Here is a 72089-nt window from a genome sequence, read left to right on the forward strand (position 1 = left end):
TTTGTGAGTGACGTGGACTTGTCGAAGTGCTGGTGCCAATGGGATGCAGGTCACATGTCATTTGAGCGGCATTTTTCTCAGTTTGTTCTGCTGTGATGCATGTGCTTGTGTGTTGAGAGGGCTGGACCTGTCTGGTGATGTGTCCTTACAGTACCACATGTGGTGATGACCTTGTAATGTGGCTGTGTGCTGCATGTTTGTGTAGGTGACATGGTTAACGAAGAAAATGGTGAGCAGGGGAATTGCTTATTGTGGGAGTTTCTCATTGTATTTGTGTCATTTGCCTGCGGTCAGTGTCCTTTTGGACAGGGCGGGTAGGGTGAGGGGGGTTTGTGGCATGCGTGTCATGTGTGATGACATGTAATGGCATGGTCTGTTGCTATTCACATTCGGCGTTGTGCAGTGCTTTGTGCAAGAGATGTTTTATTGACGTTTGCAGTGATGTATGCCCAAGTCTTGGCAGCACTTTGTGTTTGTACTTCACAGTTGTGGGTTAGAGTGTGTTCATGTTGTGTTCCCTTTGAGACAGTTACATGCAGTATTCGAGGGTAAAGAGGGATGGCAGGCATGCAGATGTGAGTGGTGACACAAAGGTGATGTCCTTACCTCGGTAGTGCCTCATATACTCGTGCGGACCTCATCTGGGATAAGGGACAAGGTCCCCTCTTACCTGTTCGAGTCGCTTTGCTGGGTCTGGCAGGTTTACTCTAAGAGCTTGGGCCCGGGCGCCTTGGGTGTACTTGAAATTCACCCTGCCCTTCTCATCCCCTCACTTCTTTTTCAGGTCCTCAACAGTGCTCGACTTGACGCCCAGGGCATTGATGTTCTCTGTGAGTCTGGCTCCGAGGGCATCCATCTTGCTCTGTGGGTTACAGTGTCCAGGGTTCTTGATTATGGTGTTCTGGCGCTGGTTGATGAACGCCACCATCACCTCCAGCTCGTGTTCAGTGAAGTTCTGCTTGCACCGGAACATCCTCTCATCCTCTATGTTGCTGCACACCATGGACTCTGCCGCGATTAGGGCCACTTTCGGGGTAGCTTTTATTGGTTGGTAGTGGTGGAGGTAGAGGTGTTTGATGCTGGTTGCAATGGATGTTTCTTTCCGGGTAGTTGTGGCACTCACAGATGTGGTGATTAGGTGAGTGGTCCAGGTGTTTGACACATGTGCTTTGGGCTCTTGCTGGTTTCCTTGTGTGTGCCTGGTTTGCCAATTGTTGGGCCCATGCGTATTGATGAGGCAGATTGTGGGGTCATGTTGATTTGTCCTGTGCTGTATGGTGTCTGTGAGTGGTGTGTGATGTTTTGTGCTGCTGTTTTGTGCTGCTGGTGTTGTGCAAGTTGTGGACTGTTTATGGTCTATTTACCTTGTGTCATCCTGTGAAGAATCTAAATCTTGGTTTCATTTATCACATTTCTTATTTTACCGATTTTACGGAAACCGTGCACTGTTTGGTTTCCGCATTTTATTTTTAAGTGCTCGTTTAAATACTTTGTTTTTCTCTTGATAAAAGGAAGCCCATGTAAACAGTGACACAGAGCACTCCTCCTGCATTTAAAGTTAAAATGACATGAAGATCTCACGTTAGAGTGATATTTTTTGTTTGTATTAGCATTCTTTGGCTGTCCTTTGAAAGAAAAAAAAATCCTGAATGAACATTCATTTTTGCAACTCTCAAGGAAAATAACATTTTTATTTCATTTTGCAATATCATACTACATACTTTCACCAATTAACATCAGAAATAACCTTGATGAGCTTGTATCAATCCCCCACCCCTGCCCCTACCTTCCTCACCCACCACTGGCAATTTTCTGCTAATACACTTTGGGTTTGGGCATCTGCGTGTTTGTTATTCAATTGGGTGCTAATGGCATTTCTATTAATTTGAGTGTTATCAGTCTTTTCGGCAGGGAAGACAGTTGTAGTCCTTTTTCATGCACTCCAGGAAGGGAGTCCAAACTCATCTAAAGACATTACCTTACTCCTTAATGTGATCTGTAAGTTTTTCCATTGATAATATATTCCATATGTAATTGAGCCATAGGTCAGTTGCGGGTGGGGTTTGTTGGATAGCCCACATCGTTGTGTGGGCGGGCCGCCGTTGCGGCCAGAACATTGACGTCCCGGACGTGACGTCAAGGGAAGGGGAGGGGCGGGACCGGGGTTGCGGCAGTTGCTGCCAAGCTGTTAATAAAGAAGGTTCATGACACCTCCGGCTCCCGCGTATCATTCCGCGCGCTGGTAGGCGCGCCTGGTAACCCTGCGCGTAGCGGGCTAACAGGGTTGTCTGCCTCCATTTAGCAAGGATAGTTAGCTTCGCTGACAATAACATATTCGAGGCCAGTCTCTTGCAGCTCCCCTTGATCATATCTTCTCACAGCGCCTCCCCTCTTAAAATGATGCATATGGGGTCCTATGCAGCACGCAATCAATTCCTGTCACCTTTTTCAGCCTGGAGCGCACCTCTAGCCAGAAGGATCAGATATTAGGACAGTCCCACAATATATGAAGTAGCATTCCCTTTTACCCTCTGAACCTCCAGCAAAGGTCAGAGGGTAACTTGTTGCTGCTCGTAATCTGTCTGGTGTGCGGTACTATCTTCTTACTATTTTAACTTGGTATTCTGCTAACTATGTGCATAAGTATGTACTCCGCATGTTTCAATATATCCTCTCCCATTCTTCTTTCTCCAGTTCCTTCCCCAGGTCCTTCTCCAATCCCTTACAATAGGACTGGTTGTTCGGCGTACCTTCTTTGTTTATGATCTCATATGACTTGAAGATCAGCCCCTTTGTGAAGGATGATTATTGGAAAATCTGTTCCCAGGGTTTGAGGGGCCTGGTCGCTGCGCTTTTAACTTGTGGGTTAAGCACCCAATGCTGCACCTGCATGGAGCTAAGCCTGTCTCTTTCTGGTATCTTGTAAACCCGTTTTAGGATCTCGAATGGCCTAATGCCCCCATTGTTAAAGATGTCTCCTATTTTATTAGGCCCTTGGCTTGCCTGTCTTGTGAATGTGAGGGTTTCCCAGTACAGGTGAAAAGAAAAAAGATTTACTAGCAAAAACCTCTGTTCCTTAAAGATAATTTATAGAGCCAATGTAACATTTTATATCATGTTTTTAGCAAACTACTGGGACAAACGTTTTGCATACATACATTTTTCATAGATGCTTCAAAGCTACCATTAGTACATGTTACTCTTGAATTATAAAACATGTAATCAATAATAACGCTAATGTATAAGTTTAATAAGAAAAGTGACTTGCCTGTTTTTCTGGTGTTGAAGCTATTGATTTTTGAATACGTTCTTCTCCCTCTAGTCGATGCTGGAAAGTGCAAATAAAAAGCAAGAATGAAAAGGCAGCACAATGTTTTAATTGAACCATTGTACTGTACCCATGTAGGTGATGTTGAATAGAACCTTAGGATCTATACATGTATTCCATATGCTTTATTCATTATTCATCAAAGTGGTTGTATTGTTGCTGTATGACAGTTTGGATGGACGGAGACAGTTGTTTAGACATCTCAAAAGATGCTAAGATTACTTACCTGTAGCTAGGTTTCTCCATTATTGGGCATGATGAAATTGCTCTGAAGCGTTAGTTATCTGTTGTTACCCTAAAGGGGGCGGCGGGTTACGGATTTTAAGGGCACTCATGGATCTGCTACTCTAGTGTTGAAATAATGGCTTTCTCAGAGCCTCATATTGCTGCAGACAACTCATCTCAATATTGATCCGTCTAACCAGCAGATACAGGATCTGCCCAATCTGCCAGCATCACTGAAGATGGAGCTTGAGCGTTTGTTCTACACTCTCTGTCGAGAAGAGGCTACAGGATGCCCAGAAGAAAGCTGTTCAGTACTCCTTAGCTAACTGTGAAATCAGGCTGAGGAAAGGAGGGAGGGACGGGAGGCTCATCCTTTCAGGTTTCTTGAGCCGCCAGTCCTGTTATAGAATTGGGGCCTGATTTAGGTGTAACCCGTGAAGCACAGGAACCTTACCCACCACTAGTCTCTGATTGGTGGAGTAGATGATCAGAAGAGGAGCACGGATCACAAACACCTACATAGGTGTATGGCATATTAGGAACAGAAATGCATTACAAGGAAATCCCTGGATAAAAAAGCCATTGCCTACAGTCTTCTGCTGATGGGAGAAAGCTGTTTTAATGAGAAGAACAAGTTACTTACCAACTGGTAACGTTCTTTCGAATGGATGTTCCTCCAACATATTCCTCATCTTAGATGTATTCGTCCAGCTTTAGCTGCTTTGGAATTCTTTTCTCGGCAGACGGCGCCATGCGTCGATGTCGTTGAGTCGAAGTACCTCGAAGGCCTCTGTCGAAGGTGACGTCATCGGGTATACAAGTAGCACGCGCGGCGCCTGTTGGCCTCAGTTCTGTTTTTCCCCTCTTGCTCTGCAGTATAGATAGTATAGGTAGCCAGGTGTCAGCCTTTTAAGAATTGAAGAGGTAATAACAACGGAAAATCTACAGAGGGGTAGGATGGGAGGGCGATGAGGAATACGTTGGAGGAACATCCAGTCAAAAGAATGTTACCAGTTGGCAAGTAACGTGCTCTTCGAATGGATTGTGTCCTCCAACGTATTCCTCATGTTAGATAGACTCCCAAAGTAGTGTAAAAGTTCTTTGGAGGAGGAAGTAGATTTTTAATATTATATAGCTGAATACAGCACTGCTTTACCAAACGCAAGCTCTTTAGAGTGGGAAGCACCCAGATTATAGAATTTAGAAAAAGTGTGCAGCGAAGACCAATTCGCTGCTTCACAAATAGATTTTGTGGGAACACCTCTTTGAAGGGCTGTCGCACAGGCTATGCCTCTGGTTGAAGGGGCCCTCAAGCCTTCTGGTGGATCTTTGCCCACCAATCTGTAGCATTCTGAAATGCAAAGCACAATCCAACGTGATAGGGTTTGTTTTGACACCGATTGGCCCAACTTCCTTCTTTTTAAAAACATTTTTTTAATTTTGTTTAATTGTATTACAATTTTTACAAAAACCTTCTAACAGTTCCATATGTTCCTTCAGCCATTTGTCCTATTCTTTCTCATGCCAAACATTCATCATGTTTATCAATCTTCAAAGATCTGAAGAAAAGAGCTACCCCCATTGCCCATCGAGTATTCTCCCCGCTTGCCAGGGCATTCCACCATGTCTCTGCATCGTGAGAAGCGCCTTGCTTGCCAAGATTGTCATCAGATGTTGTTCTCTCTGGGCAGGCTAGTAGTAGGTGGCGAGACGTTTCTTTTGTGGCATTTCCTTCACAAAACCGACAGTTATTAGTAGCTGCTTGATTCCTTCTCGCTTTTACTTCATTTGTCAATATTTGGTTTAATCTAAACCTCAGGAATTATCTGGCCAATTTTTCATCTAAAAATGTAGCCAAATCATTTCTCACTATATTGACTTTTGCTGGGATGGTTGGAATATTTCTTGTTTTGTTCTGATCTGCCAGATCCAAGGTCGCGATCCAGTCCATTTCTATACATTTCTAGTTAGCTTTATTTGGATTTGTGGATAGTTCTTCCGCTGTAATGTTCATATCTATCAACATTTGCTTGTTTTTTGCTGCCCATTCAGACATAACGATATTCTTTCCATTCTCCATTTCTACGTTAATGATATACATTATCCTTGATTTCGGCTCTGTGATCACTTTCCTGTAAAGCATCAACGTATTTCTCGCCACCATTGCCGATAGCGATGATAGACACAGTTCTCTTCTGATCAGCGTAATAGAGGTAGTTTTCGACAGACTGAGGATGTTCCTCCAGAAATAGCTCTATATTTTGTCCCAAATGTGTCCTGGCAGCTGTGGCATGGCATCAGATCCATATATTATACTTGTTGTTACTTTCGACTTATAGAAGTCAATCACTGGGCTCAGGGAATATCGGCCATATTTGTTATCGATGGCTTTTGCTTGCGATGTTAACATTTGTACTTTTACAAAGAATACCTCTTGCATTGGTTGTTCCAGAGCTGTGCTGCTTAACGTCACACCTAGGTATTTGAACACCTCTACTTATTCTAAGACGGTGCTGTTTGCAGACTTTCTGTATTTCTCGCCCTGTTTTTTCTTCCCTCCCACGGCCAAAATTTAAGTTTTTGTTTTGTTAATTTCTAGATTATTGATTTCCAGATACTTTGCCAGATTATTTATCTGCCTTTGTAGGCCCACCGGCGTTAAGTCAAGGAGGATAATGTCATCGGCATAAATAATTCTGGAGACCTTTGATCCTCCTACTGTTGGGGGGAATATTCTTAACTCTTTCTCGGAGTCTGCGTAGCCTGTGATATAAGCGTTATAAAAAGCAGCGGCCAACGGGCACCCCTGCTTCACGCCCCTGGCCGTTTCTATATCGTCCGATAGAACCCCCGCTTTGTTCAGACTTACTCGCATTGTGGTATCTTGATACAACGCTCTAATTGGTCCGGTTACTGCCTCTGGACAATTGTTGTTTTCAAGTTTTTTCCACAACCTTTCTCTGCTGACCTGGTCGAATGCTTGCATCAGATCTATTAGTGCTAAATAGACTGTCGGGCCTTTCTGGAGGCTTTTTGCTTTCATAGCACTCACCAGCAAGATGTTCATTGTGGTCCCTGTGTTTTTTGTAAATCCCGATTGAAAAGGGTCAGCCAGATCAGCGGCTTTTAGCCAATTCTGAAAGGCGTCCAGGGGGCGAGGGACCCAAAGACCTTGCCAATTACGTCCAGCAATGCAATCGGACGAAATTAGGCTGGGTCGTCACTTGCACCTCTTTTGAAGAATGGAATTACTGTAGCTTTTCTCCATGAGGCTGGTATTTCTCCTGTATTATTGCATCTCTTAAAGATTTACTTATTAGTTGTGCCCAAGCTTCCCGATTTCTCTTCAATTCTAGATTAGATAACCAGTCTGGGCCGGGTGCTCGAGAGTTCAACAGTTTCTTGATTTTAGCTAAAACTTTTCAGTATCCTCCGGTATCCCCCAGTTTGCCTTTATGCATCTTGCAGGTTTGTTTTTTGAAGACAATGGGAGTTTATATAGATTGCTAAAATGGGAAACTCATTTAACTTCCCCAACAATATTCATCAAAAGATCTTCTGTTGAGCCGTTGGTATTTCTGATTAACGACCAGAAGGCTTTTATATGTTTGCCGTGTATTGCCCTGAGCATATCCTCAGCATCATTTTGGTATAGGGCATATTTTTGTTGTATCAGCCAGTGTCTATACTGTATTTTGGCCTGCTTTAGCCTTTTTTGATTTTCCGACATCATAGATTTTTTACTAATTCGGATTAGCTGTCTCAGTATTTTAGCTCTATGTCATAGCTATGACGATGTTGTTTCATTCTTTCCAGGTTGTTTCCTCTTTTTGTTGTGTAGATTTGAAGAAGGGGAGTGTAATCGATGACTTTGTTTATGTCTCCTTTACTTCTAATTTCAGTTACCAAACTTTCCAGATATTTGTTTGTTATTGACTGGATTGCCTTTTCGGATAACTTCACTCTGTTACCATGGTTCGTCGGCCAAATTTCTTGTTGCATTTTCAGCTTCATGTTACTCGGAGCTCTCCAACTTGTTCTTAAGATGTTATGATCGCTATTTGTATTTGTAAGGACTGAGAAGTTTACTATCAGCCCCAGAATTTCTTTGGAAACGTAGGTATGATCTATCGTGCTACCTTGATTATTGCGTTCCCAATTAGGTGCATGAATATTCGATCTGTGTCGAGTCCAATGGAGGTTATGGAGATATTTTCCAGTCATCCATTGTTCCAACAGTTTTCCTCTTGTTAGTGTTGAGAGATGCTTTTTTTTATCGCCTATATCCGCACAGATCGCGTTGAAGTCACCTGTAACTATGATGTGGTCCAGATGAAAGTTCAAGGATGCAAGGTATCAGTTATTGTCTTTAGAAATTCTTCATCTTGAATAGCCTCCGGGCTCCAGTATGTGTTTATCAAGGCAATGTTTTCCTTGACAGTGGGCCCTTCCGTACACCATCGTCTATTCCATGTCAATACTACAGCTTGAATGAATGGTGAATGGGTGATCTGGGCACAAATATCAATGCCTGATCCTGAACGAATTGCTGTTATAAGGCTTGCTGTTAGACGGCCTGTCAGGCCTATTTGTGCTGTAGTAAAGATTATTTCATAGCCATCCAAGTGAGGCTTTGCCTGGAGCCACGTCTCTTGTAGACAAATTATGTCATTTGAACCCAGATCCGCGTCATTAGAGGTTGCCAAATGACTAAATCCTCTTGTATTCCAAGATATCATTTGGATGATTGAGGCATTTCCCTTTTTAACTGGCCTGACTGCTCCTTCCTTCTGAGCCAGCATATTATTATCTGGTGGCTAGTTTCCAGAGCTGGGTCTCGTTAGAGGTGCAGTCCATGTCCACTTTATTGAGTCAATCTTTCTTGTAAGGGGTCTTTTTTCCATTTCCCCTTTTGAATCACTTCCCTTTTGTTTGCTTACTTCTAAGCCTGATTTTTCTTGTCTTAAGGGCCCGAGAGGAAATCGCCTTCCCTCTTGCCGTTCTTCACGCCTTAAACTTTCTCGAGGCTGATCAGAGCAGGCTCTGCTGTCCCTTCTCATGTTTTTGCTGTTTTTGAGTTTTTCCCATTTGAGTTATGATATCCCTCGGCTTGGTCTGAGCCTGACTGTATAATACATTGTTGTCTTTCTACAGGCTCTTGTTTTTCTTCCGTCAGCTCATATCCCAAGATGTTTAACCTATGTTCCTCCTCTTTTAATTGGTTTCTTATTATTTTTGATTTGATATGGAGATAGGAGCAGTCTCTTCTGTCATTCTGACACGGTTCTACTATCCAAATGTCCTTGTTTTGGAGTTGCCGAAGATTTGGTATTTGTTGAAATAATTCAAGTATGGGCGTTCTGTTCAGGGTCAGCTTGTTATCCAATTTTTTGATTCGTTTAATCTTGAAGATACAATTGCTCTGTATTTTTCTCACCGTTTCAGCTGTTGTTTTCCTTTCTTGCCCTTCTATTTGTTTTTGGGGTGAGTAACTCCTCACTTTGGTATATGTCCGTTTGTTCCTTTCGCTCTTGTCGCAAATGGAGTTGTATGGGGATCTAATTGTTGATCTTTTTGACTCTCTTATCCGTCTTTTTATGACCAGTGAAATTTGTCTTTCCATGGTTTCATCTTTCCATCTAGATGTTCTTTGATTTTCTTTCGGTGGTCTTGGTAATCGTGCCGAGACCTTTCTTGGGCTCCATCTCTTATCTTCAGCACGCTTTCCTTTATTCGGCTGCTCCTTTTCTTTTTCTGGGAGTGCCGGTTCTATTATAAACACTTTCTTTTTTGGTTCTTCATTTGCGCAATTATTTTTGTTATGATTCGCTTTCCTTTTATGTACCAGAGCTTGATTTTGTTCAGGTTCAGACTCTTCGATTGAATAGGTAATTCAAATTCATCAAATCAGTTATAGATGTAAAGCTATCTTCTACCAGAACTGGTGATCGCTTTTTTCTGTCGTCATTCCTTTCCGGGCAATTGTGTTTGGATCCCCCTGGCTTATCACTTTCTTTCATGTTCTTCTGCTCTTTTTGTCGTTTTTCAGGAGCTTGCAATGGTTTTTGCATATGCGCATGATCCTTTGGCCATTTCATTTGATTAAAAATGCCCTAGGAAAATTGATTTTTTCATATTATGTTCTTTATTTTTGGTCTGTTCTTCTGAAATTGCTTTTGTTATTTTAAAAATGTTTTCTTCTCCCTTTGAGATGCATCCGTTCCCTTTCCCTGGTTTTGTGGCGGTTTGATTCTTGGTCCCCACCTTAGTGGGTCCCTTTTGCTGAATTTTTGATCCAGCTAAGCTCAATACTTTAGAAGCTGGGTAGTTCTCTTTGTTTCCCAAGCATTCAACTATCTCGGTTGTATTTAATAGCGGATCTTGCGGGCCTCTCAAATCAGTTTGCGTTGCAACTTCGTTACAATCCTCTATTGGCTTTTTTTGGCGCACTCCACGGAATGTTATGTCGTTTTTTGTCATTTACTGCTTGTATTTGTTTTTGATTAAGGGTTTCAGTAGTACCCCACCCTTTCGCCATGATATATCCCTCGAGGAAGTTCATCTTGGTGTGCATCAAAGCAATCATCGTTGTTTGATCTTTTTTTTTTTTTAACTTTCATACATATATGGTAGGGTGCGCGAGCAATCCCTGCCAGCAGTACATTGAACAAACAAATGTCAGTATTTTTGCCTTTTACTCCAATCCTGCCTCCCTCCACCCCCCCCCCAACTTTTCAACATGCCATGTCTTGAGGCTATTCAGGTTATAGAAGCAGCGGAGAGAACATTCGAATATCATTTTATTATTAGTCGTACTATTTGACATAGTGGGGTCAGCTCGGTTCACAGCAGGTAGGGGGCCCAAATAGGTCCCTGGGGTTGGTGGTGAGATGTGTGAAATAGAGGCGTTATGGGTCGTACTTTACAAGCGCATAGAGATGCAGTCATCATTGAGGAGCACTGCGGTCCATTCCTGTACAAATTCCAACATGGTATCATTTGTTATCGCAGTGAGTTTTTCATAAGTAAAGATTGACCTAAGTTTACAAAGCCATTCCTCCTTGGATGGAGCTAAAGCACTTTTCCATTTTTGGGCTAGTGCTAGCCTCCCCGCCCTCAACATTTCCCCAATGACCCTCGGGAATGCAGTCTGTTCTGTCTCCGGCATGGGAGTACCCAGGAGGATTTCCAGTGGAGACAGTGTCGGAGAGTACCCCTCTATGTCCTTAATCCAGCTGAGCAGTTCCGACCAGTACACCTGAATAACCGGGCATCCCCACCACATGTGAAACCAAGTGCCCCGTTGTTGACATATCCTGGGGCAAAAAGGGGACACCTCTTTAAACATTTTGGGCAGGGTGGCTGGAGGGCGATGCCATGAGTGGAGTATCTTAAAGCTATGTTCCATGGCAGCAGTATACAGTGAACCCGTGAATATAGATTTAAAGATTGCCCTCCAGGTGTGGTCGTCCAGTGTCATGCTCAGCCTTTCTTCCCATATTCGTTTGAAGGGCTGTCTACCCTCCAGATTAGCCGTTATCAAAGCGCTGTAAAACTTAGATAGAGAGCCCTTCCGGGAGGTGCTTTTGGCTAGGACAATTTCGAAAGGGGTGAGGGGGTGTTGAAAGTTATCGGCCCACCGAGGATGGGTCAGGATTTCCTTCAAGCGCAAATATTCAAAGACTGAGGGCGGGTTGTCACCCAGTGCCTCAGTCAGTTGGTCGTATTCTATGAAGCCCTCCTCGCGAGAGAGTTGAGCAACCCTCTCCAGGCCCATGTCTGACCATGATTGTGTATCTCGAAAGCCCCTGGAGCCTAGATTGATGGGGGGGCCCCACAGCGATGTTAGAGGGGACGGCCAGGGTGACAGCAGCTTATTGTCCTTGTTTGGCTTCCAGACTGCCCAGAGGGCCGCTAAGGTGGGGTCTGTTCTGAGATGGGGGGAGGGCCTCAGGGGGTGCCCATAATAGATCCCTGACTTTTTTCAGGTGGGTGTGGACATCCTCAATGAAAGTCCAGTATGTCCTCAGATCCTCCCTCATGTGCTCTAACATCACCCGGAGCTGGGCTGCTTTGTAGTATAGCCTAAAGTCTGGGAGACCAAATCCACCATGAGACTTAGGAAGAGTCAAGGTAGAAAATTTGACTCTTGTTCTTTTACCATCCCAAATGAACTTAAGGACTCGGGACTGCAGTACCTCAAAGAAGGCACCAGGGATCACCACAGGGAGGGCCGCAAAGAAGTAAAGTAGGCGGGGCAGGATATTCATTTTGACCTTGACCATACGCCCAAACCAAGAGAGTGTAAGGGGTGCCCATCGTTTGAGATCGCTACTAATCTTGGCCAAGATCCCCGGGAAATTACATTGATAGAGTTGTGACAGATCCCTGGGAATGGTGGTGCCCAAATACCTGGTGGATACCCGCTCTATTCTTACTCCCAGTATTTCGGAGTTACCCCCGATATCGTGGTTCCCGAGACCCATGGGCATAATGCTAGACTTGGACGTGTTCACCTTGAGCCCCGAAAAGGTGCCATAGTAGTCTATAGGTCCGAATAACCGGGCTAGAGAGTTCTGAAGGTTGCCCAGGTAGCCCAGGATATCGTCTGCGAACAGGGAGAGTTTAAAGTCGCAGTTGTCACATCTAATCCCTGTGATTTCCTGGTCAGCTTTGATCGCTACAGCCAGGGGCTCCATTGCCAAAGCATATAGAAGGGGTGACAGGGGGCAGCCCTGACGGGTGCCCCTAGATAGGGCCAGAGGGTCTGAGGTGCCGCCATTAACCAAAACTCTTGCTGAGGGACCATTGTAAAGTGCTGAGACCCAACCACAGAAATTGTCCCCCAGACCCATTTTTCGGAGGACTTTACCCATATAAGGCCGCTCGACGCGGTCGAAGGCCTTTTCCGAATCTAATGAAAGGAGATAGCCCTCCACCCCCTGCATTGAAGCCTCATGCATGAGATCCAGGGTCTTCCGTATGTTATCTGATCCCTGGCGACCTGGAATAAAGCCCACTTGATCTCCATGTACTAGGGAAGGGAGGAGTTTCGCCATTCTGTTTGCTAAAAGTTTGGCCAAAATCTTTACAACAGCGTTGAGGGGGGATATAGGGCGGTATGATTGGCACTGAGAGGGGTCCTTCCCTTCTTTGGGGAGTACTACTATCAGGGCAGACATCATCGTGGGTAGGAGGGAGCCCAGTTCCAGTGCTGAGTTAAACATCTTGGCCATAAACGGGGCCAACGTAGACCGATAGGTCTTGTAAAACTTAACAGTATACCCATCAACCCCCGGGGCTGTTCAGCTCTTCAAAGAGGATATGGTGTCTATTATCTCTTGTGGGGTTATGGGAAGTTCTAGTGTTTCTGCCTTGTCGGGAGAGAGGCCCGGAATCGGGAGGGAGTCCAGGAAGCTGTCTATTTCGGTCCCGTTTCCTGCGTACTCCGAGCAATACAGCAGTTCATAATATTGTCTGAATTTCTCAGCTATCTTACTGTCTCTCACGGTCATTTCCCCTCCCGGGGTGCGAATGGAGTTCACCCTCCTACTATTTCTAAGCTCGCGGAGCCTCCAAGCCGATATCTTATCTGCTTTTTCCCCCTTTTCCATGTATTTTTGTTTCAGGAAAGACAGCTTCCTTTCTGTTTGTCCCACCTGGAGATCTTCCAACTTAGAGCGCAATCTTTGTAGCTCCTCCCATTGTCCGGGGCACATCTGCGTTTTCAGTTCCCCCCCCGGTTGGATAGTGTCTATCTTTTCCCTCAGTAGTTCCTCCTCGTGGCTTCTCTCCCTCTTTTTTCTCGAACCTATCTCAATAAGGATGCCCCTAATGGTTGCCTTAAATGCCTCCCAAACTCCCATGACGCCAACCTCCCCATTGTCGTTGACAGAGAAGTAATCTTTTATGGCTTCTAGAAGGGATTGGCGTACTTCCTTGTTGTGCAGAAGGAGGTCGTTGCACCTCCACTGGGACCCAGATGCAGGGGCGGGGGGGATACCCATTTTTATTCTAACCAAATCGTGGTCCGACCAAGGGAAAAAATCCACCCCCGAGTCGGTGACCTCACCCCGAAGCGTAGAGTCAACCAGAATGTAATCGATACGGGAGAAAGTAGCATGTGGCTTTGAGTAAAAGGTAAAGTTGGGGTCTCGGCCCTGCTTAATGGGGTGCGTATCACTCAAGCCCAGTTCCCCCTTAACTTCCTGGAAAGCTTCAGCCAGTTTTTTATGGAGTCGCAAGTTTAAACACGGATTGCCTGACTTCCTATCCCTCTCGGGGCAAAGGACCATATTAAAATCCACACCCACCAATAGAGTGCCCTCGGAGACTGCCATAATTTTCTCTTTCATCCCCTCCCAGAAGCTATCCTGTGCTTTGTTCGGAGCATATATACAAACCAGGGTGAACAGCCGGCCCCTCACCTCCCCCTTGACCATAATATATCGTCCTTCCGGGTCCGACTTCTGAGCTTTGACCACGAAGTGGGCCCCAAGAGAGACCAGTAGGGCCACTCGGCATTTTTTAGCCTGGAAGGACGCCACATACACCTGATCGATGTTTTTGGCCCTTAGCTTTGGTTCCTTGCCCCAAACCCAGTGAGTTTCTTGTACAAACAGAAAATGAAGCCCGAGCCTTGAAAATTCTCTCACCACAAACGACCTGTTTGTAGGTGAGTTAAGCCCACGTACATTTAACGACCCCACTGTCAAAAATTGGAGCGGATCATCCATCAAAGCGATGGTAAAAGCTCATGGCTCCCTCCGTGGAGCACGAAATGTCATTGCTCCTGCAGTGCTTCCGCGCCCTGCTGGTGCCCAGAGACAATTCTATAGGTGAAAAATAGACCCGGAAACCTGGCGTGACCCAACTAAACCCCCAATGAACAAACCCCAACTTTTCACCCCACCTCCCTCTTCCCCCCTGAACGCCTGGTTGATTAGCGGCTTCATCTTATCGCCAATCCAGGCCACCATTGTCTCCCCCCCTCCGGGCTCTTGAACTCTTCAAAATCAACAACTCGAACCCCCCTCCCCCTTTTCCCTACCAGTCCAAGAACAATTACGTTGCACCCCCACTCACAGATTCGAGTACAAGCTTGATCGTCCAGCTCCAGGGGGCTCTTCAAGTGTTGGGCTGATCCGGGGAATGCCGGAGCCACTCTTCTGAATTTCCTGTGACCTCGGACCTTACGCCTTTCCTGCGGAGCCCTCGTCCCCATGGGGCCAGCTGTAGCTCTCTCGCGTTCCTGCTCGCCTATTTCTATGTTCAGATCATCCAGGAGCTCCCCCGACACCCTGCGAATATCATCCTCCGTGATCAGGGCATACTTGTAGCCTTCTAGCTCAAAGGAAAGTGAAAAAGGGTATCCCCACCTATACCGGACCCCCTTGGCCTGAAGCATTTTCATCAGTGGGGAGCAGAGCCGGCGTCTCGCCAGGGTGAAGGCAGACAGATCCTGATACACCGAGATCTGGGCCCCCTCCCAGTCCACTGGGCCTTTCTTGCGGGCTAGTTCAAGAATCTTACTTTTCTCCGCAAAGTATTGGAAGTGTCAAGAATAGACCTGGGGCTTCTGTTGGCTGCACCTGCTCTATGGGCTCTATCAATAGTCGGTTCGTTCGTGTTAGCCCCTTCAAAGAGGGATCCCACCACCGCGTTAACAGCTTTTATAATGCATGCTTGCGTTATACCCTCACGCTCCGGGAGGCCTAAAAAGCGCAGGTTACAGCAACATTCCCTGTTCTCCAAATCGTCAAGTTTCAGGGAACATTTCTCTTCCCTCCTTTCGAGTTCCGCCAAGAGCATGTCGAATTGCGTCTAAAAGATTTCATTCAAGGCCATATTGTTTTCCAGCGCTTGAACCCTGTCAACTATATTGTCCATTTTTTATCCAAGGTGTCCAGTCGTAGCGCTATGTCCGCCCTGAAGCCTCTGATCTCCTCCAGGAGGGCAGCCATGCCCTTGGTGACCGTGCTAGTGTCTGTGAGTTCCTGATGCGTCGAGGTCGCCATCTCAGGGAGAGTCGGGGAGCCAGGGGCCAAGCGTCGGAATCTCTGCAGGGATTCTTTCCAGTTCATAGGCCCCCCGGACCATCACCACACCACGGGGTCCACCCCTAAAAGCCCCAAGCCCAATGGGCACAGCCGCCTGGCCACAATACTACTCAAAAATGGTCCTGCCTACATGCGGCCCCGTGCTCACTGTTAGGGTGGGGGAGTGTTCGGGCCGGGTCTTCAGTTCAAACTAGGGGGGGGCCTGTTCCCCCCCATCCCAGCGTTGGGTTCAGTCGCCTCTGCTCGGGCAGACCTTGGGGGGGGGGTGTTCACAGATGTGGGGTCAGGCGGTGACCGTAAAGCAATTGTCCAGGGACATGCCCTCTTTGCCCCTAGTGTTGTTTAGAACTCTAGGGCAGCTTCTCACCTCGTGGGGGCTCCAGTGCTCCCTTGGCACGTCTCCCGATCAACCTCTAGATTCAGGGAGGGCCCGCAATGGGGGGGTGGGAGGACTGCTGTGGGCACCCCTAGGAGGGGGCGCCCGCTCTTCCAAAATCACCGGTGGGGGCCTCTGCTCTTGATGGCCCCTGATGAGGGCTGGCCCCTTGGGTGAGGCGGGGGCTGAAAATGTTGCGGAGGCAAACCAACTCTCTGACGTGCTCTCCTGGGCCAGATCCGCTGCGCCCCGAAGTCTGTGGGAGCAGCGCAAGCCACCGAGCCCGGTGTGCCGCTCCGGAATGCAGCCCCAATGTAGGGAAACAGCCCAAGGCGCCGTGTAACCCTGCCTGGACTCTGTGGGACTCGGGAGACCAGTGCGGTCCAGTTCAGGGGGGGGGGCGCTCTCCCCACGCTGTCCGATGGAGTTGCAGGCCTCACCCCAGCCGCGGCCCTCCGTTGTTTTCATGCAGAGCCGCGGCCCTGAGGGAGGCGGGGCTCTCCCTCCCTCCAGTCTTCAAGAGCTCACTGAGCGGCAAAGGCTCCACGTCGGGGGACCGGAATTGGGGTATTCAGGTGCCCCACGTTGTTAGAAGGCTGCGGAGGGGGTCGGCACTTCACTCCGGGGGGGTCTGGGGAGCTCAAGTCCCAACGATGGCACCCTTTGGAGGAGACGAGTAGAGATGTGAAAGTGCATCTCTGCGCCCCCTGGTGGATCCTGTTTGATCTTTTAATGTATCATTGATGCTCTAATACAGTTTACTGAATGGAGCTAATGCGATTGTAACTGTAGCCATTACATTTAAGAGGTCCGGTTTTTTCCCAGGAGTGTCCTTCAATTGAGATGATTCACTTTGTCCTCGTGTTTTTCTTTGAGGAGAGTGCATTTCTTCTTGTCTATGTAGGACATGTTGTACAGTTCTCCCCTATAGTCTTTGACCCTAGGGTGCAATTAAAATCGCACTTGGAATTTCCTCTTGGGATCTTATTCCTTTTGCCATTGGCTCCAATGAAGATCTTCTTTTCTCTAATGTTACGCACCCACCCCTTGCGCCGTCGAGGGCATTTTTTTGCCACCACACCAAACGATTCTTGTTCGACTACTGGACGTTGACATTTTTCAGATTGGTCTTTTTGCAACAACTGGCCTCCTGCCACTGTTACTTGTTCATTTAGAGGTATTAATTGCTCTTTTTGATTTGTGGATTTTGAGCGGGCCATATTCTTTAGATTTAATGCCAGTGTATCGGAGTCGATGTTGTGTGAGATATGTATTCCTCCTGGAGCTCTACTGCCGATTTTATGGCCGAGATGTCCTGTGAGCTCTGATTTGTTTTATCTGGCCAAACACACTGTTGTGGTGAGTTAACACTCTCCAACATATGACTGTCTGAAATTTCGTTTACCGTTTTTTCTGATTCCAAATTTTTCTCTTAAATAATTTTTCCAGTAAGTCATGGTCTGGTGGCTTTGAGGTTATTTTTTTTCCGATTCCTCTCTGCTTTCTATATTTCCTGTTATTAGGTCCCGTTATCCAGGCCATCTCCACCTTTTCGTCCTGTCTATTTGGTTTGCCGATTCTTTACTCGCCTTGGTTGAGGGCTGATTTTCATTCCTGCTCTTTTTTGATGGATAGGTCCATTCTTCACTTTCCGAAGTCGAAGCTACTTATGAGCAATCAACATACTTTGGTATTTCTGGTGATCGAGTCATCAAGGTTTCTTTCCACGTGCTCTCTCTTTTGGCAGATGGACTCATTTTATTTGGTGGTAATGAGTCTATTACTTCCACCTCCTTATTACTTTTGGCCAAGTTTTCTGTATGTTGCAGCCCAATTATGGGCTGTCCGTTAGTTTTTTCCAGGAGGGGCTCTTTAAATCTTCCACTTCATTATGTGGATGTACCTCAATCTGCACATTGTTGCGCTGAATTGGGATTTTTGAAGCTTTATGGCAATCCGGGGAGTTTTCTGACTCCAGGATCTCTGGCCCACAAGAAGCAGGCACATAGATGTCTGAGACAGGGGGCTCTGTGCCCACTGTGCCCGCTAAGTCAGCTTTGATTGAGATGGAATTTCCCTCCTGTGGAAGAGAAATCCCTCCAGCTATCTCCTCTTTCTGGGCGGGCCCTGTGCTTTGGTGCCCGCCTCCAACGTCCTCCCCATTCTCCTTTCTCCTGGTCCCTCCCCCGGGACTCACCCCGTGTGCTCTCCGGAACTCCGACGACGCCTCGGGAGCCCGGGAGTCTCGGGAGCCGCACCGACACCGGCAGGCAACCCAGGGTGGACACCGATGGCCAGAGCAGCAGGTAGGGAGTTTTCCGCTAACCCTTTCCCCTCCGTGTTCACTGATGGTTTGAAACTCCCCTTCATGGCAGCCAGCTGCTTTCTCTGCTGCGAGCTAGCCGTCTCATGAGGCTGACTCTGTCAGAGTAGCAGAGTTTCTCCCTCCGCATGGTGGGGATCAGGTAGCGCAACAGTCTCGAGCAGTTTGTTCAGATCACCCTGTAAAAGGGGGAGCCCATTGGAGTTTACATTTTTTATTAAATTTGAATTTTCAATTACTAGGATTGTTTCCAGATATGTCTGTACAATGTCCGCGCTTTCAAGGCTTTCAATACTTTCAATGCTTTCGGCGCTATCCGTACCTCGGATAAGTAACGTACCTGTTTCCTTGTCTTTGGCCTGCGTTTGCATACAGGTTGGAGCAGATGTCAGCCGCTTTGCACGAGTAGATGGTTTTAGGGGGCTACGCAGTTCCATACCCCAAACTTCCCGTGACATGCGGCCGATCCGTAGCCATCTATCGGATAGCTCAGACATTTCCGGGTGGTAGCACCGTCAGCGCACCGCACCCTTAATGCCGTGGAATCTTGGTGGCTTTATAACTTGATGACTTGATGCCACAGACTGCCGACAACTGCAATTTGCTCTGCAATTCACTCTGCGGTCCGCTTTGCGTGGAAAGCAGTCTTTAAAGGTTGCTAGTGGGTCCTCCCACAACAATTGCCACTGAAAGCAGACTCTGGACAGCAGACTGCCGACGACTGCAATTCACTCCGCTCAACTTCCTTCTGGTGTAGCCAATGAAAAGTTGATTATTCACTCTAAGCTTGGAGAGCCTAGAAATGTAAAAGCTTAGAGCTCTTCTCGGGTCCAGCCTGTGCAATCTTTCATCCTCCTTGCTGGGATGAGGTGGAGGATAGAACGCAGGCAGAAAGATCTTCTGATTTAAATGGAAATCAGACACAACTTTAGGTAAGAGTGAGCGTTTAACCCTCAATACAACTCTGTCCTTGTTGAACACAGTATAGGGTGGCCCAGAAGACAGTGCCTGCAACTCGCTCACTCTTCGTGCAGATGTTAAAGCAACCAAGAAAACGGTTTTCAACGTTAGTAATCTTAAATGGCATGTGTGCAAAGGTTCAAAAGGGGCACACATCAAAAACTTTAGAACCAGATTAAGATCCCAAACTGGGACTTGGAAAGAAGAGGGAGGAAACACATTGGTGAGTCCCTTTAAGAATTGTACTATCAAAGGAATTTTAAAATAGGAACATTCTTCCGAAGAGCTCTTGAAAATGGAAAGCGCTGCAAGATAACCTTTAATGGTTCCAACATTGAGACATCTATGTGCCAATGATAAGAGGAAAGATAAAACTTCTGGAATAGGACACAGAAAAGGATCAACATTCATTTCCCTGCACCAGTTGCAAAATTTCTTCCAGCAGCAATGGTACAAAGATTTTGTTGCTAGCCTTCTCGCCGAAAGCAACACCTCCATGTCATCATCGGGAATGTCCCAATCGTTGTATCTCAGCCTTTCAGATACCAAGCATGAAGGTTGAGAGTCCTGACCTCTGGATGGAGAACCTGGCCCTCCTTTTGTGAGAGAAGGTCCTCTCTCTGAGAAAGACGTAACGCAGGGCAGATGGACATATCTAGAAGGTCCGGGTACCACGTTCTCCTGGCCCAATCCGGGGCAATTAGGATCATGTGGTTTTTAAAGCATCTTAACCTCCTGATGGCTTGAGGAATGACGGGGATCGGGGGGAAGGCGTATAGCAGTGAGAAGTTCCACTCCACCACAAACGCATTCCCTAGGGCTCCTCTCGGGGGAAATTCCCTTGAGCAATACCTTTCGCACTTCTGTTGATTCCGGTCACAAACAGGTCTACTTGAGGGGTTCCCCAAAGGGTGAAGATCTCCTGAAGGACTTCCTGAGCCAGTTCCTTTCGTGGGACAGTACTCTGCCTGCTCAGAGCGTCCGCCGTCATATTCTTCTCCCTGGCTAGATGAACTGCCGATAAGGAGTTTCCTTCATGCATTGCCCAATACCAGGGCCGCACTGCCTCTTTGCACAGAGGTAGTGACCCTACACCTCCTCTTTTGTTAAGGTAATGCATGGCCACTGTGTTGTCCGTCATTATCAGGACATTTATTTCCCCTGACAGATGGTAGAAAAGCCTTCAGCGCTAGTCTGATTGCCTCAGCTCTAAAAGGTTGATGTGTAGTTTGGACTCCAATGGAGACCAACAACCGCTGATTGTCAGATCGTTGGCATGAGCTCCCCACCCCAAGAGTGAGGCGTCCGTCACTACTGTAATCTCTGGCCATGGTTGCCAAAAATGTTCTCCTTTTAGGGTGTTCTCTGTGCAAGTCCACCACAGAAGATCCTGCCGAATCTTGTTCGGAATCTGAAGGAGATCCATCATTTGTCCTGAGAATTGGGACCATTGAATCTTTAGAGCCCATTGAAGGGATCTCATCCTCAAGCATGCTTCTGGCACTAGGAAAATGCAGGATGCCATGAGGCTAAGCAACCTCAAGAAGGCGTAGGCCTGGAGATTTTGGGAATTTTGGAATTTGGAAACCATCTGAAGAATGTCTTGAGCCCTCGACTTGGGAGGCAAGCTCTTTCCCAAGGATGTGTCTAATACAGCCCCTATGTACTGGAGCTGCTGGGAAGGTGTTATTTGTGACTTCTTGAAATTGAGGGAGAAGCCCAGCCTGTGGAGGAAGTGGCAGGTGACTTTCAGATGATTCGGGGCTTGCTCGGCAGAACGTGCCCCGATCAACCAATAGTCCAGGTAGGGGTAGACGTGAATCCCCCCTCTCCTGAGGTACGCTGCCACCATTGCCATCAACTTGGTGAAGACCCTCGGGCGGAGGTCAACCGGAATGGTAGGACTCAAAACTGATAATGCGAGTCGCCAACCGCAAACTTCAGGTATTTTCTGTGCTCGAGATGGATTGGCACATGAAAATAAGCATCCTGAAGGTCCAATGACACCAACCAATCCTGAAGTTGAAGGGCCTGAAGGATCTGAGAAAGAGTTACCATCTTGAACTTGTCCTTCCTGAGGAGCTTGTTCATGCCTCTTCAGTCCAAGATGGATCTCAGTCCTCTGTCCTTTTTGGGGATCAAAAAATATGGGGAGTACCATCCCTTGTTCCTCTCTGCTACAGGTACTGGTCCTATAGCACCTTTCTCTAGCATGGTTAAAATTTCCTGCTGTAGAAGAGGGTCTGGAAGCTTCAAAGAGTGTCTCCCCAGTGGATTGCTTTGAGGTTGCGTTAGAAAAGGAAGGCAGTAACCTTGGGCTATTATTTCTAGAGCCCAAACATCTGAAGTAATGGCTCGCCATTCTTGCAGATGCTGTGACAGCCTGCCTCCTACAAGTGTCTTGTGATGCAAGTCCTCAATGTGGTTTTGTGGTGGTAGCTGCAGCTGCTGATGGTAAAGAGGCTGTAGCTGGTGCTGGCTTAGCACATTTACCTCGTCCACCAAACGTTTTTTTTCTCTTGCCTCTTTGACTGGCCATTCCTCTCGCTTTTCCATATGAGGAGTAATAACAATAGGATCGTCCCCTCCAAGATTGTCCTGATGCACGAAAAGGCTGAGGTTGCCTAATAGCAGCTCCTAAAGATTTGGCTGCTGCTTTCGAGGTCTGCAACCTCTCAAGGCTCTCGTCAGCCTTGTTGCTGAAAAGGTGAGACCCGTCAAAAGGCATGTTCTTTTTTTCCACTTAAATTTTATTGAACATTTTCCGGACAAAAGAGCACATCAAAAACATTAGACCAACAATAGCTTCCCTAAACACTGCAATTAGAAACCCCCCCACCACCCTCTCACACCCGGTTTATGGTCATAAGACCGAAAAAATAAATCTCGAATTTTTTTTTTAATGACGTTTTTTATTCGAAATGGGGGGGTTCCCCCCCAACCCCCCCCTTTTTTTTACCATTTTTTTTTTAATCCCGGACCCCAAAATAAATATATAATTAAAAAAAGAGAAATTCGACTTTTTTTTTCTGCCTTTTTTTTCGACCTTATTGTTAGTCGAGATTTTTTTTTCGAGATTTTGACCGACCACCCTCACACCCCCCGCTCAAGAAACAAACGTGTTCAACATATTAATGGAGTCTCAAGTTCTACTCAATCAAGGATCCAACACACCACAACAGCTGACACATTAGGCTCAAACAGAGAGAGGAAATAATATGATAGATACTGGAAGGTACACACATAATCAGTATCCGTCTATTTCACGAGAGTTCATAGTCTCATCGATTCACAGCTCTCGTGGAGCAGAACCAACATCCAGTCTTGCAGGAAAGAGTTCATAGTATCGTGAGTTAAAGCTGAGAGTTTCTCATATGTAAATATCGCCCACAGCTTGGCCATCCAGTCCGATTTTCTCGGTGCCAAAACGCTTTTCCACTTTTGAGCTAAGGCGAGTCTCCCTGCTCGGAGCATGGCCTGAACCACCCTGGGGCCGCCTGGGGCCGAGAGCCCATGCAGGGAGGAGATGCCAAAGTGGAATTCAAGGGGGAGAGGGAACCCTGTTATCTCGTTAATCCAACTCCAGAGGTCTGCCCAATATTTCTGTATAACCGGACACTCCCACCACAAGTGGAACCACGTTCCTCGCTGGCCACACCTCCTCGGACAGACTGGGGCCACCCCCGGATACATTTTAGCAAGTCTCACTGGCGCAAGGTGCCAGGCGTGCAGTACTTTAAAGTTATGCTCCATCACTGCTGTGTACAGTCGGCCCGAGAAAAGGGACTTAAAGATGGCAGCCCAAGTAGCTCCCTCCACCACCATCCCCAACCTAGCCTCCCACTGCTTCTTGAACCTCTGTCTGCTCTCCACCTCCGCTGTAATTAGGACCTTGTCAAATCTAGACAAGGACCCCGTCCTTGAGGAGGATTCAACTATGATTTTCTCAAGTGGCATAAGAGGACGAGCCAGCCCTTCCACTCAATGGCTATCTTTCAGGATCCCTTTCACTCGAATATAGTCAAAGATTGACAACAGGGATTCTCCCATGGCCTCTCCTAAGCTAGCATATTCAATTAATTCACCCTGTTGGAAGAGCTGTGCTACACGTTGAAGGCCCACATCCGACCAACCCTGTGTCCCACGCAGGTCTCTATTGCCCAGGTCGATTGGGGGGCCCCACAGAGAGGACACAGAGAGGACAAAGGGGAGGGCCAGGAAGAGAGAGCTGTGTTTTCTCTGTCGTCCTTCCACAGCTCCCACAACACAGACAAGGTAGGGTGATTCCTAATTTTATACGTGAGGTCCTTGGTAGGGGACCACAAGAGATCTCTCACCTTCTTGGGGTGAACATGCACATCTTCTATGTAAGACCAGTAGGTCCTCAAATCATCTCTCGACTGCTCCAACATCACTCTTAATTGAGCGGCTTTGTGGTAGAGCCTGAAGTCTGGAAGACCGAATCTCCCATATGCTTTCGGGAGCATCAAGATCCCGAACTTGATCCTTGCTTTTTTCCCCTTCCAAATAAAGAGCTGGACCACTAAATGGAGGGATCTGAAGAAAGACCTTGGAATGGCGATCGGGAGGGCAGAAAACAGGTAAAGAAGCCTAGCCAAAATATTCATCTTGACTGACACCATTCGCCCAAAACAGGAGAGGGTCAAGGGGGCCCAGCGAAGTAAGTCAAACTTAATCTTGGCTAGGATAGGAGGATAGTTTACTTCAAAGAGGCTGGACAAGTCTTTTGAGAGAAGAACCCCCAGGTAGGATGTAGGTTTACGCTCGACTTTTATACCTCCCCATGACGCCCTCCCCTCAATTCTGCCCATTGGCATCAAAGATGACTTCCCTGGGTTAATCTTCAGTTCCGAAAAGCTGCCGAATTCTCGGATCAAGTCCAAGAGGTTCAGAAGCGAAATCTGGAGGTTGGTCAAGTACGCCAGGACATCGTCTGCAAATAGGGAGAGCTTAAACTCGAAATCCCCACAACGAACACCCATAATCCCCTGGTGCTCCCTTATGGCTATCGCCAGGGGCTCCATCGCCAATGCATAGAGGAGGGGCAAAATCGGACATCCCTGACGGGTCCCCCTGGAAAGCAAGTATGTGGTTCAAACTCTCTCGTTCACTGCCACTTTGGCCGTTGGGCCATTATAAAGTGCTGATATCCAACCACAAAACCTGACTCCCAAACTGATCCTCTGCAGGACCTTGCCCATGTAAGCCCACTCGACCCGGTCGAAGGCCTTCTCCGAGTCCAAAAACAGCAGATAGGCCTCCTCACCTGTAGCCACCACTTCATGCATTAAGTCCAGAGATTTTCTAATATTGTCCCCCCCTGCCTCCCGGGAATGAAATCCACCTGATCCCCATGTACCAGTGACGGGAGGAGCGGGGCCTACCTGTTAGCCAGGAGCTTAGCCAATGCTTTCACGTCTGTGTTTAGCAATGAGATGGGTCGGTAGGATTGACACTGTCTTGGGTCTTTCCCTTCCTTCGGGATGACAACAATACGGGCTGAGAGCATTGATTGTGGGAGACTGCCTGAATCCAAGACTACATTGAAGAGCTTAGCCTAGAAGGGAGCAAGGGAGCAAGGGCCAAGTGAAAGGATTTATAGAAGAAAACCGTAAACCCATCATCTCCCGAAGTCGTCCCCGACCTCATGGAGCTGATCGTATCGATTACTTCTTGAGGAGTAACAGGTCTCTCCAGAGGATCTGACTTCTCGGGGGAGAGACAGGGAAGCGGCAGGGAGTCCAGAAACCCATCTATATCCGCCCCGTCCCCACCATATTCTGAACTATACAGGCGCTCGTAATACAGACAGAACTGTTCCGCAATCCCTGGGTCATCTCTACAACACTCACCCTCCTCTTATTTCTAAGCTCCTGGAGCCTCCAGGCTAGGATTTTATCGGACTTTTCCCCCCTCTCCATATACCTTTGCTTCAGGAAAGAGAGCTGCCTCTCAGTTTGCCCAATAGAGAGGCGAGTTTTGCCTTTAATTGCTGCAGCTCAGCCCACTTGCCGGGGAACATCTGAGATCTAAGCTTAGCCCATGATCGCAAGGCCTCAATTTTGTCCCTGAGAAGCCTCTCCTCCCTGCCCCTCTCCCGCTTCCTCATCGCCCCCAACCCTATAAGAACGCCCCTAATTGTGGCCTAAAAGGCCTCCCAAACTCCCTACGTCCTCACCTGCCCATCATCATTGATTTCAAAGAACTCCTTAATTGAAGCAAGGATGGACTGAAATAACTCCTTATCCTTCAACAGGAGATCATTGCAGGTCCATCTCCTTGAGCCAGGGACTCTCTTCGGCATCTCCAATTGGACCTTAACTAAATCGTGGTCTGACCACGGCGTCACTTCCACCTACGTTTTCGTGATCCTCTCACAGAGCGCCTTGTCGACTAGAATGTAGTCAATTCTAGAGTATGACAAATGAGTTTCGGAAAAATATGTAAATAAAGGGACTTGGCTCTCCCGGGCCAAATGAGAATCTCTAAGTCCCAACTCGTGAATGGTGCTTTGAAACGAGGCTGCTAGACGTTTCTGCATCAGAGAGTCTGTATAAGGACGCTGAGACCTCCTATTTCGATCTGGGTCCAATACCATATTAAAATCCCCTTCCACCACAAGGGCACCCTCAGTAAAAGACATGATTTTGGACTTCATCTCCAACCAAAAGTGATCTTGGGCTTCATTGGGGGCAAATATAGAGACTAGAGTCACCTTGGAACCCCTCACTTCCCCCTTAATCAAAATAAACCAAGCCTCAGGGTCCCTGCACTGGGCTTTCAGAGTGAACTGGGCCTTAGACGCAGCCACTATTGCTACCCCCCCTTCTTGGCATGGCAGGACGCATGAAAGACCCTCTGTTTCGACCTAGCTTTCAGAGATGGTACCCCACCCCTCACCCAGTGGGTTTCCTGAAGAAAGAGAAAATCCAGTTTCAATCTATTGAATTCTTTCACAACCAGGGATCGCGTCTGGGGCGAGTTGAGACCACGTGTATTCAATGAGCCCAGAGTCAGCAAGAAATAGGGATCAGCCATCAGGGGAGTCAAATCTTAGCTCTACATCACTCGGGGTACAAAATCCCCCAAGACCTCTCCCATAACTAATACGCCCATGGTTCCCCCATCGACATTTCCCTCTCCATTGGATCGAGACTCTGAACGGTTGATAGCAACAGTTATACCCTACAATCGAAAGAAAAAAAACTCCTAATTAGAGCAATATGAACGTAGGACCAGGTCAGGTAGCCGGCTGCCCGGGAGAGGGCGGCGCCATCTTTCTGAATTTTCTATGGCCCCGAATCCGGCACCTTTCCACAAATGTATTGGCATTACAAGGCTCCGACAAGGCTTTCCCTCCATTTGGCTCTCCATCCCTCGCTGCGTGGTCACCCAGGAGTTCATGGGACACTCTCTGTATATCAACTTCAGTAACCAGTGAATACTTGTAAACTTCCACTTCAAACGAGAGAGATAAACGGTGACCCCATCTGTATCTCACACCTCTGGACTGGAGCCACTTCGTTAAAGGGCTGCATAATCGCCTGCGCGACAAAGTGAGGGCTGACAGATCCTGGTAAATTGAGATTTTGGAGCCTTCCCACTCAATGGGCCCCTTCTTCTGTGCTAGCTCCAAAATCTTGGCCTTCTCGGAGTAATAGTGACATTTCACTAGGATCGATCGGGGCACTTTCGCGGGGGCACCTGCTCTGTGGGCTCTGTCAATTGTTGGCTCACTAGTATTCCCCTCATCAAAGAGCTTGTTCACAACCACATTCACTATTCTAACAATGTCTGCCGGCGTCTCCCCATCTCGATCAGGAACCCCCCAAAATCTTAGATTACAGCAACGCTCTCTGTTTTCTAAGTCATCCAGCTTAAGGGTGATCTTCTCCTCTCTGCTCTCCAGCTCTGACAAGCTTAGATCAATTTGAGACTCAAGAATGTCGACCGAGTATTGATTGGCTTCCAGTGCTTGGACTCGATCATCCACTGAGTCAACCTTCTTGTCTAACGTGTCTAGTCTCTCATTGATGTCAGCCCTGAATCCTCGGATCTCCTCCAGCAGGGCAGCCATCATTCCACTCATTGTTTTGGATTCCATATCTTCTGGATGACCACTGTCAGACATTGTACAGTTATCCTATGTCACCACGGGAGGGTGGCGGAACCTCTGCAAAGATTTCGCCCAGTCCATTGGAGGTGGAGGAATGAGTGCTGACAAGGATGCCCCCAAGGCCTTCAGGGGAGCCCCAGTGGAGCTCACAGCAGGGATCCGGTGAAACGCAGGGCCTCCAGAGCAGAGACAAAGAACCAGGAAACCTCCATACACTCGGGTTAGTGCCTGTATCGAGGGACAGGATACAATACTTGACCCTCACCTCAAGATCTAGTATGGAGTCAATGGGATTGCAGTTTTGGCCAAACAGAGAGGCGACATCACAGGTAGGGGAGGGCCACTACTATGAAAGGCGATGTGGCAACCAGGGGGGCACCCTATAGCGCTCCCGGTTCAGCAATGCTTAGACTGCTCCTGTAACCCCACCTTCCAAAATTGAGTTCAGACCAGTCAATGGGGAGCGGAGGGGTACACAGGTGTAGCCAGGAGGGCAAAGGCTGAACAGGAGCCGGATGACAGCGTATGGTAACAGCTAAGTGATTGGAGCCGGAAGGAAAGGCCAGTCCAGGAGTGAGCCTGGTTCCCGGGAGGTTCCACTACCTATGTGACACGTTTCAGATGGGGTCGAGTCCTCTCTGACCGTCCGCTGACAGGACCACCGGCCCCCGACACACAAGGACTAAGGCTGCCACTGAATAAGGATAGACAAACGGGGCGACACAGGCAGCTGAGGTGCTGTTGGAGAAGCTGCCACCCAAATCCAGGATCCCCCGGAGGACAGGGCAGTGGGGGGCGGTGGGGCCTCCCCCGCCACAGCGCAGTTTCCCTCTGGAGCTCCTCTACAGGGAATAGGCCAGTCCGCTAGGTTCCCCCAACCCGCTCAGGGGAAGGCTGCCCCCATGTCGCCACCACCAACCCCTGCTCCTCAGCAGACCTCCCGCGCCGGTCCTCCTTCTCCACCACGATCTCCAAGGGCCTCTGGAGGCCACCCAAGTCCCAGGCAACCACCTCTCCGGGTGCTATGGCTGGCCGGGCCTCCACAAGCACGTTGGGACCGGGGCCTCCGGCTCCAGTCAGCAGACCCGCAGTAAGCACAACTACGGCACTCCTCACCCCTGCAGCACCACGTCCACTGTCATCTTCGGGGGGCGAAGAGAATCGGTACACAAACGCAGACCTCTTTGAATCCCCTCGGGACAGGGGACGCCGCACCGAAAAGTCTCAAGGCCCCTCCCTTACCCGGGGGGAAGCTCAAACCGCTGCGGAGCTGTCAGCGAGAGACACGCCACCAACGTCTTCCCCGGCCAGTTAACCCGGGCTGAATCTCCTGTTTCCCGTCACCGCCAACGGCCGGGATTTCACCCAGCTGGTGCCCGGAGGGTCTGCTCAGCCCCCGGGGGGTCGGATCCTCTTTGCAGGGGGCTTTGGAGGGGCTCAGACTCCTTTTTTTCCGCCCTGGGAAAGCGATCAGCAGAGGTGCTTCAGCACATCTCGGTGCCCACTAGCAGCTCCCCCAAAAGGCATGTTCAAAAGACGGTTTTGCACGTCTGGTGCGAAACCCAACTTTGGCAACAACGCAAATCTGCGTATCACTGTGCTAGTGGCCATGGACCTGCCCACGCTATCTGCAGTGTCCAATCCAGACTGAAGGGATTCCTGCATGGCTTCCTTTCCATCTCTAACGATGGCTAGGAATCCTTCCCTTTCTTCCCCTTCTGGTATGTGCTCCGCCGCCATTGCAATGCACTCCCACAGAGTGTACGAAAATTTTGCCAAGGCACATGTGGAGTTGGCTGATTTTAATGCAATACTCCCAGCTGAAAATACCTTGCGTGCCCAACCATCCACACGCTTGTCGTCCCTATCCGGAGGGATGGAACGGTACGCCACCTTATTAGAAGCTGTGGCTGCCTGAACCACTAGACTCTCAGGAGTAGGGTGTTTGGACAGATAGCCGGGGTCGCTACTGGAAGGGCGGTATTTTGAAGTGAGGGACTTATTCACAGGAGGAATTGAGTCCGGGGTCTCCCAATTTTTGGCCACCCTATTTTGTAAGGCTACATGGAAGGGTAAAATCGGATCTTCGGTGGGGCCATGATCCAATATGTCAGTCAGGTCATCCTGGATGAACTGAGTTGGTGGTCTAGCCCATCCTAAATAATCCACCACCTTTGTCATCAGTTGTCTGTATGAGGGAATGGTATATTCCCCTGGTTCTGGTCTGCCAAATTCTGTCTCAGGTGATGTGTCAACTCCACTTGCGTTATGCAAGGTTTCCACTAAATCCCTCATTCTGCTTTCCTCAGAAATTAGACATTCTGGGACACTAGGGGTGCCATACTCTAGGCCAAAAGGAACACCCTCCTCCTCAGACCTTTCTTGTTTTTCAAACATTGAAGTCAAGGATTTAATATATTCCTTCCTTGGTAGAGGTTTATACATTTTTTCAGGAGGAGCTGTTACAGTGGAGGCTGAAGGTTTTGTAGTCTTTCCAGCTTTTTCTTTTGCTGCTATTTTGTCCGTTTCTGGCTGAACTGGAGCCTTTGAAACTTTTGGCACGAAGGCTTCGGTGTCGACGTCGACAAATGCATCGATGGCATCGACGAAATAGCAGTCGTTGACGAAGCTGGGTTCGAGGGCGTCAAGACGCTCTTCGAAGGCGTGTCAGGTTCCGGACGGCTTCGATGACCTTGAGCGGTCGACTCGACTCGAGCCATCTTTATCACTCGGGGTCCTGGAAGGTTCCCGATCTTTCCTCCTTCGATCATCCGGGCTCGAGGGCATGCGAGTGTCGGAACGGTAACTCTCTCGGCCGGCTTCCAAGGAAGGCACGGACCAAGGCTTAGCCTTTTCAAAAACCTCCATCATTTTAATTCTAAATGCTTCCCATTCTTCGGAGGAAGAATGTTTTGTGGGGCATTTCATTTTCTTGGGGGATTCCTCAGAAGACAAGGTGGAAGGGGACCGGTGGCGTTTCTTTTTAGACTTTTTCGTCGAAGACGAAGAGCGGTGGGAACCACTTCGGGACCTAGACCAATGTTTTTGCCTTTCGCGTCGAGGAGATTTCTCCTCCTGGGATCTCAACTCGACGCTTGAGGCTTTTCGGTCGGGTTTTCGACCTACCTGTAGCTTTCCCTTTCTCTCTCGGAAAGCCTTGCCCGTCATTGCCTGACACTTCGTACAGGCCTCCATGTCGTGGTTTTCGCCGAGGCACCACCGACATTCTCTGTGCAGAGCCGTGATCGACATTTTGGAACCACAGGTTTTACATTTCTTGAACCCCGAACGCAGGGTAGTCAGGGTGAAACGATGAGGACATCTCAAATATCTTCTTCACAATAACTGCGTCACAGAACTATCGAGGCGGCGAGTCTCTGAAGCAACACGTACTGTGGAAAAACGGAACTGAGGCCAACGGGTGCCGCACATGCTACTTGTATACCCGATGACGTCACCCTCGACAGAGGTCTTCGAGGGACTTCGACTCGACGACATCAACGCATAGCGCCCTCTGCTGAGAAAAAGTTTCCGAAGAAGCTAAAGCGGGACGAATACATCTAAGATGAGGAATACGTTGGAGGACACAATCCATTCGTAATCAGGTTCTGAGAATAAAAAAGATTAAATAGAGTGGGTAGGGGGCGCTGTGACGCTGTGCACAAGATGGCCGCATCCTGAAAGCGCTCTGGTGGAGGCTTCGATATAAAAGGAAAGAATTAAGGTCTCCAATCGCTGCACCCAGCCGTGTTCCTATATCTAGGCTGTGGCGGAATGTACCTTGCATCCTCGGGAGTTGTGGCGGCTCCCTAAATCCGGTGGTTACTACATACGCCTCTGGCTCGGATGCTCCAGGCCATCGGCCCCTGCGATCCTTGGTGCGAAGACCACCCCCCTGTGGTAACGGCTGCGGCGCGGTCGCCTGCACTGCTGCTGGTTCCTGGACGCCGCTCGCCGGGCCCGATCAGACACCTATCCAAGTTCGGCATCGACCTTCTCATGTGGCATCTGGTCTGAGTGCGGATCTTCTCGGTGACCGCCGTGGCCCTGCACCGTCCCTGCCTCGCCGCGTTGCCGGCAACGCATCCGGATCTTGGAGGCTCCGGGCAGTGGAGCGCTATCTGTCCCACCCGCACCCGTAAAGCGCTGGAACTCGCTGCATGGAGGAACGCGTGGCGAGTTATTCTAGATTGCTGGCTGGGGACCGGGGCAGTGGATTTGGTGAGAGACGGCGATCCCGCCGGCAGCTGTGTTCCCCCTCTCGCTGGAACGCTCCTAGTTTCTGATCCCTACATGCTTCCATAAGTCTTGACTGGTGGCCCGGGACCTCCTTCTGCACTGAAGCGGCCCGGCTCAGGGACAAGTGGGCCTGGAGCCGTGCCCGCCCCGCAGGGGCTCATACCTCTAGCCGGGTTCTGAGGCGGGATGCCCATTATCCTGCTCCTTCGCCGTCGCCTCCTCACTGGTGTCGCAGCCAGCCGGTCCGCCTTCGGGGCACTTACTAGTGGACTTCTTATCTTCTTCATTCCGGGCTGGAGGGGCCGGTGAGTGGATCTCTGTTACCGCACTCAGCGGACTCAGTTCTTGGGTCACTCTACAGGTGCAGCGTCCCAGACATTGGCAGTGAGTCGGGGGGAGTCTCATCATAATCCGGGCCTGTGCTCCAGGGCCCCAGGAGGGGTGACTAATCCGCAGGTGCTGGTGGGCCCCGCTTCCATGGTGGTGCCGGGGGATGGCCGCCCTCCTGTTCTGGTTCTGCCCTCACAGATGCCGGGTGCCTAGTTGGGGGTGCCGTGTAGGGGCCCAAGCTGAGATCTGGGTGCCCTGGTCTAGGTGACAGGCGCTCTGGTTGGTGCGGGGGGCTGCGGACCACTTGCGGCTTCTCCCGCCAGTCCGGGTCCCCTGGATGGCCCGAAACTGCCCCTCGACGGCCCTTCTCACCTGATTCAGTGCCTGCTTCGGGGGCGCCTCAGGGGGTGGACTGAGCCGGGGGTGGAACTGATTAATCCGGAGCATACATATAAATCTACCGCACGGTCCCTCACCTTGAAGTCGACACCTAAACACTGGCATACCCCTCGTGGAGTCTGGCTGGCATAGGCAACCAGAAAAAGCAATCAAAAATGGAGCAAAATGCTAGGCCGGACCGTGACCCACCACAGCAGGAGCTGGGCTCGGGCTCCTCTCAGATTGACATTGGGGCTCTCAATCAAACCCTTTTAGTGCTGAAGGGCAGTACAGACAGTCTCGGAGCAAAAATTGATGCTTCATCATGCAAGGTGGACGTATCTGCGGTTCAGATCGACAAGCTGAATGTCCGAAGCAGAACACAGAATTGGGGATGGCAAGGACAAAATTGCGACGCTCCAGTGGGAGGTCGCCTCCCTCCAAGAAACGGTGCGAAAAGTCTGGCCAAGAACGAAGATCTTGAAGGGAGATCTAGGCGGAACAATATAAGGATTACGGGGGTGGCGGAATCCACCCGGATAGACAATATGGAACAGTTTGTCGAAAAACTACTTATGGAGATCCTCGACAACCCGCCGGTCACTAATCATTTCATGGTGGAGTGAGCTCACTGCTCGTTGGCGAACAGACCGCCCCCGGGGGCTCCCGAGAGGGCCATCATAGCCTGCATCTTCAACTACCGAGACCGGGACATACTGCTGCAGGCGGCGAGAGAGAAAAAAACTCTGAGGTGGGGTTCAGCAACAATATGTTTATTTCCGGACTTCAGTCAGCAAGTACAGGACCAAAGGAAACCATTTCAAAATGCTAAGAACATTCTAAGGAAAAAAGTGGTGCGCTATGCAATGTTGTACCCCGCTAAACTCAGGGTGGTGCACAATGACAAAACCCTGTTCTTCACTTCCTCAGACGCGGCATAGAGATTTGCTACTGAAATTCCGGGTCCAGATGAATCCCCCTGGGGTTCCCCCTGATCTGAGAGCTGGGTGAAGTGCTCCATTATTTTGTATGGATTGGGGGCCTCATAGGGCCGTACCTCTGTCTGTTTCAGTGTTCTTGATGAAGTTGAAGGGCTTATATGGCAATTGAATCTTTTCCAGGGGATATGGTATAGCCTCCGGACAAAAGGAGCTGCAGCGGCCGCCAGCACCCCCCATGCCCAGCGGCACTGTTTTCTTGCATGATGTGTTTGGTATAGGTTTTTTGGGTGGGGGGGTGGGATGTCTGGGCCGGTAGATTGGGGTTTCTGGCGTGGATGGGGGGTGTGGGGAAAGTTCTAGTTCTAAGTTAATTGATTGTTGTACGAAATGTACTACTAGGTCACGAGAGGGGAAGGGTGGATACTCTCTTCCATGTCATCGAAATTATTTACACCTTGGGACTCCACTATGTGTCTACTATGTCCTGAATATACCCTCATAATCAAACTAGCTGCCTCTATTCACACTCCTAGTTCCCACCTGATGTAACTCAGCATCAAGGGGTTGATGCCCCCTCCAACACAACACTCACCGTTGTCATATGGAACATCCGGGGGTTCACTAATAGGAAGAAGACACGCCTCATTACAAACTATGTGAGAAGCCATGATGCGAATGTGTTATGTATTCAGGAAACTCACCTGGGGCAGGATCATAAATTATGTATGGTGTATCCGTAGATCCATTTCATCAAAGGAAAAGGACTTGAAGGAGCTAGAGATGAGCCTGATCCAGAATAATTCCCCTGACGCCCAGGATAGCATTGAGGCTAAGAAACGTGAGATCTGCCTTCTTATGGCTGATGAGGAGAGATTCTTGAGAGATCTGATCATAGTTGCCAGATACGTGGAGGGGGACCGTCCGAGCAGAACACTGGCTTGGGCTATAAGGCAGGAACATCACCTACTGTTAGGGGGAATTCTCATTATATAGCTAATTTCCCTTAACTATAGAGTCCCCCAGCAGCTTTGCTGGATTTGAAGGGTTTGTTTTTTTCTCCTGCTAAGAGTGAGGCTCTTTTTCCCACTCTTAGGCAGATTGCTGATGTGTGTTTTAGACTATTTCTGTGCTTATGGTCTATGGGTTTTTTTCAAACCCTCATAGGTATCCTCTTTTTACATGTATGTTACACAGCACCCTCAGTGCAGTAACACAGGGGTGTCATAGTGACTCCCAAACATTGACTACTGTCTCCCAGGGAATGTGAAGTCCCCATTGACTTTACTAGTCAATAGTTATGAACAAAACCAGTACAACCCATCTTACTATGGAAGTACTGGAAAGAGTTGATAGTTTTTCCCTGTTCATTTTCGAGAGGGTACCGTACAGTCCCTCTCTCAAAAGTTTCTGGCTGGTGGCAGTGGTTACTACCGTAAATATTCGACCGCAAATATTTTCCTATGGGATTTTTCCATTGTTCGAGGCTACCACTTTCACTGACAGCCTCTAACGAACCGCCGGTTCATCTTTTTATTACCTTTAATCTGGTCGTTTTTTTTTGCCAGAACTTTAATAATATTTCTTTCTCGTGTCTTTCTCTGAAATCCTAACCCAGGTCGGGGATCCTTTGTTCGTCCTTTTGGCGGGCTTCTGCCAAGAAGCCCTCTTCTCGGCGCCACTGAGTCTGGGGTAGACCCATTGTGTGGGAAGGGGAGTAGGCACCCTGGAAAGGTTTGCCTAAGCAACCCAAGTCACACTCTGCCCTGATAGGCTGGAGGGTCTCCAGCCAGGATGACCACTCCACTGTGTTTTTTTTAACTTTCTTTATTGGTATTTTGGTTAACATGTCAAAACATATACTCGAACATACCGTTCAAGAAGAAAATAAAAAGACAAAGAAAACAGTACAAGCCAGTCACCGGTGCCTTCTGGCAGTCTCCCCCCCCTATTCCGCTTCCCCCCCGACCTCGCGTCTTCCTCTCATCTGGCCGATAGTTGGCGCCTGGCCGGAAAGTCCAATACGTGTATTCTCTGTTTCGTTAGGTTTTTACTCTGCTATCGGCCCTTGACTATTTTCCTGGGACAATGGTTATGAGTCTGTCTCATCCGCGGATGATATCAAGTAGGCTATATATGGTCCCCAGATGTCCGGAGGACGCGCATGGAGAGGTAGTGTTTTTATATAGCTGGTTTCTGTGTCTTGGCAGTACGTAATGTCTTTAGGCTTGGTGGTGGGCCCCTCCCCCAGCTGCATGCAACCCTCCTTCTAGCAAGGACTAGCAGAAGGTCTGTTAGTTTCCGGGTAATATTTGGGAGGTCTTTCGTCAACCCCAGCATTGTCAGTTTTGGATCAGGGGGGCAACACCATGTCGATTATTGCAGAGGTTTTTTCCAGGACTGCATTCCAAAATGTGTTAACTGCGGGACAGCTCCATGCCAGGTGTAAAAAGTCAGCTTCTGGGTATTTGCACCGGGTGAATTCCGCTGAGACCGAATCGTGCATGGAATGAAGTTTTGCTGGTGTGTGATATAATTGATGTAGGTAGTTAAAGTGAGCTTGCTTAAATTTGGTGTTAATTGCCACTCATTGGGTAAGATTCAATATGTAGTTCATTCATCTTCAGTGAGCTCAGTGTTCAGTGACTTTTCCCATCTTTTTTTTGCTCTTGTGTTATGTGAGTCTGAGTTTGATAGTAGAGATTTGTAAATATTGGCTGTTAGTCGCCCTTCACCTTGGGCTTGTATCATGTTGTCTAAGAACGGCCATACTGGGGGTTGCTGCGGGAATGTAGGGAAAAAAGCTTGTAGTGCGTGCCGCGTTCTGAAGTAGATGAATATATCAAGTGCGTTGTCACCACCCATTGCTTGCGCCTGTTGTAGTGAGAGAAATTTTCCATCTGGGAATAGGTGGTGCATCGATTGGATGTGCAGTTTTTCTGTCCATTGTTGGTAGACTTTTTCCCCCGTGATGGGGATTCCTGGGATGAACTTCACAGGTAAGAGCGGGGAGTATCTGGTCTGCATTGCTCCCTCTTTTGACATTTTGTTCCAGATGGAGTGTGTCGCGTGTACCACATTCAGTGGTGTTTGGGTCATTGGGAACGTGCCAAGGATGACAGCGCTTAGTAGGTGTGGAGTTGCCAAAGCCCTTTCAATTTGAACGTGTGGCCTGACAAAGTCTTTAGTGTACCAGTGGCTGAGAAATTGGGCCTGGGCGGCCCAGTAATAGTGTTCCATGTCTGGTAGTACCAGGCCTCCCCGTCTCACTGGAAGGGTTATGGTGTTGTAGGCTACCCTTGCCACTTTTCCCGCCCAGTTTAGATCAAGGATCATGCTCCTGATGCGTCGCAGGAATCTTTGCGTTAGAATCAGTGGAATATTTGTGAAGAGCTACAACAGCTTGGGCAGGATGACCATCTTAACTAGTGATACTCTCTCCCACAGTGTGAGTGGGAGTGATTTCCATCTGTTGATTAGGTTGTGTAGTGTGTCGATGACTTTTTCGTAGTTGTCACGTAAGATGTCCCCGCTGGATCTTGACATAAAGATGCCCAGGTACCTGACCTTCGTGTGCTGCCACCGGAAGCCAAAGTCATCGTCAAGTTCTTTAGTCGAGGCGGTTAGGGGGAATATTATTGATTTGAAGTTGTTAATTTTTAGCCCTGGGTAGTGTCCAAATTTTAGTACCGCGTGCATCACTGGGTTTAGGTTTTCACTAGGATCTCGGAGAAAGAGTGCGACATCATCAGCGTAGAGCGATATGATCAATTTGTGGGGGCCGAAGGTTAGGCCTCCGTGGATATGGTATAATCTGAGATCTGAAGCAAGAGGTTCCATCACCAAGGCGAACAACAGGGCGGATAGCGGGCACCCCTGCCGCGTTCCTCTGCGCAGGTGTGTGCTCGTAGATTGGTTGGCTCCTAGAATAATGTTTGACTTGGGGGATTTGTACAGGATGGAGACTAGTTTTATGAATCTTTTGCCGAGGCCCATGCGTTCTAGGATTGCATATAGGAAGGACCATTCGACGGAGTCGAATGCCTTTTCTGCGTCTAGTAGTATTACGGCAGTCTGCTGTTCTGGGTGGAGGGCTTCAATTACGCCAAACATTCTCCTTATTCCAAAGGTGGCGTTTCTTCCTGGGAAGAACCCTGTCTGGTCTGCCAGGACCAAGGCAGGCATTAGCAGGATTAGTCGTTTGGTTAATATTTTGGCCAGAATTTAGTTGTCAAGGTTTATTATTGAAATTGGTCTATATGATGCACCCTCGTCCTTAGGTTTATCCGGTTTGTGGAGGAGAATTATGTTTGACATATACAGTGTAGGTGGCAGCTGTTCTTTTTCTAGAGCTTCATCAAAAACTTGTAGTAGTATTGGGGCGAGGAGATTTGCGAAGTGTTTATAGAATTCTCCTGTTAGCCTGTCTGGGCCCAGTGCTTTTGTAGTCGGGAGTTCTTTGATCACTTCAAGGATTTCTTCAAGGGCAATGGGTGCGTTAAGTGGTTCCCTGAGTCTTGTATCCACCCAGTATAGTTTGATTGAATCTAGGTAGTGCTTCAGTTCTAGAGGATCAGCTGTGAAGTATGAGTTATACAATTTTTGGTAGTATTGAAAGAATGTTTCGACAATGTCTTTGGTCTCATAGACAGGTCTGTCAGTGTGGTCCTTGATCGACTCAACAGTTGTGGGCTTTCTGTCTGTAGATATAAGCCTGGCTAGGAGTGATCCAGGCTTTTGCCCCTCTCCATATTGTCGGATTCTGTGGTTATCAGCCAGGAATTTAATTTCCCTCTCGGCGGCGGCTCTAAACGTTCCCAGTTCTTTTTTTACTTTTGCATGTGTTTGAGGGTCATCCATAAGTGTGAGTCAATGTTCAAGGTCTTTGAGACGTGATTCACTTGAGTCTAGTTCCCTCCGTATTAGCTTGAGAATACCGTTTACCTTAGTTAAGCAGACCCCTCTAGTGAAGCACTTTAGGGTTTCCCAAAGTGTCCCTGCTGAGGATACTGATCCTTGATTGGTCTCTATGAAGCATGTTAGTTCTTTCAAGAGTTTGTCTATGAAAATTTGATCTTGCAAAGCTCTAGGTTTGAATTTCCATTGTGGTCTAGTATTAGTTGTTCGGGTTGGAATGCATTCCAGGGTCACCGCCGAGTGATCAGAAAGGGATCTGGGAAGAATTTGGCAGTCTCCCCACTGTGAGCGAGCTTCATTTGACACCAGGAGATAGTCCAGCCTCGAGCTTGATTTATGGACCCAGGAATAAAAGGTATAATCACGGGCGTCTTGAGGTTTTTCCCTCCATATGTCTGTGAGGTGGTCTGCTCTGCATATTTCTTTAATTTGCTGGCTAGCTTTGGAGCAGGGAAGCCGGTTGTTGTGCGTTTTGTCTTTGTTAGGGTCAAGAGGGGCATTAAGATCTCCTCCGCATATGATTGTGGGTCGTCGTCCTGTTTCTAGATGAGTTGTTACCCAGTCGAAATTGTGGGTGCCATCGACATTGTATCCATATGAGTTTACAAGCAGTATTTCTGCTCCGTTGACCACTCCATGCACTAATATGGACCTTCCTTCTGTATCTTTCTGGGTTGAGATAAGTTTGAAGTGTGTCGTTTAACTGATTAGGATCGCTACCCCTCTGGCGTAAGAGGAGAAGGATGCAAAATATCTACGGCATCCCCCGTCTTTGGCCCAGCGATTTTCAGAGGTGGGTTGCAGGTGCGTTTCTTGGATGAGGGCTATGTCTATTTGGTGGCGGCATAGTTATTGTGTCATCTGCCGCACTTTGGCTGGTTGATTGCTGCCTTTGATATTCCACATGGCTACTTTGAACTTGCTTTCATTGTAATTATATGTTTGCCGGTTTTAAGGCGGACTTTCCAATTCCTGGCCTCAGGATGTGGGTCAGATCTCCGAGCTGAGGGTTTCGGCGAGGAGGTGCGGGGTGGTGTAGTGTGCGGACTGGTTCGTTCACAGCCGGCACATGTGTGAGGTGGTGGACTTCTCTTGGCTTGAAGTCTAACAACATAAACAACTGATTCCCTCCCACCACACGAGCAACCTCCAACTTGCTCGTTTCTCATTTCCCCTCCCATTAACCTTAACTGGTGAGTGTTAACTGTGCTGTGCAAGGGGCCCTGGGAGCTTCCGAGAGTGCGCGGCCCCGCAGTCTTAAATTCTGTTTGTGTGTTCCGTTGGGACTGCCATCGGATCTTGAGGCTTTACATTTTCAGCCGGTTATCTATGGTGGATTTCTCTGGGTTCTGTCTCTCTGGGGGCGTGCTTGGTTAGCTGATATGCTGCATCCAGCTTGGTCGAGGTATGAATTGGCTTCTTCGGGAGTTTGGAAAAATTGGAGTCTCCCATTATGTTGTATCCTTAGCCGTGCTGGGAAGAGCATTGAATATGTTATTTGATTGTCTCTGAGCCTTTTTTTGATGCTTGTAAAGGATCTTCTTTGGGCCTGTACCATGGGTGAGAAGTCTGGGTAGAAGTGCATCGGATCTCCATCGTGTTGCAGGTTCCCCTTTTCTCTAGTGAGTCGAAGTATTGTGTCGCGATCGCAGTGATTGAGCAACCTTGCAATAATTGGGCGGCTGGGGATCCAGGAATGGGTTTTGTTGTTGGAATAATGTGGGCTTTTTCTATTACAAACAGGTGTGAGAAGGCTTCGGATCCGAAAAGTTTGATACACACATTTCTCCGACGTACTCTTCCATTTTTGCCTGCGGTTGGTGTTCTCTTACTCCGACAATCCTAATGTTGTTTCTCCTTGATCGACCCTCTAAATCCTCATTCCGAGCATTAGCCGATTTCAATTGTGTTTATAGCGTTGCCACTCTGGCTCGCATGCTCGCTGCGCCATCATCTACACTAGATATGCGTTGTTCTACCTCTTGTAGGCGATCGGTAAGGTTATCCAGCCTATGTTGGAGCTGGTCGACTTTGGAGGAGAGGCCGTCCATTTTGTTGTTGAGGTTTCCTATCCCGGTTTTTAGGTCGAGAAAGACCTCTCTAATGTCTGGGGGTGGGAGCTGTCTTCTTCTTTGTTTATGTCGCTTGTCGATGGATCTTGTTCGCTGGTCAATCTGGGGGTTTTAGGGACTGAACCCGCCTCGGAATTCAGCTTCCTCTGAGATTTATCCATTTTCCCCATTTTCATTTTTGCAAGGGTGACTGGCCTCGTGAGTTAGCTAGCCTTTTTAGTGTGAGCGAGGGTTGGCGCTTGTTCTTAACGTAATGTTTGATCTCTCGCCGGTTTCCAAACCGTCGAGTATGGGTAGCTATATTGGTGCAAACTATTGGGCTTGTTGATAGCTGATCTTTCCTTGTTTCCTGGTGTTTTTCGGCGTAGTGTCTGTAAGGGTCAACAGTCTTGCGGTGTGTTTTGCACCAGTGAATTAGGAGCTTTTCTGTACGTGTCTCTTGTATCGCCTTCTGAGAGATACTCTTACGGTTTAGGAGCTCCTGCTGGTTGTGGTGTTGAGAGTTAAAGGGGAGTCTATTCACTGCTCCTTAGAGGGTTGTGGGAGACGGTGCTGCTGATAATGGCGTTTAGGGAGGTGTCGGTTTAATGCTCGCTGGGCAGGTGCATGTGGGCGAAAGACTTTGCGGATTAAGGATATTGCGCGCTTATCTGGCTTATTGACTTGCTATTTTGCATGCGCAGTACGTGGATCTTGACGGCGGGGATTGTCTCGTAATGGAGGGAGCTGCTGCTTCGCACCGTTCACCGGACCCTCTTAGCCGGCGTTCGGAGAGGGCTCCTGGTGTGTGGGGACTTCAGCTGTTGCTCCAGGGGATAGGGGCGGCGGCCCGGCCGCACCCTTGCCGCGTCCCCCTCGCTGCCAGGCCCGCCTGGCTTTCGAGTGGTTCCTGGGCCGCGGGCTACGGAGGCGCCAGTCAGGAACCGGTCCGTCAGTGGGCCCATAACCCCGCCCGATGCAGGGAGCCTCTGCCACGTCTCCCTCGCAGCTAGGCCCGCCTGGGTTGCGAGGGGTTCCTGGGCCGCGGACCCCGGAGGCGCTGGTCCAAAGCCGGTCCGTCAGTGGGACCCACAAGCCACCTCCCCACGGCACAGGCGTGTTCAGCTCCGTTCGCGCCTGGGGGAAAGGCTCGGCCGTTGGGCGCAGCTCCGCTCCGCTGTTTTTGTTTGCTGTGGGGTCGGTGCGTTGTCAGAGGTCTGGCCACGCCTGGCCGGGTCAGGCCGCGAGGGGACTGCCGGATGCCTCCCCGGATGACTGGACCTCATTCACTGCGGTGGTCGTTCTCGGCGCCCAGGGCCTCTCAGTCCGTTTTTTTCTTTGCGCTTGCTGTTGTTTCACCTTTAATGAGTGAAATATTATAGGATGTATGCAGTAGTCCCGCAAAATCGGCAGGATTTTACAGGATTCATTCGGGGCCGCGCTGGAGCTCACAGAGCTGCACCCATCTTGGTCGGCTCTCTAGCGCCCCCTCGACCACTCCACTGTGTGAGTGACAGCTAGGCTGTATGAATGGGGGATTTTCTGCCTAAAAGCAGGGACCTGAGGACTGGAAGAGCAAGACGTCGCCACTGGAACTAAGAAACCGAAGAGGAGAGAAGCTGAAGACATCTGTAACGACTGAACCACCGGTGAAGCCCTGCTGCAGATCCTCACCACTTTTCTCCAATGACAAGAGAAGATCCTCACCTGCAAGAGCCTTCTTCCCTTGAGTTGGTGGGACCAACCAGTTCGCCAATCGCCTTCCAGGACCTGCCTTGGTCGAATCGCCAGGGCCCTGCACTCGGAGACCGGATAGCCAGGTACCCGTCCACCACAACCACAATTTAAAGGAGCGTACCTTTTAATCCTTTTTGGCATCACCGCCGATGGCTTCTTCCCTGGGCAGTGCCGTAACTCGAACCTTCCTCCATGACGAGAGCCTTTCTTCCTCTGCTGGATACCATGAACTGCAGGAACCTCCAGGAACCACCGCCACCGCAGGAGCCGCTTCCACTTTTTCAGGTACATTGTTCCGCCATGCCTCCCGTTTCGAGGGGTACTGCTAAAGGTGTTTGAAATCCTTTAAATACCTCCTGGGTTGGCCGCCCCTATCGACTACCAATGTCTTTTACCTTCTGCACCCTCCTCTTCAATTCGTTAAACAAAGACTTGACTGCAGCTACTAGAACAGTTTGATCCTGGGCACATTGCCTGTACCACTGACTCTTGCACAGGACTATTGACTTTGACTAAATCTGTTACAACTGCCTTCTCTAGATTGCTTTTCATCAAGAAACGTGTTGGTGCACCTAAGACTCTTATAACCACCTTTCCTCCCCCCTCAAGTATTGTTGAAGTGCCATTTTGCTCGGTTTTCACCAAAGTATTGTTGATACTAAAGTACTGCCTTACCTAACTTGTTCAAACTCCACTTGGGAAGTGTTGCTGGTGTGTTGAAGAGTCTAACCTTGTATATTTGACCTTTCCCTCCCTTTCTGAGAAATTGTTAGAGGGCCATTTCTGCTTAGTTTACACTGTGCCATTTTGCTCAGTTTTCACTTTTGCTCAAACTTGTCTACAATTTAAATACGGAGTTGTGTATGCTTTTCTTGACTGTTTTAACTTGCTTTAATAATAGTTATTTATATGTTGAACTAGAAGTGTGTAAAATAAATATATATTCTTTTAAATACAAAGCTTTGGTCAGTGTTTCCTTGTACCATAGTACTGTAGTCCTATTGTGTAAACCCTGAATACTGCTCATCTCCCACTTGAGATAAGTCTGACTGCTCAGCCACAGCTACCAACTAAATCTTTGTGGTACAGACTGATACCAAAGGGGATTTATTACATATACCTGTAGTCCTAATCTTCTGTTGTGCTCCCTAAGGGAACGGCATAGGATTCTGCCTAACACTGGTGTACAGCGGTGAGGATAAAAGTATTGGATTTACATTTTACAGTGCTGCTAGTACCTTGGTTCAATTAACCACAAGGCTAACAATCACTAAAAGTTTATTTTAAACAAAGTCAATGTATGGAAAGCTACAGCCAGGAGACCCTCCTTACTAATACTGCTGATTATTTAAGGGATCTGTGTAGACAGAAAGGTCTTCCTGTCAAAGGCAAGAAATCAGAAATGATTGAAAGATTGTTAGAAAAACAAAGTCTGGAGAGTGGGGCTGTAATGCCTACTTCTCAAGGAAATGTAGCAAACATTGAGGATAATAATGTTGATGATGTTATTGTTGAAGCAGATGAGCAAGAGGAAGCTGACAATGTAACCCCCTCTGGCCCTCTGCCTGCTCTAAGGCCTCAAGCCTTGGCTACTGGACCTTTGTCAGGTCCCACATTAAGTTCTGAATTTATCTCACTAGAAAAAATGAGGCTTGAACTTGAATTCAAACGAATTAGTGCCCAATCTGAACAGAAGCACCAAGAACTAAGGCTCAGAGAAATGGAGCTCAATCATGAGCTAGAGATGAAGAAACTGTCTTTGGAAAATTATTCTCTCCCCGTTTCATCAGATCTTCCAGTCCAAAGAGACCCTGGATGCCTAAAGAGATTGTGGGTATGTATGAACTTAAGTTGGATGTGTTAGATTGGTTAGCTATGTTCGAATACAATCATGGGCTCCAGGAAATCACAGGGAATCAGTTGCTTCCCTGGTTATTCTCTAGGCTCCCCACTGTTGCATCTGATGTGGTAATGGAATTGGGGGAGGTGGATAGGAAGGATTATGAATGTGTGAAGCTAGCTTTAATTGCTAGATTTGGGAAGACCCCTTCCCAGTACCTTAAGAGGAGTAGGACCCTCAAAAAAGCATGATGGTACCTCTTGGGCTACCTGGGTGAGTGAGTATTTGAAAAGCTTAGAGGGATGGATTAAGGGTTACAGAGTAAACTCTTATGAAGGAATGAAAAATCTTGTAATATTGGAGTCTATCTATGATGCCTGCTCTCCTGAGCTCAGACAGCACTTGCTGATTCTAAGGAAATAGATTCCAAGTAACCACTTGTGGGTTGCCAACAGGGCTACTGGGGTCACTCAGAAAAAGGATGAGGGAAAGCAGCCTAAGAAAGACAACAAAGAGAATTCCAATAATTCCAATTCCAAAGAGGGCCCCAAACAAAACTCTAAGGGTAAACCACAAGGGGAACCAAATCAGGCTAGTGTACCTTCTGGTCCCAGACCAGAAGAAGGTCAGAGAAAACCACCATACGTAAAGACATTTGGGAAATGTTATGTTTGTGGTTCAACTGATCATGTGAAAGGGGATCCCAGATGCAAGGGTAAACCTTCAGGGAACAACACTGTCTCCTTAGCCTTCGCTCCAGAGGAGGAAGTAAAATGGTCAGTGGAAACTTTCAACTACTCGCTGAAGACCCCGCAAGAGTCTCAGCTGGTGTATCTTTAGTATCCTTGGGGTTGTGGGAACAACAGAATTTAGATGTGTATAATTCAATCCCCCCTAATACTAAAGAGTATTATAAAGATAGTGTCCTAGTGAATGGTCAGGAGACCCCTGCCATTAGAGACACTGGAGCCAGCATAACTGTGGTGGATGAATCTTTTTTGAAGGTAGAGGATGTTGCTAAGGCACCCAAATGCCTCACCAAGTTAGCTGGAGGGACTATGCAGATGCTTCCCCAGTTACCAGCTCTCATCCAGTGCAATGACATGACTGTCAGGATAGCTGTTAGTGTGCAATCTGAAGTACCTGAAAGGGTGTTGTTTGGCAATGATCCCAAGGATCTTGGAGTAGTGTCAAGTACTCCCAGACCTCCTAGTAAGAGATTACAGGAGCTCACCAAACCTGCAAGGGAGAGGACCTTGAGGGGCTCTCCTAAGGAGATGATAGAAGAAGAAATCACTCCTACCCCACTGGAGTTGCTAACTGCAATTTCCAAGAAACCAGAAGCAAACGGGAAACCCAAGACTTCTAAGAGGAAACCAGCAGCAAGCACTCCTGTGCTTCCAACAAGGACATCCCCTAGATTGTCCAAAATCACACCTGTGATTCCTACTCCCGCTGACGCTGAGAGTGAGGTACAACTCTGTGTGGTTGAACTAGAGCCTGAGGATTCAGATCTAGTAGAAGGCCAGGATCATATTGGAGATCTGGACCCTGTGGACCATCCTGAGCTGCAGTCTTTACTGGCAGAAGGTGGCCCAAACAGGGCAGACTTCAGTAGGGGGCAAAGAGAATGTCCAACTCTGGAAGGTCTTCGCCACCAGGCAGCTTCTTAGCTTGAAGGGCAAGTGCCTGGGAAGTGTAGGTTACACTGGGAAGATGGCCTCTTCTATAGTGAACCGACTGAGTCAATCCCTGGAGACTACAAGAGACTTGTAGTGCCCCAAGAGACCAGACTCCAATTCTTGCAACTAGCCCATGAGATACCTTTGGCTGGTCACTTGAGTTTCAAGAAGACCAAGGAAAGGCTCTCTCTATACTTTATTGGCGTAAAATGGGGATGTGGTAGATAAGTATTGCAAGAGTTGCCACACCTGCCAAACTTCTGATAAAAGTGGCTCCAAGAACGTGGCACCTTTATTGCCTCTCCCTGTGGTGGGAGTACCATTTGAGAGGGTAGGAATCGACATTGTTGGTCCCCTTGACCCTCCAACCTCTTCAGGCAACAGGTTTATACTTGTTACTAGGTACCCTCCTTGGTATTCTTACCAGGGTTGGGTTTTCTAAGGAGGTAATATTCGACAGGGGGTCAAATTTGATGTCCCAACACATGAAGGCCATGTGGAAAAACTGTGGAGTTACCTACAAGTTCTCAACAGCATACCACCCTCAAACAAATGGGTTGGTGGAGAGGTTCAACAGAACCATGAAGAGCATGATATGAGCTTTAGAAGACCCCCTTAAGAGAAAGTGGGATCATCTACTGCCGTGCCTTCTCTTTGCATATAGAGAAGTACGTCAGGAGGGAGTGGGTTACAGTCCCTTTGAACTTCTCTATGGCCATCCGGTCAGAGGTGCATTGGCCCTGATTAAGGAGGGGTTGGAGAGTGCTCCTTCCCCCATGCCAGTCAGAGTGACTGACTATGTGATAGGACTCCGGAGGAGAATGTCACACATGATGGCTGAGGCAAGTGATAACTTGAAAGCAGGTCAGGCTCTGGTTAAGCTTTGGCATGACCAGAAGGCCAACATGGTTGAGTTTGCTCAAGACCAGCTAGTTCTTGTTATGGTGCCAACAAGGCAGAGGGCCTTGCAGGACAAGTGGATAGGACCCTTCAAGGTTGTGGGAAAACTTGGAGAGGTGAACTATCTGGTGGATTTAGGCAATCCTAAGGAGGCTCCCAGAGTCTTCCACACCAACCGTCTAAAAGCTTATGTCTCAAGACCAGAACTGGGAGCTTTGCTTCTAGCTTCAGCTCAAGAGGAGGAGGAGAGTGAACCTCTACCTGACCTCCTCAGAGGCAAACCTTTAGATGAGAAAATAGAAGGAGTTAGTCTCTCTTCTAATCTCACACCTGAGGAGGAGTGCAACGTTTTGTTGAATCAATTTGCCTCCCTGTTTTCTCTAGCACCAGGCTTAACCCCTTGGGACCAGCATGATATACTCACTGGTGACTGTTTGCCTGTCAAAAGCAGGGGGTACAGAATGTCAGACAATGGAAGAACCCATATAAGGAATGAAGTCAACAAGATGCTTGATCTCGGGGTAATAGAGCCCTCTACTAGTCCATGGTCTAGCCCAGTTGTGCTAGTAGCAAAGGCAGGATCCAAGGAGTTGAGATTCTGTGTGGACTATATAGCTCTAAATGCAGTCACTAAGACTGATGCCCATCCTTTGCCAAGGACAGATGAGCTGGTGGATAGACTTGGTTCAGCCAAGTTCCTCAGCACATTTGATCTGACGTCAGGCTATTGGCAAATAGCCCTGACAGACCATGCCAAGGAGAAAACTGCATTCTCCACCCCAGTTGGCTTATACCAGTTTAAGGTGATGCCTTTTGGATTAAAGGATGCACCTTCTACATTCCAGAGGATGGTTAATCAGGTTCTGAATGGGATGGAGGACTTCTGCATGGCATACTTGGATGACATTGCAGTGTTCAGCCCTACTTGGAAAGAACATGTTGACCACCTAGGATATGTTTTGCAGGTACTTGAACAGGCCGAGCTGACCATAAAGGCAAGCAAATGTCAAATTGGTCAGATTAAAGTGGTCTATCTTGGTCATGAGGTAGGAGGTGGTGGAATAAGGCCTTTGCTCAGCAAGATTGAAGCTGTACAAAATTGGACAACCCCTTCTACTCAAGCCCAGGTGAGAGCCTTCTTAGGCCTCACTGGGTATTACAGGAATTTCATTGAGAACTATGGGTCCATAGCTTCTCCACTGAATGTAATCTCCTCTCCGAAATTCCCTAAAAAGCCCAAATGGAATGAGGAGTGCAATCAGGCCTTTGAAAGCCTGAAGAAAGCCCTTTGTCAAGCTCCAGTTCTCAGAGCTCCTGACTACCACCAACCCTTCATTGTGCAAACAGATACTTCCAATATAGGTATAGGTGCAGTCCTCAGTCAACTGGATGAGAAAGGTAGGGAGCACCCCATTTGCTTCATCAGTAGGAAACTGAAGGAACCTGAAACAAGGTGGGCAACTATTGAGAGAGAATGTTTTGCCATTGTGTGTCGTTGAAGAAGTTTAGACCATACTTGTATGGATCTACTTTCATTATTCAAACAGACCACCAGCCCTTGAGATGGTTGATACAAATGAAAGGGGAAAACCCAAAACTGCTAAGATGGTCAATCTGACTCCAAGGGTTTGATTTAACATTGAACACAGGTCAGGATGTCACCACCAAAATGCTGATGGTCTCTCTAGGATGTTTGTAACCGACTAGAGGTAAGAGTCTCATCCAGGAGTGGATTAGATCCTCCTGTCCCTTAGTCTGGGGGAGGGGGGTGGCGAGTGTTAGGGAGAATTCTCATTCTATGGCTAATTTCCCTTACCTATAGAGTCCCCCAGCAGCTTTGCTGGATTTGAAGGGTTTGTTTCTTTCTCCTGCTAAGAGTGAGACTCTTTTTCTCACTCTTAGACAGATTGCTGATGTGTGTTTTAGGCTATTTTTGTGCTTATGGTCTATGGGTTTTTTTCTCACCCTCATAGGTATCATCTTTTTACATGTATGTTACACAGCACCCTCAGTGCAGTAACAAAGGGGTGTCATAGTGACGCCCAAACATAGACTCCATACCCTGGGACTGACTACTGTCTCCCAGGGCATGTAAAGTCCCCATTGACTTTACTAGTCAATAGTTATTTTTTTTTAAACGGTTTTTATTAATTTTTAAAACAAACAAACAATACAAACCAAACTGGCAGTGGTTTTTGCAACAATCACATGAACATCAATTAGTCAAGACCATTGCTCCCCCAATCCCTACCCCCTCACGAGCTTGTTTGTCCTTCACTTTCCGCATCTGCTACGTGTGGCAGGGTATCACCTCCTTCTGAGTCTGCAGAATCCGTTATTGTTCCAAACAGTCCTGCTATTAATACTCTCCATGTCATCAGGGTACCCACTTCTTCTTCCCCACACATGCCTCTTGCCATACCACCGTTTCGCCTCCGCCCATTTCTGCATTTCCCGCCACCATACCTCCACCCGTGGCTTATGACACCGCTTCCATCCCATGGCAATCCTTCGTTTTGCGAGCACATATGCCAAGTCCTTCAATTTCCCAACATGTTTAAGTTTCCGTGGTCTGGGAAACCCTCCCAACAGGCAGGCCCAGGCCGTATCTATAATGAGCGTGACCCCTTTGTCTGCTAGTTTTTGCGCCACATCTCCCCAGAAACTCTCAATCACTGGGCAAGACCAAAAGACGTGTGTCATATCAGCATTTTCCTTATCGCATTTTGGGCATGCTTGTCGTCCCGCATTTACAAACTTCGATATTCTCATCGGGGTCATGTAAGCTCTGTGCGTTATATACAACTGTATTTGTTGTAATCTAGCATTTCTTGACACCTTCTTGTGGTATCCCATAGCACGCTCCCACATCCCATCCTCCATCTGTGCTCCCACCTCTGCTTCCCAATCCAACCTCAAATGCGTCAACTCCTTCCCAACCCTGGTCATCACCATCTCATACAATCTAGAGATCTCCTACTCCCCTTCTGATATGTCATATATTGTCCCCATAGTGGCGTCTGGTTCCTCCGCCAATACAGTCTCAGGCCAGATTTTACGAATATTCTGCACCAGCCTTAGGTACGTGATATACTGGCCCCTATGCAGGCCCGCCTCTTCCCCTAGTCCTTCAAAATCCCTAATGGTCCCCTCTTGCCAAACATCCCCCAACGTAACCAGCCCGACCGACTCCCAGTAGGTCCTGATTATCATCCTTAGTTGCTTGTCTTCCCCTTCCAGAGCAACCAATGGCACCTGCGGGGAACACGGGTACGGGTCCTCCATCATTCGACATACTCTACGCCACATCTTCCACCGCAGCAACATCATTCCCGGGCGCTCCTTCATTTCTGACCTAGACAACCAAATAATTTCCTTCAGATAAAACGGAGTGCAGTCCTGTCCAAACAGCCTAAATTCGGGAGTTACCTCATCAGAGAGCCATTTGACCACATATTGCAGCTGACCAGCTACATAATAGGTCTCAAAATTAGGCAGCCTAATCCCCCCCCCCTCTCATAGAAATTCTGCAACTTCCACAGCGCCACTCTATTCCGGGCGCCATGCCATTGGAAGTCTCTGCACATACTATTCAGCTTGGCAAAAAACTTCTTAGGCATCATATACGGAATATTGCTGAAAAAATGTAACAGCCTAGGCAGGACCACCATTTTAAGCATCGCCCCCCATCCCATCATCGCCAACGGCAACTTCTCCCAAAACTTCATGCTTATACGGATTTTTCCCACAGCCACCTCAGTGTTATGCAAATGTTCCTCCTCTACCGTGTGATACACATCTATTCCGAGGTAGCGGAAGGAACCAACCGCCCATGGTATCAGCAACACCGCTCCGGAAGGGTTCCTCTGTAGCTACCCAATGGGAATATGCTCGATTTTTGGGGGTTCACCGCTATGCCAGACAGTTCTGCATACCTTTCCATTACCTCCAGAATATATTGAAGATTTTCCTCCGGATATTTCAAATATAATAGCAAATCGTCAGCATACAGGGATATTAGGTGTTTCTCTCCCCTACCTCAATGCCTATCATGTCATATTGTTGCCGAAGGTACACTGCCAGGGGCTCAAGGGCCAGAATATATAACATCGCGGACCAGGGGCACCCTTGTCTGGTGCCTCTGCTAAGTTGCCACCTCTCGGATATCACCGCTCTTGTACGTACCTTAGCTAGCGGCTCATTGTACAGCAACTTCACCCACCTAATGTAGCCCGGCCCCATCCCGTATTCCCTCAGGGCCTCCAGCAACCACGACCACCTGACTGAATCGAAAGCTTTGACTGCATCCAAGGACACAACCACCATTTCACCCTCGCTCTTGCTCCCCCATTCAACCACCAGGTGGAGTCGCCTATGGTTGTGGGTTATATTCCTGTTGGGGACATAACCTGTTTGGTCCGGATGTATCAATTTACTAATAACTCTCCGCAATCTATTAGCCAGGACCGCCGTCAATATCTTGCCGTCCTGGTTCAGCATTGACAAGGGCCTGTAGGAGCCGCAGCTGTGCCCTGGTTTGTTGGGTTTAGGGAGCGGCATTATAATCGCTTCTCTAAGCGATTCCGGCAACCGGCCCACCTCAAACGATTCATTAAGCATTTCTAGCATGGGGGGGGCGTACCTCCTCTCTATATGCTTTAAAAAATTTGCTAGGAAGTCCGTCCGCTCCCGGGGTCTTACTGGTGGGCAGCTGCCTCACCACCTCCTCCAATTCCTCCAAAGTAATCGGTGCATCCAGCTCTTCTCTTTCTTCGGCACTAATCTTAGGTAATCCCATATCTCTTAAAGTTTCCCTTATCTCATCTCGGCTGCCCCCCCCTTTGTCCTCATATAGTGCCCTGTAATAATCCAAGAATGCCTCATTGACTCCTTCTTGGGTGTTCACTACCTCTCCATCCTCTCTGGTTATCGTCCTAATCGGGGGCCTAGGGGTTTCACTCTTGTATAGCCACGCCAAGAGACGGCCCGTTTTATCCCCACCTGCATGCTGCCTCTCAACATACTTCTTATAGTTAAGGTTGCAGAGCCTTTCCCAAAGTTCTGCACACCGCTGCTGTAGTTTAAGTACTAGCTCCGCATCACCCCCTCAACAGTTCCGTTTCCAGTTCCTCCTCGGCTCCCTCTAACTCTGTCAGGACCCCACCCTGCAGGCCCTTTGATTTAGCAATGGCAGCACCCCGCAACACCACCTTAAAGGCTTCCCAGAGCGTGCCCGCCGAATCCACACTGCCAGTGTTCTCTTCGAAATAATGTATAATCTCGTCTCTGATATCCTCTCTGAAGACCGGATCCTTGAGCGCCTCAGCCCGGAGGCGCCACGTCGGTATCCGCGCTCTGGGGCGGCAGTACTGCCACCCCAGGACCAGAGGCGAGTGGTCCGACTGGACCCTCGCTTTGTATTTTATTTGTATGGTCTCTACCACCACATCTGGCGTGGCAAAAAAATAATCAAGTCTCATATGCAGTTGCTGCGGGGCTGAGTAATGCGAATACTGCTCCCCATTAGGATGTTTCAGCCTCCAAACATATACCAGCCCGAAGTCGTCGAGCAGCGTCTGCAATGCCCTGGCCGCTGGTGTGGGCCTATCAATCTTATCATCAGATCTGTCTACCCTGGGGTTCAGCACACAATTAAAATCCCCTCCCCAAATAACCGCCCCACCCACACACGTACCCGGGTTGGTACACAGAGTCCTAAAATATGCCGCCGTTGGGGGCATATGTATTTACAATGCACACCTCTTTATTCTCCACCAGTGCCTTCAATATAACCATCCTCCCCTCTGTATCCACCACCTCTTGTGTAAGTTGGAGCGGAACGTGCGGTGCCACCCAGACCAACACTCCCCTAGCGTAGGCAGAATACGGTGAACCCACTACAGTACCTCTCCACTTCTTCCCCACCAGTTCCAACTTTTCCCGAGTCAGATGCGTCTCCTGCAACAGTGCAATATCAATCTTCTGTCTTTTCAAATACATCATGACCTTGTTCCTCTTTAAGTAACTATTGAGTCCCCTGACATTCCACGTTACGATCTTAAGATCCCCCATAGCTCATAAGTGTCCTCCCCCTTCCGTGCAACCAATCCCACCTGCCCATGCGATACAGATACAGCCCTCTAGCTTTTTCTTTTAGCCTCATGTACAAACTCGAACTCCCCATAACTATGTACACCCCAACCCTCCCCACCCTCTACCCATCCCTTCCCCAACACCACACTCCCCAACTGCTGCCCAGCTCCATCCATGGAACTCAGGCACCCCCACATCTAGCCCTGCAAGCACCAACCAATGCCCAGAGCTCAGTAGGGTGAAGTCGCCCTAATGGCCACTTAACTAAGGTTACTAAGTGGGGTAAAGAGATCCGCTCTGCAAGGCTCCCCTAAAAACAGCAATAGTCACAGTGCTCATAATATATCGTTTAACAGTCTGACCTTCTCTGCCTTAGGCCGCTCAAATGACTATAATCAAGTCCCAGAGTCCTATTCCGCGCCATCTTGTAGCGCCCTCCTCGTGCACTACTTATCTCCTCCATCTCCTCTTCCCGTCCGAACGTCAGGCTCCTGGGGGCATCCCTGCGCGTCGAGCCATCCCATGGCGTCCTCTGGAGTCTCAAAAAACAAAGTCCTGTGTTTGTGAAAAACTTTCAATTTCGCCGGATACAGCAACATGTATTTATGGCCCGCTTCTCTCAATCTCCGCTTTACCGTCCCAAAGTTCATACGGCTACGCTGCACAGTCAGGGTATAGTCCGGGTAGGCCATTATGTTTTCTGCCCCTCGTGTAATCGTTCCACCCTTGCGGAAGTGTTCTAGTATCCTCTCCCGGTCCCCGTAATTAAGGATTTTGGCAATTACTGGCCTAGGTGGGTTTCCCGACGGCGGCTTCCTTGTCAGAGCTCTATGCGCACGTTCCACCGCGAATCCCTGAGATAAAGCTCCTCCGGGCATCTCCTGCAACAGCATAGATTCGATAAACTCCGTGGGATCGTGGCCCTCTGATCCTTCTGGCAGGCCCACGATGCGAATGTTATTCCGTCGGGCGCGTCCTTCTGCCTCCTCCGCCCTGTTCTCCAAGTTGCCCACTCTCTGCACTAGGGCATGCAATTCGGCCTTATGGGAGGCACAATCCGCGGTGTTCGGGCTCACCTCTTTCTCGAGGGTCTCAGTGCGCTCCGCCAGACACCTGACGTCCTGTCGAAGTAAATTCACCTCTTCCTGCACCTCACTGACCTTAAGGTCCAATGCCGTTTTCAGCTCAGTAACGGCCAGTTCAAGTTTAGCCTCCGACGCCGCCTTCAGGTCCGCAATCGCAGCCAGGAAGTCTTGGTTAGTGCCCGTCACAGGCATGCCGCCTGCAGGTGTCTTATCTTTGCTCTTGGAACTTTCCGGACCAGGGGACGTCTTGGCAAAGTCGTACAACGTGGGCTGCTTCGCCTTCGGTCTCACGGTTCTATTAGACATGATTCTGCAGCCATACAGGCCGATTCGCGTTAGTATCTCAACATAGGGGACCTGCGTTCCGCGCAAGTTACAAATGCGCACACAGTCCGCTCCTATCGCCAGACCACCGTGCGGCCTGTTCCTTCCTTTGTTCCGGTCGTTGATCGGCCATTTTGTTTCGTCTTCCGTCTCCGGCGCTCCTTATCTTTTTTGCACAAAACTCCACCACCATTCCTCCCACGCCTACCAAAAGTTCACCAAGCGCAGTCAGACCGTTCACACACTAACATGTGTGTTTTCAGCAGTCATAGGCACGTTGTTATGCACTATTTCGCCAGGATCATTTCAGGATCTCGGGAGCTCCTCCAGATCGTGTCCTCCTACATGGCCCTCGTAGCCACGCCCCCCTTTACTAGTCAATAGTTATGAACAAAACCAGTACAACCCATCTTACTATGGAAGTACTGGAAAGGGTTAATAGTTTTTCCCTGGTGTTCATTTTCGAGAGGGTACCGTACAGTCCCTCTCGCAAAAGTTTCTGGCTGGTGGTAGTGGTTACTACCGTAAATATTCGACTGCAAATATTTTCCTATGGGATTTTCCCATTGTTCGAGGCTACCACTTTTACTGACAGCCTCTAACGAACCGCCGGTTTATCATTTTATTAACTTTAATCCGGTAGGTTTTTTTTGCCAGAACTTTAATAATATTTCTTTCTCATGTCTTTCTCTGAAATCCTAACCCAGGTCGGGGATCCTTTGTTCGTCCTTTTGGCGGGCTTCTGCCAAGAAGCCCTCCTCCCGGCGCCACTGAGTCTGGGGTAGACCCATTGTGTGGGAGGGGGAGTAGGCACCCTGGACAGGTTTGCCTAAGCAACCCAAGTCGCACTCTGCCCTGATAGGCTGGAGGGTCTCCCGTCAGGATGACCATTCCACTGTGTGAATGACAGCTAGGCTGTACGAATGGGGGATTTTCTGCATAAAAGCAGGGACCTGAGGACTTGAAGAGCAAGACCTCACAACTGGAACTAAGAAACCGAAGAGGAGAGAAGCTGAAGAAATCTGCAACGACTGAACCACCGGTGAAGCTCTGCTGCAGATCCTCACCACTTTTCTCCAACAACAAGAGAAGATCTTCACCTGCAAGAGCCTTCTTCCCTTGAGCTGGTGGGACCAACCAGTTCGCCAATCGCCTTCCAGGACCTGCCTTGGTAGAATCGCCAGTGCCCTGCACTCTGAGACCGGATAGCAATGCACCCGTCCACCACGACCGCGATTTAAAGGAGTGTACCTTTTAATCCGTTTCGGCATCACCGCGGCTGACTTCGTCCCTGGGCAGTGCCGTAACTCGAACCTTCCTCCACGACGAGAGCCACTCTTCCTCTGCTGGATACCACGAACTGCAGGAACTGCCAGGAACCACCGCCACTGCAGGAGCCACTTCCACTTTTTCAGGTACATTGTTGCGCCGCCAGGCCTCTCGTTTCGAGGGGTACTGCTAAAGGTGTTTGAAATCCTTTACTTACCTCCTGGGTTGGCCGCCCCTATCGACTACCATTGTCTTTTACCTTCTGCACCCTCCTTTTCAATTTCGTTAAACAAAGACTTGACTGCAGCTACTAGAACAGTTTGATCCTGGGCACATTGCCTGTACCACTGACTCTGGCACAGGCCTATTGACTTAGGCTAATCTGTTACAACTGCCATCTCTAGACTGCTTTTCATCAAGAAATGTGTTGGTGCACCTAAAACTCTTACAACCACCTTTCCTTCCCCCTCAAGTATTGTTGAAGTGCCATTTTGCTTGGTTTTCATCAAAGTATTGTTGATACTAAAGTACTGCCTTGCCTAACTTGTTCAAAATCCACTTGGGAAGTGTTGCTGGTGTGTTGAAGAGTCTCCTTTTCTGAGAAATTGTTAAGAGTGCCATTTCTGCTTAGTTTACACTCTTACTCAAACTTGTCTACAATTTAAATAGGGAGTTGTGTATGCTTTTATTGACTGTTTTAACTTGCTTTAATAATAGTGATTTATGTGTTGAACTAGAAGTGTGTAAAATAAATATATATTCTTTTTAATACAAAGCTCTGGTCAGTGTTTCCTTGTACCATAGTATTGTAGTCCTATTGTGCAAACCCTGAATACTGCTCATCTCCCTCTTGAGATAAGTCTGACTGCTCAGCCACAGCTAGCAACTAAATCTTTGTGGTACAGACTGATACCAAAGGGGATTTATTGCATATACCTGTGGTCCTAATCTTCTGTAGTGCTCCCTAAGGGAACTGCATAGGATTCTGCCTAACACCTACAACCCATAGTAGAAATCGTGACTGCAGGGGGTGAACCCATAGAGATACCGGGAGGATAAATGAAACATTTCGGCACTACTATGATACGCTGTATACTTCCAAGTCTACAGCGCCCCATGATGACATCACACGGTACCTAGATAGGGTCGCTTTGGGAAGGCCGGATCCGGAAGTGGGGGCGTTGCTAATAGTCCCTCCCACAGACGAGGATCCAATCACTTCCTAACGGTAAAGCCCCAGGGACCGACGGCATCACCGCCGAGCTGTATAAGGCATTTCTGTCCCTACTAGTCCCGCACCTGCGCAGCATGTTCAAGGCGTCCACCTCGTCTGGGGTCCTCCCTGAGTCCACCAGCACAGCCTTGGTGACTGTCCTGCTTAAACCGGACAAGGATTCCAGACATTGTGCATCGTATAGGACCTTGTTGTTGGTGAATACCGATAACAAGATCATTGCCAAACTATTAGCAGACAGGCTTTTACCCCTCATGCCAGCCCTGGTTTTTCCGGACCAGGCTGGATTCATACCGGGCCGTTCTACACAGCATAACGTACATAGAATGTTCACTCTGATGCACAATGTTAACCCCAAGGTTCCTATAGCGGTGGCAGCACTCGATGCGGAAAAGGCATTCGACTCTGTCGAATGGCCTTTTCTGTTCGAGGTCCTCTGGCGGGCAGGTATAGGCACCATGTTCTTGCAATGGATGCTTCTGCTATACACAGCTCATTGGGCCTTGGTGTATACTAATGGTATCCAATCAGACCCTAGTCATCCAAAACGAGGCACCAAACAGGACTGTCCTTTTCCCCTATCCCATTTGCTCTGGCCATTGAGCCAGAGGGAATATCACACCCATAGGGGTGTTACACTCTGCTCTCCTACTTCTATTGTCTCATATGCGGACGATATGTTAATCTACATAAAAAACCCACAGACCAATCTAAACCCTGTGGTAGAAGAGCTCTCTGACTTTGGGGCTTTATCCGGCCTCTGTATCAATTGGGCCCAATCCGAAGTGCTTCCGCTCACCCCTGGTGTTTCTCCACAAGACGTCGGGCACTCTTTCACGTGGCGTCCGCAGGGTATCCGCTACTTGGGCATCCGTGTGTCCACATCCCCCGCAAGGATCTACAAAGAGAATTATCTCGCCGCTTTACATTACTTGGAACACAGAGTGGACACTTGGGTGCACCTTCCCATTTCTCAGGCTGCTCACATTTCGCTGTCTAAGATGGTGGTCCTGCCTAAGTTGTTATTTGTGTTTAATAATGTTCCGATATGGCCTCCTGCGTCCTTTTGGTGACGAGTAAAGAGTATGATGACCAAACTGATATATTATCTGATGGCGCAGGCGCAGTACGCCGTTTGGTGGTGGTCCCCCTCGGATGATCTACCTCATTCCCGTCTGGAGAGGGCCATTGCGTATCCTGATGATCTTAGGGGTCCCCTATGGGCCTCACGGGAGAAATGTCCTCGAACTGAAATTCAACCTGTGGACACCACCATTAGAGCTTGGCACCGACTTGCGCTGTGGGCCGGTCTAACCCAATGGTACTCTCCCGCGATGGCCATATTCTACATCCGGGGTATTCCACTCACACACGAGACAATTTGTGTACAACACTTCTCTAACCTCTAGATTTGCACACTGGGTGACCTCGCGCCGGATGGTAAATTTATATCTTGAGAGGTCCTCAAAGCGAGGGGCACTTGGAACCCTATTACACAGCTTTTATATTTCCGACTGAGGGAAGTGTTGAAAACCAGATGGGGCGATTTTCCTCACTCCTCTCCCCTCATTACATATACCACTGCTCCGGCTTCCACTAAGAAGCTTGTCTCGACCCTGTATGGTATGGCTCGGGAGATCAAGACCTCACCTCACACCCGCTACAGGGATAGATGGGAGGACACCCTGGAGAAAATGTTGTCTGACAAGCAGTGGGGTCTGATTTGCGCCCAGACCAAGTCATCTCTCTCAATAGTAGATTTTGTTTGATCCATTTTAAATTTTTGCATCAGACGTATTTCTCTCCCCTTAGATTGCACAAATTGTTTCTGCTCCAGCCCCCGGAATGTAAGAGGGGATGTCAAACCTCCGCCGATTTCCTCCACGTTGCATGGCTGTGCCCCCAGGTCCATGCTCTATGGTCGAGCATCGCTGATGCAGTGTCGAGTATGATCGACATCCCTATCCCACTTACCCCTGAATGCTGGCTGCTGGCCCTGGTGGAATTTGGCTCCAGCTGCCGGAAACGCCTTGTAAGCATGGCTTCGGTGGTCACAAGGTCACTAGTGGCGTGCAAGTGGGGAGCCTCGACACCACCCTCGTTTCAGCATTGGCTCAATCTCATGGCTAGCTGTTAACGCAGAGAGACTCAATACAATCTGTCGCTTCCTCCCAACAGCAAACCTAAGGACTACTGGGGCCCCTTCAGGAGCTATATGACCAGGGAAGAGGATCCAGATACAGGGCCTCATTACGAGGTTGGTGGTAGGGGGTTATCGGCACCGCTAAGGATGCTGGTGCCGGCAACCCCTTACCTCTGTATTCCGAGGTCCCTTAGTGGGTCCCACTAAGGCTGGCTGGTTTTACCAGCCGCCCTTAGCGGGAGCCGCTAACGGACCATGGAGCTAATAACGGGCCCGCTATTTGCGGGCCCGTTATTAGCTCCTTCCCCATTCCCATTGAGCCCTATGGGGGCTTGAATGGGAATGGGGAATGGTTTTAAGAATGGGGACTTAACGGGTCCTCCAAGGTTGGAATGACCCGGTAAGTCCCCATACCGAGAACCCAGACCCGGACATGACTTTGGAGGCAGCCATGTCCAAAGTCGTAATGAGGCCCACAGTCTCAGACTTGTAGTCCCTGTGATGTCTGCCCGGGATGCTCCCCCCTACCCTGTGAGGGTCCCATCAGTGACTGCTTGGTTTAAGGCTCGGGTATGGCGTGGTATGAAGATTTGTATACTTAGGGAAGATGTACTGGTTGGGGTTAACTGTTGATTGTGCTGAAACTGTGGTCTTTTTTTTTGGTGCTAAAGTAGTCTGCCTATAATTCGTTTGTGAGAGGGAGGGGGGGAGGGTTGAGTTACAAGGGGGTTCAAATCCCTGTTGTTCCAGTTGAGTTTTTCGTTTTTTTGTATGCATAGTGTATTTTGAAAAATGCAAATAAAGACAGTTTTAAAAAAAGAAAAAAATAGGAGTGGGTACAGCACACAAGAAAATAGTTGGGGTTGCTCTCACTCATCTGAGTTGCGTTCACAATATAAAGGAAACTATCAAAGGCACAGTTTCAAAGACAAGAGCGACAAAGAGAGGGAAAGAGAGAATGAGCGAGAGAAAACAAGGAGCTGTTGTTCATGTGATCAGAAAAGAGCCCTGATTAGTTTTTTTAGCTCAACACACCAACATTCTCTGTTTAGATTGCAAAGAATTGTAGACCTCCTTATCACAGTCTTGGTTAGGCCCAACAGAATTGCATGACACAGCTTCCAGTAGCAAATTTGAAAAGGACTACAATCTAGGCATTTTCAAGGCAGGTAAAAAAAATACCTATCTGGAAACCTTGCTCTTCTGTCCAAGAAGCCCTGACAGCAGCAGTACCCCTGCATGTGACAGAGATTGCCAGCTTCAAAGTACTACTGAAGGAAAAGCTCTCTTCGAGGATGCCTATAATCGGGATTCACTCTGGAACTCCAGTAAGATCTAAGTCTTTGGGCCTCATTACGAGGTGGGCGGTAAGGGATTACTGGCACCGGTAAGGGCACCGGTGCCGGTAATCTCTTACCGCCCTACTACGAGTTCCCTTTGTTGGTTCTTCCTTAACGCCTGTTTTACCAGGCGTTAAGGACGGGACCCACAAAGGGATACCGGGGTCAATAATGGTACCGCAATTTGCGGTACCGTTATTGCCGCCTTCCCATTGAACCCTATGGGGGCTCAAATGGGAATGGGGAATGGCTCTGGTGAATGGGAAATTACCAGTCCCTACGACCTCGGAATGGACCGGTAATTGCTCCATCCATCAGACCGGAGTCGGAACAATTTTGGAGGCAGCTATGGCAGTAATAGCGCCAAGGCTACCTCCAACCTCGTAACGAGGCCCTTTGTTAGGGAGAATTCTCATTTCATGGCTAATTTCCCTTACCTAGTGAGTCCCTCAGCAGCTTTGCTTGATCTCTGGAGTTGTTTCTTTCCATTTGGTAAGAGCGTGAGCTTTTTCCCCCTCTTACTTTTATTTTGCTATGTGTTTTGACCTGTTTTTGTGATTGTGGGCTCTGGAGCACACGACTTCAGTAGCCCCCTTCTTTGTGTGTGTCACACAGCACCTTCTGTGCAATGGCACAGGGTTGTCATTCACACTCCCCTCGACTCCATTTCTATGGCGACTACGTCCCCCAGAAAAGGGTAAAGTTACCATTAACTTTACTTAGTCAAATTTAACCACAGATCCAGTACACACCATCTTACATGGAGTGCTGGAAGGGTTAACTCTTAACTCTTTTTATCTGTACCTCCTAGAGCATTGTTTCGCTCTTTTAACATTTAGACAAGGCTTGTGGCAGTGGTAGCTACCCTAAATTTCTACCGCGGTTATTTTATATAACCATGGTAATATTGTTAGCCTCAGACCTAAACCCGTTTGACCAAATCCTTTTTCGGTTGGCTCCGGTGCGGTTTATTCGCCATTTCTTTTTGTTAAAGTCCTTCTTGTGTTTTACTTTGCGCGGCAAACCAGGTTTGCCTTCTTTGTTCACTGTCTTTTGGCGGGCTTCTACCTAGAAGCCCTCCTCAGGGAGCCTGGGTGACTAGGTGGGCTGGATGTGAGGGAGGGGTGTAGTCACCCCCTGCACAGGGTATCCTAGGAAACCCAAATCGCACTGTGACCTGATTGGACAAGGTGGTTATCCGGCTGGACAACCCCCCTGCTGGGTGATTGACAGCAAGGCTGTGTGAATGGGGGTTTTGCGCGTAAAAGGCAGGTCTCTTGGGCTGGAAGTCAGAGAGTCACCACTGGAACTACAAGGAACCGACGAGAAGTGGAGGAGAGGTTGACTGCTGCAACTACCCCGTATCGGTGAAGCCCTGTTGCAGTCCTGAGCTATCTACCCTTCAACGACTAAGAGGAGATCCAGTCCGGAGTCTTCTTCCCTTGAGCCTGGTGGGGATAACCAGCTCATCTTCTTCAGCCAAAAGTCGCCTTCGTGGTCGAAATCGCTGCACACTGCTGTAGTGGTCCGGATAGCCACCTGAAGACCCTCTCCTGTTTTTAAGGAGTGCACCTTTTATTCATTGTCGCTGCTGCCGGCCTCATCCCTGTGTGGTGCGGACCCCCTCATTGTCCTTCTTCGTGCTAAAGCTGCAGGAAAGCGTGGGTCTGCGGTTAACCAACAGGAACAACTGCCGTGGCACCAGCTTCGTTCTTTGAGAAAGGTACTGTGTCCTGTTTGAGGAATTTTGGGTGAAATCCCTATTTCTCTACTTTAAGGCTTGTCCTTACTTTTCCCTCCTTCTTATGACTTTTGCTTCTGAACATTGACAATATCAAAGTATTCTTGGCAACGGTGAATCTCGAACTGTCCGACTGTGTGATCCTCGACAACAGGCACCCCGTGTCACTTGACTTTGGCTCCGGCCCCTTGACTCTTGAATTCCTGCCTATGTATGTTCTTCGATTCTGTCTGCCTAATCAACATATTGCCTGTGATTTTTGCCCCCAACTCTCTCTGGGTATTTCGGGTGCAAGTGTGTTTTTACCCCGGTAACATTTCTTGCCGCGGATAAGCGTTTATCGAGTAGACCGAACTATCAAAAAGTGATCGCAATTATATTCACAGTAGCGTGTTCTGTTTCATAACACTGGTGCATTCAAACACAGGGGACTTACCTCGAATAATACTGTACAAAGTGAATTGGTTAGTTGTAGTATATTTTACGTGTGGTTTTTGAAGTAAAAGAATTGTTGTGTTAATAACAAATGGTTTAAGAATAAATGTACTTATATTTTTTACCTGAAACCTTGAGTCAGTGTTTGCTTGAGTCACAGTAATTGTGGTCCCTTTGTGTAATCTTTGCTACTGCTCATATACTCTTGAGAAAAGCCTGGCTGCTCTGCTACTGCTACCACTATAACTTAGTAGTACAGGCTTGTACCAAAGGTAAAACTTACCACCTGTGGTCTTAATCGTGTGTAGTGGTCCCTAAGGGCACTGCACGGAATTCTGCCTAACAGTCTTGCTTTCCCGGAGAGCCATGAGGAATTTCCTGACAATGTTTGTCCTCATCTGTGATGAGGTATGATGACCGACAAAAATACACAATGAGAGTGTTCAACATAAGTACAACATAAACGTTTGCTATTTTTTCAACATACTTTCTTTTGAGCTCACAAGAAAAATCATGAAACCATATAAAATTGCCGAAAATGTGAAGAACTGGCACAAATAATGTTCAGATACGTCTGAACATTAATTGTGCCAGTAATTTACCTGTCAACACACTTAACTGATTAGGTTGATGTAAGATGTTGTGTGGATTACATTTCAGTATAGCTTGGAGCTCTTCAAGGGGTGGATCACTTCAAAAGTCTGAAGCCTCTAAAAGTAGGTTAATAGAATAATATGTGCGATGACGGTTCCCAATGTCATACAATTTAACGCATGTCATGTACATCTGAGAAAGATAGTAATGCCTCAAAATAAAGATGGCTTTTAGATAATGTAGAGCAATCATGAACATTGTACCGTAAAGATTTATTGGTAGCACAACCAAAGTACCCCATATCAGAAAATTAGATTTCTGAGTAACGTGTCTCCACAACTGCATTTTCAAACTTTCACTGGCATCTTTGGTCAGATCTCTCATCAGCAATCCGACATTTGTATTCTGTAATCAACATCTTGTGACCTAATAAATAATGACAGTTGTCATTATCGGGAATATCGGAAGCCAAGCAATGTGTTGTTATCCATGATATGATATACCACATATTACAGAACTTTCTGTTGCACATCTACTTATTTGCGGTAGCGTTCTGTAAAAATTAATTATTACTACCTATCAGAGGTCTTAGGGCCTAATTCACAGAAGCGTTTTATAATGGCAAAACCCCACTGGTAAAAGCTCTGTGAATGAGGGCCTTAATATCTAATGGCCGACTTAAATGACACTGCACATGTCACAAAGTTTGGGCAGTCTTACAATGGGTCCTTGTTTCAAAGGAGGATGCAATAAGGGGCGTGGGTGTGCAAGATAATGAGAAGGAAGGAGAATAGAGCAAGGGAGGAAACGATTGATAGAGGGTGCCATCAATGATAAGCAGGAAGAAATACGAGCAAGAAAGCTTGAGTGAGATGGTAAGAAATTAAGCGAGATTGTCAGAGTAAGAATGGGAGGTGGTGGTTTGCAGTGGGAGTGGGGGTAGGGTGGGTGGGGGTAGAGAAATGTGGTTGGAGCAGAGAAATTGGGGGTTGAGGGGTAGAGGGAGTGGGGATAGGGCGGGTGGGGATAGAGAGTGCGGCTAGGGTGGGTGGGCTTTTGTAGAGAGAGTGGCAGTAGGGTGGATGAATGGGGTAGAGAGAGTGGAGGTAGGGAGGGTGGTTGGGTGTAGAGTGGATGTAGGGTGGGTGGTTGAGGATCGAGAGAGCAGGGTAGGATGGGTGGGATTAGAGAGAGTGGGGTAGAATGGTTGGGGGTAGAGGGAGTAGGGGTAGGGTGAAAGTGGTAGAGAGAGTGTGGGTAGGGTGGGTGGTTGGAGAAAGTGGGGGTAGGGTGGATGGGGTGGAAAGTGGGGCAAGGTGGGTGGGGTAGAGAGCTAGGGTATGGTAGGTGGGGTAGAGATTGGAGGTAGTGTGGATGATGGGAGTAGAGAGAGCAAAGGTAGTGAGGGTGGGGCTAGAGAGAGGAGAATGGGGGTAGAGTAGACAGGTGGAGGTAAACAGAGTGGGGTAGGATGGCTGGGGGTAGAGAGAGTGGGGTAGGGTGAGTGGCGTAGAGCGAGTGGGGGTAGGGTGAGTGGTTGAGGAAAGAGATTGGGGTAGGGTGGGTGGGAGTAGAATGTGGGGCAAGGTAGGTGGAGGTGGAGGTAGAGAGTGAGGGTAGGGTGGATGGACAGGGATAGAAAGTGTGGAGGTAGGGTGGGTGGGGGTAGAGAGTGGCGGTAGGATATGGGGGACAGAGAGAATGGGGGTAAGGTGGGTGGGAGTAGAGAGTAGGGGTAGGGTAGGTAAGTGGGGGTAGAGAGAGTGGAGGTAGGGTAGGTGGGTGGGGCAGAGAGTGGAGGTAGGCTGGGTGGGGGTAGAGAGAGGGAAGGTAGGGTGGGTGAGTTGGGGTAGAGAGTGGAGGTTGGGTGAGTGGAGGTAGAGTTGGTGGGGGTAGAGAAAGTGGGGGTAGGATGGGTGGGGTAGAGAGAGTGGGGTTAGGGTGGATAGGGAAGAGAGGGTGGGGGTAGGGTGTGTGGTGGTAGTCAGGGTGGGATTAGGGTTGGTGTGGGTAGGGAGACTGGGGATTGGGTGGGTAAGGGTAGAGAGTGTGGGGATTAGGTGGGTGGGGGTAGAGATGAAAGGGGTAGGGTGAGAGGATGGGTTTAAAGAGAGTGGGGGTGGGGTAGGTGAGTGATGGTAGTTGGTTGGGGCAAAAACACAAAGAAAAAAGCAGCCTCGGGAGGACTTGACAAAAGTAGGCCAAAATAACCCAACACACAACGCAACCAGCACATGTAATGGGGTTATGGTGGGTTGGAGTGAAGAGAGTGGGAGTGGGGTGGGGAGTGTAAAGAGGGTGGGTGTGGGGGGTGACATTACAAAGGCAGCTTTAGGACGATAAGAAAACAGATGGACTGTCAAAAGTAGCCCATAAACAGCCCAATTGCCCATGAAAAATAGCCCGAAATAGCACCATATGAAATGACTATGCAGCTGGGAAATGGAAAGCCCAGCACCAGACTTGTTTCTTAGAAAGCTGCTGATTGTAGCTAATATTGTAAGGGAACTTCTCATTGGGTAGTATGGCAGAGGCGTTTGGAAAAGAGATGTTAGTGATGTGGCAGTTTCATTCCATTGCCTGTTGCTATGCCAACCAGATATTCTAAGTTCAGAACCCCCATTCCGTCTCTCTCTTTTCTGTGACAATGGCTATGGCAATTTTGTGGCACAAGCGCAAAAAAAATTCACCAAAACCAAAAATGAACTGCTGTCACCAATATGACAGGAGGGGACATTGCCACAGTCTAACTGAAAAGGGGGAAAGAGCAGCACAAATGTGCTGGACAATACAAATGTGCATCTGTGAGATTTGTGAAGCACTCCAACACTGGCTCTGTTGTCTGGCTTGTGCATGTAGGAGAGGGTTAGTCAACCATTTTTACTGTTAGCACAGTGCAGTTTCCCTATGAGGAGACAACAACGGTTTTACAAAGGCAGGTATCACATAATCTATTCTGCACCCCTTACCGACGAATGACCTGAGGTGTAAAGAGAATGTTGATAACTGTATACAACGGGCAGTGGAAAGTTAAAAGTAAGGATGCACATATTATGTTGTTTTCATACAGAACTCTGCTACATTATGTAAACCAAAGTTACTTACCTAGAGATATCTTTATAAAGTCACATACTCACTATTTTCTGTCACCATTTAAAAATAAATACATATATGTTTACATAATTTTGTGTAGAGCCAACAATAAAGGAGCGGTGTTAAAAAATCGGCCAATCGCAAATACAACTATTTTCGACCACATATAGACTACATTTTTTCTTTTGGTGGATGTTATCTCATATTTCACAAAATGAACACCTGCGAACGCGAGGGGTCCCCAACCGACATTTTGTGGTAATCTAATCCGTTGAGTGATCGCCCTAAATTCAAGTGCCCTGGCAACAATAAATCATAGCATGCTTCACTTATTTGACAGCAGGCCAGAACGCTATGCAACACCCTTTGTCATGATGTTAGTGCACGACTGAGACAAACGTCTTGTATTGAGAATGTATTAACGTGTCTAGATGGTAATGCTCAAGACGCCTCTGTGTTTAATAAACGTCAACAAACCCTTTCTCCCTGGCAATATTGTTGTTTCTCCTAGCGTGTTCTTCAACCTATTTATTTCTGTCCTTCAAGACTCGTACTTTGTGTTGTAGGCAGTAACTAACTCCACCATTACATAAAACACAATAATATAATTCCCCTACTTCAAATGGCTCTTTTCTATATGTGCTTCAATATACTCTAGGGCCTGATTTACACATTCCGGACAAAGAGCTGTGGGACAAGAGCTGTTGTGGCTGTTAGGGCTGAGCAGGGCAAGTTGGCACATTTACACGCGTTTAGACAAGTTTAACAATGTAAAGTCACAATCTGTTGAATTTATTTGGTGGGCTCATTCATCATGGTTCGTGGCTTGTATACCCTTAGAACTGATATGCCTGTGAACATTAAGGTATCACAAGCTTCCATGACGCTCAAATCTACTGTTAGGCAAGATTTCCACAGAACTGGTAAATCTTCCTTTCCTGGTTCAACTCCACAACTTTTTGCTTTTCTAGTGGGATATTTTTCATTAATACCTCAGTGAGTGGGAACCTTTTTCCACACTCACCTAATCTTTAACCCTTTTTATGGGTGTAATTTTTAAGACTCTCCACAGTGTCTTTTTAAAGTTATCATGTCTAACAACTTATTGGCAATAAGTGCCTGTTGTTGCTGGGTTGCCCTAGGGGCTCTCCATTTAACTTTCGTGTGCTAACCTTGAGTGAACTACAGTTCCCAAGGGTAGAAAGGATCTTTGGATCGCTTTTACATTTTATTCTGTGAAACCAGCACACCCCACCTTATGTGGAGTGCTGGGGAGATACAATGTATCCCCTTTCACAGTGACAAGCTTACCTTTAATGGCTGGTGGCAGTGATACCTTTTACTAATTTGGTGCACCTTTACCGCGAGTTGTAATCACAGCTGCAGTAAAGGCACCTAAGGGTGCTCATTTGACCAAAATGGCCCATGTCTTCTTTTTCTGCCATTTTAGTGTTTCTTGTCGTTTCTTGTTCCTTCCCCTGACATCCAGGGCAGGAAATTCCTTTGTTCAAGTTTTGTCTTTGGCGGCAGTCCCCTGGACACCCCGCCCAGGCACCAGTCAGTCTGTAAGCACAGGCAGTGGGGGAGGAGTCCAAAACTCCCTCATCCTTTGTCTTACGCCTTCCTTCAACTGGGACAAATCCCAGCAGGGGGCTGGCTGTCCTGATTGGACAACCAGACGCCCTTTTCTTGTAAAATGCAGGGAGAGAATGCAGAGGTTGTGCTGTAGTTCCTGATAAATACTGGAAACCTGGAAGCTGAAGTCATTTCGACCACTGGAACAGAAAACCGAAGAGGATGACGAAGGAAAAGCGGCGGGAATGATTTCCAGCGACCAGAGAGCCTGCTGTGTAACCGGAGCCTGCTGCAGCCATTCCTTGCAATCGACCTGGGGTCTCTGGAAACGACGACCCGAACCCAGGGCCTGCTGAGACCCACTAGACTCAAGAAGAACTGCATTTTGAGCCATCCCACGGGTTGCTGCGACCTTGCCTTCTTGCAATACCCCAATACCCTGGGACCTCCAGCCACTGTGTGGTGCACGGTCTTCCGAATTCCGAATCTTGCTGAAACTTCGTTGGCATCCTGGTGTATCTCCAGAGACACAAATCAAGTCTGAAAAGTCCCCTCACAAGAGTGCTGGTCCTTTTAAACGACAAGAATTCAACTGCGATTTTCTGTCTTCTTCTGTGCTCCTTGAAAAGGCGCCGAACCTGCAGAACCGCATTCAGCCATGAGGGAAATCTTGCCTAGAGTCTTCTTCATCGATCCCTGCTGCAAAGTCTCTTCTGAGGTCTTGTGTTCCGTCTCCAGGACAAGGAATCCACTGACCGGGTATTTGGATGCAGTCCCTGAAGTTCTCCTGCTGCAATCTCTTCTTCATTGCTGAGGTACTGTGTTGGCTTGGGTATATACTTACCTTAAGCCTGTTGGGATTTCTGTGTAGTCCTGGGGTGTTGTCTGTGATTAGGAGGTTCCTCATCCAGTGCACCCAGTCCCACTGCTAGAATCCTGCTGGGGTGTCTTCTGTGAAGCCCCTGGACCCTCTTCTAACCCTAGAAGAACAAGTTACTTCTTACCTGGTAACGTTCTTTCGATGGGATGTTCCTCCGACGTATTCCTTATCTTGATAGATTTACTTCCAGCTTGCTGGCCTCGGAAATTATTTTCAGTAGAGGGCGCTGCGCGTCGACATCCCTCGAGTTGGTGTCCCTCGACAGCCTCCGCATCGGCGCCAACATCATCATGCGTACAAATAGACTCGCGCAGCGTCCTTTGCTCAGTTCCGTTTTGAAGCTTAAGAGTAGCTGTGCATGAATTGGTTATTAACCTTGAAGGAGCGTAAACTGCAACCACAAGGGAAGTTTTACTTAGGGGATGGATGTGAGGGGCGATAAGGAATACGTCGGAGGAACATCCCATCGAAAGAACGTTACCAGGTAAGAAGTAACTTGTTCTTCGAAGGGATTGTGTCCTCCGACGTATTCCTTATCTTGATAGACTCCCATAGCAGTGGTGTGTAAACAGAGGTGGGAGTACAATTGTCATATTCCCCTTTAAGAGTGAACAGAGTGTAACACAGCTTTACTAAATCTAGTCTCTTGACTAGAGGAGGAATCCAGATTGTAGAATTTTGTAAAAGTAAGTGCGGACGACCATGTGGCAGCCGCACATATGTCTCGAATCGGTACCCCTCTTTGGAGGGCTGAAGAGGCTGCGATACCCCTGGTTGAATGAGCCCTAAAATTTTGAGGGGGCTCTTTCCCTGCCAGTTTGTAACATTCTAGAATGGCTAAAATAATCCATCTGAAAATGGTCTGTTTTGTAATTGGCAATCCTAATTTGTGCCCTGTGTAACCTATGAACAGTTGGTCTGCTTGCCTAATCCTAGCAAGTCTGCTGATATAAAAAATTAAGGCTCGCCTTGGATCCAGCCTATGTAGCCTCTCTTCCTCTTTCCCTGGATGGGGAGGAGGATAGAATGAGGGTAAGGTTATCTTCTGAGTGACGTGGAATCCGGAAACCACCTTTGGGAGGAAATTAGGCTTCACTTGCAGGACAACTTTGTCTTTGTGAAAAATTGTATGAGGGGGTTTACAAGATAGGGCTTGTAATTCGCTCACCCTCCTGGCAGATGTCAAAGCCACTAATAAAACAGTTTTAAGGATGAGAAATCTTAACGAACAAAAGTGGAGTGGTTCAAAAGGAGTACACATCAGGAAATTTAAGACTAAATTTAAGTCCCATAAGGGAACTTGGAAAGTTCTCGGGGGATAGACATTGGTTAACCCCTTCAGAAATTGTATTACTAAGGGTAATTTGAAATATGATGGCTCCTCTGCAGTGCGCTTGAAGATCGATAGCGCTGCGAGGTAGCCCTTGATCGTACCAACCTGAAGACCTGAATTCGCCAAATAGAGTAGAAAGGATAACACCATTGGTGTACCACATGAAAAGGGTTCAATATTCTTTTCTCTACACCAGCTGCAGAATTTGTTCGAACGAAGCGGTATAAAGTCTTTGTTGCTGGCCTTCTGGCTGAAAGCAACACCTCCATGACGTCATCTGGGAGGACCCAATCCTTGTATCTCAACCTTTCAAACACCAAGCGTGAATGTTGAGGGTTCTGATGTCTGGATGGAGAACCTGACCTCCCTTCTGTGAGAGAAGATCCTCCCTGTGTGGAAGAGAAATCGGAGGGCAGATGGACATGTCAAGAAGGTCCGGGTACCACGTCCTCCTGGCCCAATCCGGGGCAATTAGGATCATGGTTTTCCTGAACTTTCTCAACCTCCTGATTACTTGAGGAATCACGGGGACTGGGGGAAACGCGTACAGCAGTGGAAACTTCCACTCCACTACGAATGCGCCTCCTAGAGCTCCTCTTTGAGGAAATTCCCTTGAGCAGTACTGATCGCACTTCCGGTTGATCGCGGTGGCAAACAGATCCACTTGAGGGGTTCCCCAAAGGGCGAAGATCTCCAGAAGGACATCCTGAGCCAGCTCCCACTCGTGAGAGACCGTGCTCTGCCTGCTCAGAGCGTCTGCCGCTGTGTTCTTCTCTCCGGCTAGGTGAATTGCTGATAGAGAGATTCCCTCTCGTAATGCCCAGAACCAGAGCTGCATGGCTTCTCTGCACAGTGGCAGTGACCCTACTCCCCCTCTTTTGTTGAGGTAGTACATGGCCACCGTGTTGTCCGTCATTATCAGGACATTCTTTCCCTGCATAGAGGGCAGAAAGGCCTTCAGAGCTAGTCTGATTTCCCTCAGCTCCAACAGGTTAATGTCTAGTTTGGACTCTGATGGAGACCAACGACCGCTGATTGTCAGATCGTTGGTGTGTGCTCCCCACCCCGTGAGTGAGGCGTCCGTCACTACCACCTATCTCCGGCCATGGTTGCCAAAAAGACTCTCCCTTGAGAATGTTGTCGTTGCAAGCCCACCATAGAAGATCCTGAGCAACTGCGCTCGGGACTTGCAGAAGATCCGACATATTCCCTGAGAACTGGGACCACTGAGTTCTGAGTGCCCATTGAAGGGATCTCATTCTCAACCTGGCCTGTGGTACTAGGAAAATGCAGGATGCCATGAGGCCGAGCAACCTGAGAAAATCGAAGGCCGGTAGACGTTGGCCATTCTGAAATTTCGTTACCATCTGCTGGATGTGGAGAGCTCTCACTTCGGGAGGCGAGACTTTTCCCGATGAAGTGTCCAAGACTGCTCCGATAAACTGGAGCTTCTGGGATGGTATCATGTGGGACTTCTTGAAAATGAGGGAGAAGCCCAATTTGTGGAGGAAGTGGCAGGTGATCGAAAGATGTTCCTGAGCTTGTTCTGGAGAACTTGCTCTGATCAACCAGTCGTCCAGGTAGGGATATATGTGAATACCTCCTCTCCTGAGACTTGCTGCCACAACCGCCAACAGTTTGGTGAAAACCCTCGGGGCGGAGGTCAACCCGAATGGCAGAACTCGAAGTGATAATGAGAATTGCCAATCGCGAACCTCAGGTACTTTCTGTGCTTTGGATGGATTGGCACATGAAAGTAAGCATCCTGAAGGTCCAATGATACCAACCAATCTTGGAGATGGAGAGCCTGAAGGATCTGAGAAAGAGTCACCATCTTGAACTTGTCCTTCCTGAGGAACTTGTTCAAGTTTCTCAAGTCCAAGATGGGTCTCAGTCCTCCGTCCTTTTTTGGGATGAGAAAATATGGGGAGTACCAACCCCTGTTCCTCTCCGCTACAGGTACCAGTTCTATGGCACCTTTCTCTAGCAGGGTTAAAATTTCCTGCAACAGGAGCGGATCCGGAATTTTGGCAGAGTTGGCTCCCGGTGGATGATTCTGAGGCCTTTTTAGAAAGGGGAGACAGTAACAGGCGCTAAGTGATTTAGCTGCCGCTTTCGAGGTCTGAAGTTTTTCTAGGCTTTCATCAGCCTTTCTGCCAAAGAGCCTCGAGCCATCAAAGGGCATGTTGAGAAGTCTGGCTTGCAGGTCTAGTGCAAACACCCACTTCCTCAACCATGCAAATCTGCGTAGCACAACGCTTGCAGCCATGGATCTGCTGATTTCTATTTTCTGTTTGTCGTGAAGTATTGGTATTGTCTTGTTCTCAGCCTGTTGTCAGCTCGGTAACAATGTCTATCTTTCTCCCCACATAGGTGTGATTGCGGTCCAGCAGAGCAAAAGAGCCCGAAGTGACTCCTGATGAGGGGCGGAGGAGTCAGCGGCGGTCCGGCAGCAGGTAAGTGTGTTTTTAAGGACAAGCGCAAAGAATTTTGCAAGCGCGATCTAAAACTGGAGGTTCGTATGTCAAAC

The sequence above is a fragment of the Ambystoma mexicanum genome, chromosome 7p (genome assembly GCF_040938575.1).
Source record: "Ambystoma mexicanum isolate Mex_15411 chromosome 7p, UKY_AmexF1_1, whole genome shotgun sequence".
Classification (NCBI taxonomy): domain Eukaryota; kingdom Metazoa; phylum Chordata; class Amphibia; order Caudata; family Ambystomatidae; genus Ambystoma; species Ambystoma mexicanum.